Genomic DNA, 72,089 nt, shown 5'->3' with positions numbered 1-72,089 from the left:
TGAATGATGTGAATATATGATGTCTAGGAAAAATAACATCAGTCATATACATGTTGTTATTTGGTCACTGGGTCAAGTCCGACTCTTTGCAACTTCATGAACCACAGCACGCCAGGCCTCCCTGTCCTTCATCTACCAGAACCTGCTCAAATTCATGTCCATTGAGTCGGTGATACCATCCAATTATCTTATCCTGTGTAATCCCCTTCTTCTCCTGCCTTCAATCTTTCCCAGCATCAGGATCTTTTCCAATGTGTTGGCTCTTTGCATAAGGTGTGCAAAGTATTAGAGCTTCAGTTTCAGCATCAGTCCTTCCAATGAATATTCAGGGTTGATTTCCTTTAGGATTGACTAGTTTGATCTCCCTGCCCAAGGGACTCTCAAGAGTCTTCTCCAACACCCCAGTTCAAAAGCACCAATTCTTCGGGGCTCAGCCTTCATGGTCCAACTCTCACTTACATAGAAATATTCATGCTAAAATGAATAGTGAAGGAAAAACATCATTTAACGTTTGGTTGTTTTGTTTGTTATGCTTTACCTTTGATTTTACATTAATCCTATATACACATAATTGGATAGATTATAATGCTATGGCACAAAATAATAATTAGGCCACCTATGGTCTTCTTTTGTTTTTGATTAGATAATTCATTTTAAACTATTAATAATTTCGTTATAGAAAACATTTATGAAACAATCACACAACAGCAACAAAATTAGAATCAAATAAATTTATATCTGCATAAATGTTTGTTTTCTATTTTATCCTCTCCACACATGGTCTACATGGCTCATAATTGTGTGCTTATTATTTCTTATATGTATTTATATGTGCATTACTTTCTATTAATATTTACCTTTATTTTCCCTTTAACATAGTTTTCATGATTATATATGTGATAATTAATAATAGATATTGTATTAAAGACAAATACAGGAAAATTTATCATTTATTTATTGATAAATAATATTCCATTGTTTGAGTATACAAAATTTTATTTATCTATCCTTTGTCGAATGATATATTTTTTTCTCTCTCTCTCTTTTTTTAAATAGAAATCCCATAGTCTATCTTAACCTATAATCTAAAACTCTGTTTTCATTAGATCTATAAATTTTCTCAGAAGTGCCCTCACCATAATCTCTACTGTTCTTAGGAGTTTTCTGATGCCGTAAATATTTTCACCCTCTGTTGTAAATGAAGTCATTTCTTTCGAAAAAATGGATCTATCTATTTTATGGCTTGCTTTTCCATCTAGATAAAGTAACTGAGCCTAGGGCTTTGGAGCTGAAAGTGTGGACAACAGTACGCTTCTCTATTCATGATATCTCCCTCTAAAAACTGAGTGCTTGATGGGGATTTTAAGAATCCATCAGCTATTGCAGGAGACTTAGGCTTAATCCTTGGGTCGGGAAGATATCCTTGCGAAGGGAATGGTAAGCCAGTCCAGTATTCTTGCTTGGGAAATCCCATGGCCAGAGGAATCTGATGGTCTACAGTCCACAGGGTCACAGAGCTGGACATGACTGAGTGACTAAACAACTACAACAACAACAAGCATGGTTTTGGCTAACCTCCCTGGGTATGGAGCCACTCCTTCAAACCTGGGGAAGGGCTACCAGGTCCTCAGAATTCTCACATGCCACGCCCAAGGTAGATCTTCCATTTCAACTGCGGAGCTTACTGGAAGAGTGAGTCCCACCTCTTGACCTCATTTACTAGGAGCATACTCTCATCAACAGAAAACTGGAGGAAAGATGAGAAATGCAGAAATCCTGCTCCTCTTGGAAGGAAAGCCCTCAGGGAACTGGGGAAAGAGAAGGCCTGTGTTTTTAGCTGAAGGAGACTGGAGAGGAGTGTCCATCACACAATTCGGGACATAACATGTTTTTCTGCCCTTTCCCAAGTATTGATGTCCTCCTGAAGCATAATGTTCTTATACGTTAGGGGATGTAAGAGTATATTTTAGTGGTGTATAATTTTGGTGATGGCTGCTATCCCCTTTCCAAGTGGCCAGGGATTTCAAAGAGTGCCCAAGACATCAATGACTTTTTTCCACAGAGGAGATAAACATGGATTGAACTGGTGGAAATTTGGGCCATGGCTGCTATTTTTCTCCCTAATATTTTCTGTTTTCAAATGGCAACACTTTGGGAAGAAAATCTTTTTTTTTTTTTTTTTTTTTTTTTTTTAGGGAAGAAAATCTTGAAAGAAAATGCGTGGTTTTCTGTGCCTGCAAGCCTCAGAGTTTCTTTCTGTGTCTTAATTTTTTAATTATTTTTTAATTTAAATTTATTTATTTTAATTGGAGGCTAATTACTTTACAATACTGTATTGGTTTTGCCATACATCAACATGAATCCCCCACAGGTGTATACGTGTTCCCCATCCTGAAACCCCTCTCACCTCCCTTCCCATACCATCCCTCTGGGTCATCCCAGTGCACCAGCCTCAAGCATCCTGTATCCTGCATCAAGCCTGGACTGGCGATTCGTTTCTTATATGATTTTATATATGTTTCAATGCCATTCTCCCAAATCATCCCACCCTCTTCTTCTCCCACAGAGTCCAAAAGACTGTACTATACATTTGTGTCTCTTTTGCTGTCTCACATACAGGGTTATCATTACCATCTTTCTAAATCCCATATATATGCGTTAGTATACTGTATTGATGTTTTTCTTTCTGGCTTACTTCACTCTGTATAATTGGCTCCAGTTTCATCCACCTCATTAGAACTGATTCAAATGTATTTTTTTAATGGTTGAATAATACTCCATTGTGTACATGTACACAATGGACTATATGTGTATATGTGTATGTGTATATGTATATGTTAGAGAGTGTTTTGCCTATGTTCTCCTCTAGGAGTTTTATAGTTTCTGGTCTTACATTTAGATGTTTAATCCATTTTGAGTTTATTTTTGTGTATGGTGTTAGAAAGTGTTCCAGTTTCATTCTTTTACAAGTGGTTGACCAGTTTTCCCAGCACCACTTGTTAAAGAAATTGTCTTTTCTCCTTTGTATATTCTTGCCTCCTTTGTCAAAGATAAGGTGTCCATAGGTGTGTGGATTTATTTTGTTCCATTGATCTATATTTCTGTCTTTGTGCTAGTACCATACTGTCTTGATGACTGTGGCTTTGTAGTAGAGCCTGAAGTCATGCAGGTTGATTCCTCCAGTTCCATTCTTCTTTCTCAAGATTACTTTAGCTATTTGAGGTTTTTTGTATTTCCATACAAATTGTGAAATTATTTGTTCTATCTCTGTGAGCTTACACATGACCTATAGTGACTTGTTAAACATTCTGTATTAACTGTTCTACCTGCTTATATGGCATCTAGAGTCATGAGTTGGAGGTAGGCAAGTTATGAGGTTATGTCTTTTTGTAGTTTTATGTCTCAAGATTTGAATATGATTGTCCAGGGATCTTAGATTTTTGATGGGATTTTTTTTTTCAGTTGTTTATTTGCTTCTTATCTAGTTTTTCAAATTTTTGTAAGTGGCAATCTTTTCAGCTTTCTACACATTCAAACCAAAAGCATATATCTCTGATTTTATTTTTTTTAATTTTTTAATTTATTTAATTGAAGGCTAATTACTTTACAATATTGCAACCTTTTTGCCATACATCAACATGAATCCACCATGTGTGTACACATGTTCCCAATCCTGAACTCCCCTCCCACCTCCCTCCCCGTACCATCCCTCTGGGTCATCCCAGTGCACCAGCCCCAAGCATACCATATCCTGCATCAAACCTGGACTGGTGATTCGTTTCTTATATGATATTATACATTTCAATGCCATTCTCCCAAATCATCCCACCCTCTCCCTCTCCCACAGAGTCCAAAAGACTGTTCTATACATCTGTGTCTCTTTTGCTGTCTCGCATACAGGGTTCTCGTTACCATCTTTCTAAATTCCATACATATGCATTAGTATAATGTATTGGTGTTTTTTCTTTTTGGCTTACCTCACTCTGTATAATAGGCTCCAGTTTCATCCACCTCATTAGAACTGATTCAAATGTATTCTTTTTAATGGCTGAGTAATAATCCATTGTGTATATGTACCACAGCTTTCTTATCTATTCGTCTGCTGATGGACATCTAGGTTGCTTCCATGTCCTGGCTATTATAAACAGTTCTGCAATGAACATTGGGGTACACGTGTCTCTTTCAATTCTGGTTTCCTCAGTGTGTATGCCCAGCAGTGGGATTGCTGGGTTATAAGGCAGTTCTATTTCCAGTTCTCCATAGTGACTGTACTAGTTTGCATTCCCACCAACAGTGCAGGAGGGTTCTCTTTTTTCTACACCCTCTCCAGCATTTATTGCTTGTAGACTTTTGAATCGCAGCCATTCTGACTGGCATGAAATGGTACCTCATTGTGGTTTTGATTTGCATTTCTGTAATAATAAGTGATGTTGAGCATCTTTTCATGTGTTTGTTAGCCATCTGTATGTCTGATTTATTTTTAATTCACATCATTATGCTAATAAAAAAAGTAAGCATTTAACGTGAACTCTTTTAAAAGTACCTTATGTGGTTTGGGGTTCCCTTGTGGCTTAGCTGGTAAAGAAACCACCTGCAATGTGGGAGACCTGGGTTGGGAAGATCCCCTGGAGAAGGGAAAGGCTACCCACTCCAGTATTCTGGCCTGGAGAAATCCATGGACTGTATAGCCCATGGGGTCACAAAGAGTTGGACACAACTGAGTGACTTTCACTTTATGTAGTTTGAACTGGTTAGCTTCTGATAGCTCCTCTTATTGATTTGGAGTATTCCTGTCTATTAAATGTATAAGAGATAATGCCTATATTCTAAGAAATTTCCTTTTGCTTAAAAGTAAGTAATGTCTTATTAATGAATTTTCCAATCACAGAAAGTCTGCCAAATTGGCTGTCTAACTCATGAGACCATGGCTCTACAGAAAATGATGGGTGTGCAAGGTGAGTCACTTATTTACCTCACATTTATTTTCAATAAAATAAATATAAAATGAAATACATAATTATACAATAAAAATTACATTCAATGTTCATATCAAGCATTTATACTAAAATTAATTTGAAGCTTTTTCCAATTATAATATAGCTTCATAAGCAGTTCTAATTTTCACTTGCTTTATAAATGAATCTAGTTAGCTATTTGCAATTTTATTTAAATATTGAAATGGTTATTATAATATATAAAAAAATTGCTATTTTTAATAATTAAGTTTTTACAAGTATAGTACTAAAGATTACTCAAAAAAAGTTACTACAATTTATAAGGGAATGAACAAAGAATGTATAAATAAGAATGAAGAAAATATTCAGCTTTTAATTAGAAATAATTTCATTAAATTTTAAAATTTAGACATAAACTTTAATATGAAGGCCAAAGTTCTTCACACAGCATTGATTATAAACATTTGAAAATAGTATCTGTCATTTGTTGCACATTTATGATGCTTATGAATTTCTATTGCAAATTATGAATAGAAATGTTATATAACAAGTTCATGGTAAATCTGCTAAATGTTGATAAAATTAAGTCAATGTGCCTAATTCCCAAATGCTTGATTTACCATAATACAATGCTACCCAATTTAAGATGTTCTTATTGATTTTACACTATCAAAAAAAATTCTTATGATATCCCATATAAGGTTGCAAAAAGCATTTTCACTATTGGGAGGTGGTAAATATTCTATATTAACAGAAATATAAAAAGAAGAAAATCCATAGCCTCTAGAATTTCAGGCTTGAACACTTCAACCAAGTCTTTTTGATCCTATAGATACCTGATGGCTTTTTAAAAATTGATATATAGACAGTCGTTAACTTCTATGAGTTTTTTTTCATTTCTGCTAATTTTTCAGTTGATATTTCTACCAATACAGAGATCACCGATTTGGCTATATCACCAACCATATACCAGTCTAAAACTAGTAAATTGGAATGATTTTATTTTCCATCACTTAAAATTATATGACATTATATATATATATATATATATATATATAAAACATTTATATATATAGATAATTGCTTTAATACATATAATATATTAATATAAGATAAACCATATACCTTTTTTTTAGCATTGATTTACCTATTTTATTTTATGCATTAATTAAGGAGTTTTGCCAACACTCACTCAAAGACTCCAGCAGGAATTTTGATTGAGATTATAAATTACTTCAAGATTAAAAGGAATAATTCCACACCTAATAAAAATTATAATATATGTCATACATTTTTTATTAAGTGTGGCATTATATCATGGGCTCCTCTGGTACTTAGCTGATAAAGAATCTGCCTGCAATGCTGAACACCCTGGTTTGATTCCTGGGCCAAGAAGATGCCCTGAAGAAGGGATAGGCTACACACTCTAGTATTCGTAGGCTTCCCTGGTGACTCAAATGGTAAATAATTTGCCTGCAATGAAGGAGACCTGGGTTCAATCCTTGAGTTGGGAAGATTCCCTAGAGGCAACCCACTCCAGTAACCTTGCCTACAGAATCCCCATGGACAAAGGAGCCTGGCTGGCTACAGTCCATGTGGTTGCATAGAGTCAGACACGACTAAGCAACTAAGGAACAATATATATCATATATAGTATATATGTATTATATACTATATACTTATAGCATGTGCTATATATGATATACGTATGTATATAGTTATGCCCATAATATATACCTGTTATATAATATATCTTCATAGCTTATTTTATCTTATGCATAGTAGTTTTTACCCCTTAACCCCTTACTTCTGTATTGCTTGCCTCCTCTTTCTTCTCCTCACTGGTAACCAGTGGTTTATTCTCTATAACCATACATCATTTTATTGCTGTTGTTATATTCAGTGATTTGTTTTATATTTTAGATTCTCTATTTTAGTTATATATATAGTGTTTGCCTTTCTCCCTCTGACTTATTTCACTTAATATAATACTTTCCAAGTCCATCCATGTTGTTACAAATGGCCTAATTAGTCTCAAATATTTTTTGCACAACAAAGGAATCCATTGACAAAATGAAAGGACAGCCTGCTTGTTGAGAGAAAATATTTGCAAATAATATAACTGATAAGGGACCCAAAAATACATACTTCAAAAAACTCAACATCAGAAAAAGAAAAAACAAAAACAATTTGATTTAAAAATGAACAAAAGACCTGAATAGGTATTTTTTCAAAGAGATTATGCAGATGGCCAACATGCACATGAAAAGATGATCGACATCACCAGTCATCAGGGAAACACAAATTGACACCATGATGACATATCACCTCACACCTATCAGAATGACTATCATCTAAAAGACCACAAATGACAAATGTTGATGAGGATGTGGCGAAAAGGGACACTCATTGTTGGTGTGAATGCAAATCAATGCAGCTGCAGTCTTTCTTCTTCTTCTTCTTTTCTTCTTCTGGAAATTTTCCCCCAAAACTTTAAACATTTTTTGAGGGGTGTATAGACAATTAACAATATGGTGGTAATGTCAGGTGAACGGCAAAAGGGCTCGGCCATACGTATACATGTATCCATTGTCCTTCAAACTCCCTCCCATCCAGGCTGGCACATAACATTGAGCAGAGTTCCATGTGCTATACGATAGGTCTTGTTGGTATCCATTTTAAATATAGCAGAGTGCACATAACCTTCCAAAGTCCCTGACTATCACTTCCCCCTCAGCAACCGTAAGTTCATTTTCTACGTCTGAGTCTCTTTCTGCTTTGTAAGTAAGTTCATTTGTGTCATTTCATACTGAGTGAAGTAAGTCAGACTGAGGGAGCAATCACTCTAAAAATCCACAAGCTGGAATTTGATTGGGGACTTTTAAGAACATCACGAGATACATATCAAGAAGAAAAATAGATGAGAGATGGGGTAATAGACAATAATGTCTGAAAATTAAAGAGAGTAAAGGTAAAGCAGAGTATTGGAGATCACTGTAAGGGTATTTTCTTTTACTTAGACTCTTCAGAAGAGTTGGATTGATGGATTTTGAGCAAAGAGCTCAAATGATTAAGCTTAATATTTTAAAGAGTGACTTGGTTTTCTGTTTTGGCAAACAGACTAGATGAAACTACTTTAAAAGCCAGAAAGTAAATCAGAGTATAATAAGAACACAGGCAGGGACTTCCCTGGGAGTCCAAAGGTTAAGACTCCACATTTCCAATGGACAGGGAATCGGTTTGATCCCTGGGTCAGAGAACTAACATCCCACATGGTAAAAAAGAAAGAAAGAAAAAAAAAAAACAAAAAACCTGAGAAGTGGTTAGATTTTGAATATAATAGAATTCCCTGATTGTTTAAATTTAAGATTTCAAATATAAACAGATAAGTAAAGCTAATTCTTGAAATTCTTTTTTTTTTTTTTTACTATTTTATCTTAGTTTTTATTTTGACATGAGCACCTAAAAGAACAATGCAGCCATAATGTGAAAAGGGAAAGAATTTTACAAGACCTAGTTTCAAAGGAGAGATCATGAAGCAGATTCAGATGTAATAAATTTTGAGTTATGTAAACATAGTTGTTAAAGTGGCATTTATTTTATTTATTTACTTGTGCATTTTTGGCTGCACTGCAAGGCTTAAGCGTTCTTAGTTCCGAATCAGGGATTGAACCCTTGCCCCCTTCAGTGGAAGCCTGAAGTACTAAACACTGGACCCTGAACCACCACAGAATTTCCAAAGTGGCATTTGGACAGACAAGATTGTAGAATAGAAAAGTTGTCTGAGTTGAATATATTAATTTTGCCATAATGAATATTTAAATAATATAAAATAATGAGACTGTATGATTTTATCCAAGGTGTGAAAGAAACTAACCAAGTACTGAGCTATGAATCAGTACTATTTTTATAGTTTTTTGTTGATTTGATAATATTATTATGTTGATACAGTTTTTGAAGGATTTTTTGCTGAATATAAAAATCGGGTTGATAATTTATTGTTTGCCTTTTATTTTTTAAATATAAATTTATTTATTTTAATTGGAGGTTAATTACTTTACAATATTGTATTGGTTTTGCCATACATCAACCTGAATCCTCCACAGGTATACACATGTTCCCCATCCTGAACCCCCCTCCCTCCTCCCTCCCCATACCATCCCTCTGGGTCATCTCAGTGTCATGCAGGGAACCTGGACTGGCAACTTGTTTCATATATGATATTATACATGTTTTCTATCCGCACTTTAAAAATATCAATTGATTGTTTTGTGCCCTTAAAAATGAAGGGATAGAGCCAAAGCAAAAACAATAACCAGCTGTGGATGTGACTGGTGATAGAAGCAAGGTCCGATGCTGTAAAGAGCAATACCGCATAGGAACCTGGAATGTCAGGTCCATGAATCAAGGCAAATTGGAAGTGGTCAAACAATAGATGGCAAGTGTGAATGTTGACATTCTAGGAATCAGAGAACTGAAATGGACTGGAAATGGGTGAATTTAACTCAGATGACCATTATATCTACTACTGCGGGCCGGAATCCCTCAGAAGAAATGGAGTGGCCATCATGGTCAACAAAAGAGTTGGAAATGCAGTACTTGGATGCAATCTCAAAAACGACAGAATGGTCTCTGTTCATTTCCAAGGTAAACCATTCAGTATCACAGTATTCCAAGTCTATGCCCCAACCAGTAATGCTGAAGAAGCTGAAGTTGAATGGTTCTATGAAGACCTACAAGACCTTTGAGAACTAACACCCAAAAAAGATGTCCTTTTCATTATAGGGGACTGGATGCAAAAGTAGGAAAGTCAAGTAACACCTGGAATAACAGGAAAATTTGGCCTTGGAATATGGACCAAAACAGGGCAAAGACTGATAGAGTTTTGCCAAGAAAATGCACTGGTCATAACAAACACCCTCTTCCAACAACACAAGAGAAGACTCTATACATGGACATCACCAGATGGTCAACACCGAAATCAGATTGATTATATTCTTTGCAGCCAAAGATGGAGAAGCTCTATACAGTCAGCAAAAACAAGACCAGGAGCTGACTGTGGCTCACACCATGAACTCCTTATTGCCAAATTCAGACTTAATTTGAAGAAAGTAGGGAAAACCACTAGACCATTCAGATATGACCTAAATCAAATTCCTTATGATTATACAGTGGAAGTGAGAAATAGATTTAAGGGCCTAGATCTGATAGATAGAGTGCCTGATGAACTATGGAATGAGGTTTGTGACATTGCACAGGAGACAGGGATCAAGACCATTCCCATAGAAAAGAAATGCAAAAAAGCAAAATGGCTGTCTGGGGAGGCCTTACAAATAGCTGTGAAAAGAAGAGAAGCAAAAAGCAAAGGAGAAAAGCAAAGATATAAACATCTGAAACCAGAGTTCCAAAGAATAGCAAAAAGAGATAAAAAAGCCTTCTTTAGCGATCAATGCAAAGAAATAGAGGAAAACAACAGAATGGGAAAGACTAGGGATCTCTTCAAGAAAATCAGAGATACCAAAGGAATATTTCATGCAAAGATGAGCTAGATAAAGGACAGAAATGGTATGGACATAACAAAAGCAGAAGCTATTAAGAGGAGATGGCAGGAATACACAGAAGAACTGTAAAAAAAGATGGTCACGACCCAGATAATCACGATGGTGTGATCACTGCCCTAGAGCCAGACATCCTGGAATGTGAAGTCAAGTGGGCCTTAGAAAGCATCACTACAAACAAAGCTAGTGGAGGTGATGGAATTCCAGTTGAGCTATTCCAAATCCTGAAAGATGATGCTGTGAAAGTGCTTCACTCAATATGCCAGAAAATTTGGAAAACTCAGCAGTGGCCACAGGACTGGAAAAGGTCAGTTTTCATTCCAATCCCAAGGAAAGGCAATGCCAAAGAATGCTCAAACTACTGCACAATTGCACTCATCTCACACGCTAGTAAAGTAATGCTCAAAATTCTGCAAGCCAGGCTTCAGCAATATGGGAACTGTGAAGTTCCTGATGTTCAAGCTGGTTTTAGAAAAGGCAGAGGAACCAGAGATCAAATTGCCAACATCCACTGGATCATGGAAAAAGCAAGAGAGTTCCTGAAAAACATCTATTTCTGCTTTATTGACTATGCCAAAACCTTTGACTGTGTGGATCACAATAAACTGTGGAAAATTCTGAAAGAGATGGGAATATGAGACCACCTGTTCCGCCTCTTGAGAAATTTGTATGCAGGTCAGGAAGCAATGGTTAGAACTGCACATGGAACAACAGACTGGCTCCAAATAGGAAAAGGAGTTTGTCAAGGCTGTATATTGTCACCCTGTGTATTTAACTTATATGCAGAGAACATCATGAGAAACGCTGGACTGGAAGAAACACAAGCTGGAATTAAGATTGCCGGGAGAAATATCAATAACCTCTGATATGCAGATGACACCACCCTTATCGCAGAAAATGAAGAGGAACTCAAAAGCCTCTTGATAAAAGTGAAAGTGGAGAGTGACGAAGTTGGCTTAAAGCTCAACATTCAGAAAACGAAGATCATGGCATCCGGTCCCACCACTTCATGGGAAATAGATGGGGAAACAGTGGAAACAGTGTCAGACTTTATTTTTCTGGGCTCCAAAATCACTACAGATGGTGACTGCAGCCATGAAATTAAAAGACAGTCCTTGGAAGAAAAGTAATGACCAACTTAGATAGCATGTTCAGAAGCAGAGACATTACTTTGCCAAAAAAGGTTCGTCTAGTCAAGGCTATGGTTTTTCCTGTGATCATGTATGGATGTGAGAGTTGGACTGTGAAGAAGGCTGAGTGCCGAAGAATTGATGCTTTTGAACTGTGGTGTTGGAGAAGACTCCTGAGAGTCCCTTGGACTGCAAGGAGATCCAACCAGTCCATCCTGAAGATCAGCCCTGGGATTTCTTTGGAAGGAATGATGCTAAAGCTGAAACTCCAGTACTTTGGCCACCTCATGCGAAGAGTTGACTCATTGGAAAAGACGCTGATGCTGGGAGGGATTGGGGGCAAGAGGAGAAGGGGAGGACAGAGGATGAGATGGCTGGATGGCATCACTGACTCGATGGACGTGAGTCTCAGTGAACTCTGGGAGTTGGTGATGGACAGGGAGACCTGGCGTGCTGCGATTCATGGGGTCGCAAAGAGTTGGACACGACTGAGCGACTGATTTGATCTGATCGGATACCTTTTCAATCTGTATCATTATTCTGCTCTATGTAATGTTATGTAATGATTCTTTTTTCTCTATTAGATTTCTAATTTTCTGTTTTTTTTTTCTTTTTAGCATCTTCTATATGCTTATTTGAATTTATTTTCTTTTCGTGTATTTCTATATTAGCATACTTGGAATTCCTTGGAATTTGGGGATTCTTCATCAAATGTGGAAATATTTTAACAATCATTTCTTCACATATGTTTCTTTCCTACTCTTTGCCTTATAATCTATGAAATTACACATATTAGACAATTTGATTTTGCCTCACAAATTTCTTGAGGCCCTGTTCTTTTATTTTTTAGTTTTTATTTTTCCATGGGTTTTATTTTTCAGATTTATTTGTATCTGACTGCAAGTACAATTCTTTTTTGTGCAAATATTGCAAATTTCAGATTTATAATCTACATTTATTTCTTTTTTAAAGTCTCCATGCCTTTTCTGAAATTCTGTATACAATTAAATCCTTGTGACCTTGTTTCCCTTTACCTTCTTAAGAAAAATTTTAATAACTCCTTTAACAATTTTAACAATTGTAGTATTTCAGGTCTCTTTTAGTATGCTTTTATTCACATGTCCTTTTTTTTTGTTTTTAATGGCTTACATTTTCCTACTCACATGTAAAGTTATTTTGTTTTAAACTTAGATATAGAGAAGATTCTGAATTATACTATCTTGTACTGCAGATATATTATATTGTTCTACAGGGAAATAATTATAATATCCTGTTCTAAATTACTTATTCCCTAAACTTGTTTAGGCTTAATTTTATATTTTGAAAATGTAAGATTTAACTTTGCAAAATTGTTCAGGGACTCCTGTGATAGACTAATACAACCTTCCAAAAAATAATAACTATGCCTTTATCTTCAGAACTTAAGTTACAGGTCATAGTTAGGCAACTTCGCAGAGGTAATTAAATGCAGAATTAGGGGAATACGTGAATATTCTGGGCTATCCTGATGGGCCCAATGTAATCACAATGGTCTTTATAAGTAAAATATTGAAGAAAAAAGAAAAACTCAGCACCAGAGAGATGAAACCTAAGAAAGACTAGACTGGCCATAGAAGTTTAGAAGACAGAAATAGCCATAAATCAAAAACTGTGAGTAAAATATAGAAACTGGAAAAGACAAGGAAGTGTATTCTGCCCACGAGTCTCCAGAAGGAAAACAGCCCTGTCAGCTTTTTTGTCCATGGAGGCCCTGATTTCAGACTTCTGATCTCTAGACTTACAATAAATTTACATTATTTTAGGTTCCAAGCTTTTTTTGTTGTTGTTTTTTTTTTTTTGTTTGTTTGTTTGTTTTTGCAGCAGCAATAGGGAATAAATACACTCCATCACAGATAACCATGTTTAGATATCATATTCAGTAAGACACTATTTAGTTTTTCATAATTGGACAAGGAAAGAATATACTGTGTAAATATTTTACTTAAATATTGATTCTGTTATAAAGGTTTAAAAAATAAGATATTAGCAAAACAACAACCCCTATTTTAAAGATTTTTATAATAATTTTTAAAATAAATGGTGTTAAAGAAGACCTCCCTGGTGGCTCAGAGAGTAAAGATTCCCCTGCAGTGTGACAAACCCAGGTTCCATCCCTAGGTCAGGAAGATCCCCTGGAAATAAGGCTATCCACTCCAGTAATCTTGCTTGGAAAAGTCTACGAACAGAGGAGCTTGGTGGGATACAGTCCATGTGGTTGCAAAATATGGAATGCTTTCACTCTCATTTTCAATGTTAAAAACATCCATGGGTAGATTTATTTTTTTCCAGCTTAATATTAGCAACTCTTTGGTTGATGTTATTTGGTCCTACTCTTATTTTTGAAATTAGCATAATTTAAAATTCAATTTTACTTTAATTGCAAATTAAATCTAGGCTCTTGTAGATGACCATTTAAATTCAAGAGGCTAATGAAAAAGTTAACTCTGCCTACAGAAATTATATAACTAAAGTAGTAAAATTTGAGTTGCATTACTGCCAGATTTTTAAGGATAGACCAAATGCTTATACACTGGCATGTTTCTATGTACAAACCTTTATTGTTAGTCTATATTCAGCATGCAACCATGAAGGTAATCATGAAAAGATTTTCCTTTTCAGTATATATGTTTGCATTAGTTTAAGCATTAAATATAAAGATGTTCATTGCCTAGCAAGGTAGAATGCTGCTATCTATTACATAGTAACTTGTGAGAATGACAGCCCCGTCCCCCAAGTTTACTCAATGGGATTGATGGATTTACTGCATATTATCCAAATCTTCTCCTTTTGTTATCCTAACAAACATTACTCTTATTAGGAGCTCTATGTTATATTTATGCTCTTGCTATGTTAAGAAAACTTACTGTATTTCAGACAATTTAACTGTTTTTTTTGGAAATGAGAAATAATCAAGAAAATGAGAGATTATATATGTGTTATTTAGAAGGAAGTTAGTACTGTAAAATGGATTTAAGCATTAAATATCTCGAGATATGTCAAATACTCATGTGTAAAATATATAACTTTAATGCAAAACAAAATATATATAATCATAACACAAAATATGTATATACCTATATAAATGTTTAATTTATTAAGATTTAAAACATGCAGTTTGATAATTAGCACATATATGTGAAATCTAGAAAAATGGTACAGATGAAACTATTTCTAAGGCAGGAACAGACATAGAGGATGATAATTAAATCATTCTTCAAACTATATCTTCTATTGACTATGTTTTCTTTACCCTAAATTTTTTCGATTATTTTTTTCCTACCATTTCACCTAAAATATCCTCTACTCAATTCTACCTGCCAAAATATAAATATTTTAAAACTCAGCTTAACTGTTATTTGCCTTTGGAAATATGACCTATTTTCTTTTGTGTTATTTTTTATCTTCTGTATCCTCAACACATATCTAATAATTATAATTATTTCAGTTATAGTTTCATCCTTGAAATGTTTACCATGTAACTTTATTAATAAGATGTGCTTGTAAGCTCTAATATATCACACAAGAGAGATTGAGGTGAGACATATTCTAAGTTATGCCCTAATCGAGGAAAGTGCAAATTAATCATTTCTATAAAAAACTATTAATTTGGTATGTATACTTTTTATATCTAAAAATATATTATCCAATGTAAAATATATTCAGTTATAACATTATTTATATTTTTCATATTACAATCATTTAAATACTTATAAAAGAAATAATTCCTGCTTTACACAAACATACAAATATATGTTGGAAAAGCATCAAACTTGAAGGTTGTAAAAACAACCAAACTTGTTACTGAGAAAAATATTTGCAATTAAATTTTATCAGGGGCTATGGTTTAATATGTTAAAATTCAGACTGGCAGAACTGTTTATAACCTAAATTACTGACTCATGTAAAGTAAAATTTTATGAAGACGAAATCACTGATCAAGTTAGTATTATTTTCAAACATATTTTTTGGATTTATTACATTGAAATGAGTGAGAGTCTATAAATGTGATCATGCATCTACCTTATAAATGGGATTCTTACAGTTAAATTTCTTTCCATTAAGGGCAAAAGTGGCCAGTTGAGAAAATCTGTGATATTAAAGACAATTGTGTCCTGTGCTAATTTATTCTATCTACTTTCAGTCCTCATTTTATTACATTAGAGAGAGAAAAAGAAAAGTTCAAAGGTATTTCCTCTATATTCTGTCTCAAACACTTTTTTTTTTTCCCTAAAGAATCACTATGAATAAATGTTAGCAAGACCTCGCAATAATCTCCAAATATGCATTTGGTTATCCAAATCACTGTGCACTTTAATTGCATAAATAATTTTATGTCACAACATAGCAGCAAATACCTAATAATTTCACGAAGTAGAATACATATTAATGCAATATTCAACAATAGAAATTCTGAACTTCCACCCTCTTCAGGAATTAGTAACACATTTTGAATCTAATTTAAAATATATATTCAGGATTTGACAACATCTAGACGGAGAAGGCAATGGCACCCCACTCCAGTACTTTTGCCTGGAAAATCCCATGGAAGGAGGAGCCTGGTGGGCAGCAGTCCATGGGGTCACTAAGAGTTGGACACAACTGAGCAAATTCACTTTCACTTTTCACTTTCATGCATTGGAGAAGGAAATGGCAACCCACTCCAGTGTTCTTGCCTGGAGAATCCCAAGGACAGGGGAGCCTGGTGGGCTGCCATCTATGGGGTCGCACAGAGTTGAACACGACTGAAGCGACTTAGCAGCAGTAGCAGCAGCAGACTCCATATGGTCTACCCTGATCAAATACACTCATATTTCTCAGTTGGGTTTTTAATAACACCTGTAACTCTAACTGTACTCCCTCCATTTCTTCTTGTCTGTTCATTACAGACTAATCTCCAAAATATGCTTTTAAAATATAATTCTGATTGTCACTTTCCTTTTTCTAATTAATTTAATTGGCCTCCCATTTCACATAATAGAACAATTTTTTTTCCATTGTCCTGGATGTCTATGAATCATCTGCTTTCTCCTTATTGCTCTTATATTATCTTTTATATATTTCTTCCTATTCTGTACAGTCTACCCACACTAATTCCTTGTTCTTCTTCCAGTATAGCAAGTGCCTCTGGGCTATTATAAATTTTGAAATTTCTTATTGGAATGACATTTCCTTAGAACTCTGAATCTGCATGACTTTATCTATCAGTTCCTTCACATCTTTTCTTCACATTCCAATATACTGTGAAATTGTAGATTACCCTATTTAAAATTTTAATGTCCTCGATGATTTACATTTCTTCATAGATTTTAACTGCCATTGAAAGCAAGCAGTATTGCATTCCTCTTATTTATTGTCTAATATCCAAACCGAAATTTTAACAGTACTAGAATAGGTATTTCTGTCTTTTATATTTACTTTCATTGATTTTAACATAGTTCATTAGAAACAATATTTACACAATTACTTTTTGAGTATATTAATAAAATCATTGCACACAGTAGGTAAGCATATCCCATGCAATAGCCATTGCACCATATGCTGGAAAATTAGGGTGTTTGTAAAGCAGAGATGTTTAATCTATAGAGAATGCAAGGCATGAAACATACAGAGGAGAGTGGCATCATCATAATTGTAGAATAACAATTTTCCATGGTTTTCCCCTCAAAGAATACCAATTTATAAAACCACTCAGAAATGATATTTTGTGGAAGTTAAGGAATACAGCTTATAATTCCCAATGTATAACTGGAACAACAACAAAAAGAACCCCAAATTGGATTACCCTCATCAGCTTCTCCTAAGACTGTACCACTCAGTGCCAAGAAAGACATTCCTACCTGGGATTTCTCCCACAGGGTAAAGTGAAAGCATGTGAGTGAGCACCTGGCTACCCCGTTTTCACAGGATTCTCCCAAAGTGACCTAGACTTAGACTTTGTTTCTCGCCCATTCAGAATACTGAGATGTTCTGTGAAACTGAGCAACAAGGAGTTGTCAGAGGAACAATAAATAGGACTCTCTGAGGGCATAAAAAGGAAGGCAACCCTACTGGTCACCATGAGACTTCTTGTGAGCTACTGGAGATCATCAGCTGTAGGTCCCCAAAGGGCGCCATGGTCATCCTTAGTTCTCCTGTTGCCTCACTCACACATGTGCCACTCTGGCCATTTTCCCATGTGTGTTTTCAAAGCAACAAGAGCAAACTTTTGCAGATGGCTAGTGAGCCTATTCAGAAAACTGTCCCTACCCTGTATTCCTGGCAGAAACCACACACATGAATTTTCAGTATCAAATTAGGGAAAGCAAAAGAGAGGTGGTCAGCACCTTGACTGTTTATATATATATATATATATTTTTTTTTTTTAAGATTGAGAAAAGACATACAAATTAAGAATCCTTCCACAAAAGGGCAACAAAGTACGGAGCAGGTATACTCATTGAGAGGACCTAAAAAGTCTCAAAATCTCAAGCAAGGCTGAAGCCATCAGTAAAAACATGAGAAAGTGACTTAGTTTTCAGCAAGAAACAAGAATGAACATCAGGGAGTACAAAAAAACAAGAAATTATGATACTACTAAAGGACTTCAAAAACTTCCAGCAAGTGACCCCGATGAAATAGAGAATTGCACTTCGTTTAATAAAGACTTCAAAACGATGATTTTAAGAAAGCTCAGTGAGTCACAAGAAAATAGACAGCTTAATAAAATCAGAAATCAAAATACAAACAAAATGAGTTTAGCAGAGTTAGAATTTATTTTAAAAATACACACAAATTATGGAGCCAAACTAAAAATGCAATAGTGAGCACGAATAGTAGACTACGTCAAGAAGAAGAAATAATCTGTGAAGTAGAAGATATCATTTGAAATTACCTAATCAGAGAACAGAAAAAAGGTGAAAAAAGCCTACATAAACTACAGTATACCATCAAAAAATCTGCACATTATTGTCATCCAAGATGGAGCAGAGCAGGAGAGAGGTGTATGAGCTCATCTAAAAATAAAGACTGATAAGATCAAACTATTTTTGGAGAGATTTGGATACCAATAATTAAGCAATAAGTCACTCCCAATTTTCATAATAAACATTAAACAAATGCCTACAGTAGGGACACAAAAAATAAAGACAAGAGATAAAAGGATACCAAAATAGAAAAATCAGAAATACATGGAAATAAATCCTCCAGAAAAAGCAATGAGTTAAGAAAAAAAAAAAACCAAAAACGCTTAAACAAATGAAAATGGATGCAATATATAAAAACTCATGTGTTGCTGCAAAAGCAGTTATATAGGAAAGATTTGTGGCAATAAATGACTACATTAAGAAAAAAGAAATCTCTCAAAAACAAGTAAAATTTACACATGTAAGAAGTAGATAGAGGAAGAAAGGAATCCTAAATTAAGACAAGTAAGGAAATAACAAAGATTGAAGGAGAAATAAACAAAATAGAGACAATTAAAAGTAATAGAAAAAAATCAACAAGCTAAGAGTTGTTTTTTGAAAAGGTAAACAAATTTGAAGAAATGTCATCTAGACTTAAATAAAAATAACTGAAGTGTCAAAAATGAAAAAGTAAATTATAACTGGGACCCACCAAAGTATAAATCACTATAAAAGATTCTTATGAGCAGTTAAGAGCTAACAAATTGCATAACCAAGAAAAATACATTTCCATAAACAAGCATGTTAATAACCTCAGATATGCAGATAATACCACCCTAGTGACGAAATTGAAGAGAAACTAAAAAGCCTCTTGGAGAAGGTGAAATAGGAAAGTAAAAAAACTGGCTTAAAACTCAACATTCAAAAAACTAAGATCATTCAACATTCAAAAACTAAGATCATGTCGTTGAGCCCCATCACTTCATGGAAAATAGACTGGAAAAAAATGAAAACAGTGACAGACTTTATTTTTGGGGCTCCAAAATCACTGTGGATGGTGACTGAAGCTGTGAAATTAAAACACCCTTGCTTCTTGGAAGAAAGCTATGACCAACCTAGACAGCATATTAAACAGCAGAGACATTACTTTGTCAACAAAGGTCCTTCTAGTCAGAGCTATGGTTTTTCCAGTAGTTATGTGTGAGAATTGGACCCTAAAGAAGGCTGAGTGCTGAAGAACTGATACTTTTTTTTAAATTTTATTTTATTTTTAAACTTTACAATATTGTATTAGTTTTGCCAAATATCGAAATGAATCCGCCACAGGTATATCTGTGTTCTCCATCCTGAACCCTCCTCCCTCCTACCTCCCCATACCATCCCTCTGGGTCGTCCCAGTGCACCAGCCCCAAGCATCCAGTATCATGCATCGAACCTGGATATTATACATGGTTCAATGCCATTCTCCCAAATCATCCCACCCTCTCCCTCTCCCACAGAGTCCATAAGACTGATCTATACATCAGTGTCTCTTTTGCTGTCTCGTACACAGGGTTATTGTTACCATCTTTCTAAATTCCATATATATGCATTAGTATACTGTATTGTTGTTTTTCTTTCTGGCTTACTTCATTCTGTATAATAAGCTCCAGTTTCATCCACCTCATTAGAACTGACTCAAATGTATTCTTTTTAATGGCTGAGTAACACTCCATTGTGTATATGTACCACAGCTTTCTTATCCATTCCTCTGCTAATGGGCATCTAGGTTGCTTCCATGTCCTGGCTATTATAAACAGTACTGCGATGAACACTGGGATACCCTTCTGGTTTCGTCAGTGTGTATGCCCAGCAGTGGAATTGCTGGATCATAAGGCAAACTGTGGTGCTGGAGAAGGCTCTTCAGAGTCCCTTGGACAACAAGATCAAATCAGTAAATCCCAATGGAAATCAACCCTGAATCTTCATTGGAAGGACTGATGCTGAGCTGAAGCTGCAATAGTTTGGCCATCTGATACGAAGGACTGACTCATTAGAAAAGACCCTGATGCTGGGAAAGATTGAGGGCTGGTGGAGAAGGGGATGAGAGAAGATGAGTTGGTTGGATGGCATCACCTACTCAACGGACTTGAGTTTGAGCAAACTCCGGGAGTAGAGAGTGAAGGACAGCAAAGCCTGGTATACTGCAGTTCAGCGGATGGCAAAGAGTTGGATATGACTTAACAACTGAACAACAACAACAATTTGTATGAAACCACAGAAGACTTCAAGTGGCCACAACAATGCTGAGAAAGAAAAACAGAGCTGGAGGAATCAGGGTTCATGACTTCAGACAATACTACTAATCTATAGTAAGCAAGAGAGTATGTTACCGGCACCAAAACAGAAATATAGCTAAATGGAATGGATTAAAAAAGCCCAGAGATAAACCCACAAACCTATTGTCAACTTATCTTTGATAAAGTAGGCAAGAATATAATGGAGAAAAGAGAGTCTCTTCAATAACTGGTGTTGGAAAAACTGGGAAGTTTATGTAAAGATTTAATTTAGAATACTTCCTAATGCAAAGAACAAAAATAAACTCAAAATGGATTAAAGACATAAATGTAAAGCTACACACTGTAAAGTTGTTAGTGGAAAACATAAGCAGAATACTCTTGAGTATCAATTTCAGCAAGATTTTTTTTTTTTATCCACCATGTAGAATAATGTAAATAAAAGCAAAGATAAACAAATGAGACATAATTAAACTTAAATGCCTTTACACAGCAAGGAAAACCATAGACAAGCCAAAAAACAGCCCTTAGAATGGGACAAAATATTTGCAAATGAAAAAGCTCAGAAAGAATTAACTTCCAAAATATACAAGCAATTCATGCATCTCAGTATCAAAAGGGTGCTCGACATTGCTCATTATTACAGAAATCAAATCAAAACTACATGAGGTATCACCTTACACCAGTCAGAATGGCCACAACAATAATAATAATAATAAAAAGCAATAAATGCTAGAGTGGGTGTGGAAAAAGGGAATTCTCTTAAACTGTTGGTGGGAATGTAAATTCTACAACCACTTTGGAGAACTATTTGGAGGTTCTTTAAAACCTAAAAACAGAGCTACTATATGATACAGCAATTCCACGGTTGTGTATATATCCTGAGAAAAACATAATTTAAAATATACATGCAACTCAAAGCTCAATGCAACACTATTTTCAATAGCCAGGAAATTGAAGTAACCTAAATGTTCATGAGCAGATGCATTGGTAAAGAAGATGTACATATATGTAATGGAATATTACTCAGCCATAAAAAGGGATGAAATCAGGTTATTTATAGTGATGTGGATGAACCTAGAATTGGTCATATAGAGTGAAGTAATTCAGAGACAGTAAAACAAATATCATTTATAAAATAATAATCTATGTAAATTAACCTGTTATTGCATTAACCTCCTTATTGCAAAATTCAGACTTAAATTGAAGAAAGTAGGGAAAACCACTAGACCAATCAGGTAGGACCTAAATCAAATCCCTTAGGATTATACAGTGAAAGTGACAAATATATTCAAAGGATTAGATGTGATAGACAGAGTGCCTGAAGAACCATTGATGGAGGTTTGGGAAATTTTACAGGAGGCAGTGATCAAGACTATTCTTAAGAAAAAGAAATACACAAAGGTAAAATGTCTGTCTGAGGAAGACTTAAAAATATCTGAGAAAAGATAAGTGGCTAAAGGCAAAGGAAAAAAGGAAAGATATAGTCATTTGAATGTGAAGTTCCAAAGAATAGCACAAAGAGGTAAGAAAGCCTTCTTCAGGGATCAATGCAAAGAAATAGAGGAAAACAATAGAATAGGAAAGACTAGAGGTCTCTTCAAGAAAATCAGAGATACCAAGGGAATATTTCATGCAAAACGGGCACAATAAAGGACAAAAATGGTGTGGACCTAACAGAATAAGATGTTAAGAAGAGGTAGCAAGAATACACAGAAGACTTTACAAAAGAGATCTTCATAACCCAGATAACCATGATGGTGTGATCACTCACCTAGAGCCAGACATTTTGGAATGAGAAGTTAAGTGGGCCTTAGGAAGTATGCCTATGAACAAAGCTAGGAGAGGTGATGAAATTTCAGTTGAGCTATTTCAAATCCTAAAAGATGATGCTGTGAAAATGCTGCACCAAATACGCCAGCACATTTGGAAAACTCAGCAGTGGCCACAGGACTGGAAGATATCAGTTTTCATTACTATCCTAAAGAAGCATAATGTCAAAGAATGTTCTGCTGCTGCTGCTGCTAAGTCGCATCAGTTGTGTCCAACTCTGTGCAATCCCATAGATGGCAGCCCACCAGGCTCCTCTGTCCCTGGGATTCTCCAGGCAAGAACACTAGAGTGGGTCACCATTTCTTTCTCCAAAAAGAATGTTCAAACTAACACAAAATTCCACTCAAATCGCATGCTAACAAAGTAATGCTCAAAATTATCCAAGCCAGCCTTCAACCATACGTGAACCGTGAACTTCCAGATGTTCAAGCTGGTTTTAGAAAAGTCAGAGGAACCAGAGATCAAATTGCCAACATCCATTGGATCATCGTAAAAGCAAGAGAGTTACAGAAAAGCATCTATTTCTGCTCTATTGACTATGCCAAAGCCTTTGTGTTTCCAACAAACTATGGAAAATTCTTAAAGAGATGGAAATACCAGAACACCTAACCTGCCTCCTGAGAAATCTGTATACAAGACAAGAAGCAACAGTTAGAATTGGACATGGAACAAAAGACTGGTTCCAAGTTGGTAAAGGAGTATGTCAAGGCTGTATATTGTCACCCTGTTTATTTAACTTATATGCAGAGCACATCATGCAAAATGTTGGGCTGGATGAAGCAAAAGTTGGAATCAAGATTGCCAGGGAAATATCAACAACCTCAGATATACAGATGACACCACCCTTATGACAGAAAGTGAAGAAGAGCTAAAGAGCCTCTTGATGAAAGTGAAAGAGGAGAGTGAAAAAGTTGGCTTAAAACTCAGCATTCAAAAAAACTAAGATCATGGCATCTGGTTCATTGGATCTGTGTTCATTTGAAGGACTGATGTTGAAGCTGAAACTCCAATACTTTGGCCACCTGATGCAAAGAGCTGACTCATTTGAAAAGACCCTGATCCTGGGAAAGATTGAGGGCAGGAGGAGAAGGGGATGACAGAGGATGAGGTGGTTGGAGGGCATCACCAATTCAATGGACATGGGTTTGGGTGGACTCTGGGAGTTGGTGATAAACTGGGAGGCCTGGCGTGCTGTGGTTCATAGGGTTGCAAGGAGTTGGACATGACTGAGTGACTGAACTGAACTGAATGGGATTTAGAAAAATGATATTGATAAATATATTTTCAGGGAAGGAATAGAGACACAGATTTAGACAATGGATTTGTGGAGACAGTTGGTGAAGAATACTGTGGGGCAAATGGAGAGAGTAGCGTCGACATGCATGCACTATCATGTGTAAAATAGCTAGTGGAAAGCTGCCATATAACATAGGGAACTCAAGTCATTGGTCTGTGATTGCCTGGAGGGGTGAAATGGCTAAAGTCTCAACGGTGAAATTTTATATGTTATAAAACATGTTTAGCTTATTTACTTTGTAGTACATCAGAAACTAACACTGCAAAACATTATAAAACAATTATGCTTCAATTAGAAAATAACTCAAAATAAGTACAGAATACAAATAGAGGCATCACACCGAGATTTCAATCATATTAAAAATCTATAGCAATCAAAACAATGTGGTATTGGAATCAAATAAACACATAAAAAGTGGAACAGAATCAATGGGCTGGAATAAAATCTATGCATATATGATCAACTGATTTAACAAGGAGTCAAGAATATTCAGTGGCAATATGGCAATTACTTCAATAAGTCACATTAGAACAACTGGTTATTCAACTATAAACGAGTGAAACTGGACCCTCTTCTTATCATACTATTCACAAAAGTTAACTCAACATGTACAAAATATTAAATATAGACCTGAAATTCTAAACCGCCTAGAATAAAACACAGTGAAGAATTTACTTGGCAACATTTTTTTTAATTTCTTGGATATAACATCAAATGCATCAGCAACATAAGAAAAAATTAAAAACTAGGACTACATCAAACTAAAGAATTTTTGCACAGCAAAGGATAGTATTATTAAATTTAAAATGATGGCAGAATATTTACAAACTCTATACAAGGTGGGGATTCCCTGGTGGCTCAGACAGTAAAGAGTCTGCCTGCAATTCAGGAGACCTGAGATCTATCTCTGGGTCTGGAAGATCCCCTTGAGAAGGGAATGGCAATTCACTCCAGTATTCTTGCCTGGAAAATCCCATGGATGGAAGAGCCTGGTGGGCTACAGTCCACAGGGTCTCAAAGAGTCAGATGACTGAATTACTTCACTTTCACTTTTGAAGGAGATGGGCTTCCTTGATGACTCAGTGGTAAAGAATCTACCTGCCAATGACACAGGTTCAATCTCTGGGTCAGGAAGATCTCCTGGAGAAGAAAATGGCAGCCCACCCAGTATTTTTGCCTGGGAAATCCCAGGAACAGAGTATTACAGTCCAGGCTACAGTCCATGAGGTCACAAAAAGTTGACCATGACTGAACAACTAAACATCAGCAACATACCAGATAGTCACAATGAGATATCACCTCACATCTCTTAGAATGGCTATTACCTAAAGATAAGAATTTGCAAATGCTGGTGAGGATGTGAAGAAAAGGGAATCCTTGTGTGATTTTGGTTCCTCAAAAAATTTATAATAGGACTAACACATGGTCCAGGAACCCCACTTTTGTGTGTATATCTAAAGGAAATAAAATCACTATACTGAAGTGGTATCTGCACTCCCATGTTCATTTGAGCATTATTCATAATAGCAAAGACATTGACATGTCCCATGATTAATAAATGGGTAAAGAATATATACATGTATATGATAGAATATTATTAAGTCATAAAATGAAAGACATCCTCCTATTTGGTATGATTTTGGTGGATGATGAGGCCATTCTGCCATGTGAAGTTGTCAGACAAAGAAAGACAAGTACTGTATGATCTCATTTTTATGTGAATCTAAAAAACATTAACTCAGAAAAAGAGCAGAAACACCATTGCTAGAGGCAGTGCTTGGGGGGAATGAGGGGATATTTGTGAAAAGGTACATATTTTCAGTTATAAAATGAGCAACCTTTGCAGACTGAATGTAGATCATGATGATTCTTGTTAATAAACTCTGATAATCTTTTTGCAATATATATGAAGACCAAATTATGTTGCACATCATAAACAATGTGATCTAGCAATTATATCTCAATAGCATTGATGTTAAATAAAAATGCACATAATAACATGAAATGAGACAATGATACCACAGAGGTTCATTTAGTATCCATCATGATAACTACTAAAGCAGAAAAGTGCCCAGAGTCATGAGAGTTTCATATCAATCCAGAGTAATAACTAGTGTGTCATTAACCTCATTTCTGGAATTAAGATTGCTGGGAGAAATATCAATAACCTCAGATATGCAGATGACACCACCCTTATGGCAGAAAGTGAAGAGGAACTAAAGAGAATCTTGATTAAAGTGAAAGAGAAGAGTGAAAAAGTTGGCTTAAAGCTCAACATTCAGAAAACGAAGATCATGACATCTGATCCCATCACTTCATGGAAAATAGATGGGGAAACAGTGGAAACAGTGTCAGACTTTATTTTTGGGGGGCTCCAAAGTCACTGCGGATGGTGATTGCAGCCATGAAATTAAAAGATGCTTACTCCTTGGAAGGAAAGTTATGCTTAACCTAGATAGCATATTCAAAAGCAGAGACATTACTTTGCCAACAAAGGTCCTTCTAGTCAAGGCTACAGTTTTTCCAGTAGTCATGTATGGACGTAAGATGGACTGTGAAGAAAGCTGAGCACCAAAGAATTGATGTTTTTGAACTCTGGTGTTGAAGAAGACTCTTGAAAGTGCCTTGGACTACAAGGAGATCCAACCAGTCCATTCCTAAGGAGATCAGTCCTGGGTGTTCTTTGGAAGGAATGCTGGTAAAGCTGAAACTCCAGTACTTTGGCCACCTCATGCGAAGAGTTGACTCATTGGAAAAGACTCTGATGCTGGGAGGGATTGGGGGCAGGAAAGGGGATGACAGAGGATGAGATGGCTGGATGGCATCACCGACTCGATGGACCTGAGTTTGGGTGAACTCCGGGAGTTGGTGATGGATAGGGAGGCCTGGCGTGCTGCAATTCATGGGGTCAAAAAGAGTTGGACACGACTGAGTGACTGAACTGAACTGAACTGAATTGAATCTCATTTCTGAGTTGAGTTGGAGGAATCACCATGTGCTGTGCTTAGCTGCTCAGCCACGACTGACTCTTTGCGGACATGGACTGTAGCCCGCCAGGTGCTGCTGTTCATGAGGCTTCTCCAGGCAGGAATACTGGAGTGGGTTGCCAAGCACTCCTTCAGGGAATCTTCCCAACTCAAGGATCGAACCCAGGTCTCCCTCATTTCAGGCAGATTCATCTGGAGCTTCCTTGATAGCTCAGTTGGTAAAGAATCTGCCTGCAATGCAGGAGACCCTGGTTCGATTCCTGGGCCAGGAAGGTCCACTGGAGAAGAGATAGGCTGCCCACTCCAGTATTCTTGGGCTTCCCTTGTGGCTCAGCTAGTAAAGAATCCACCTGCAATGCTGAAAACCTGGCTTCAAACCCAAGGTTGGGAAGATCCCCTGGAGAAAGGAAAGGCTACCAACTCCAGTATTCTGGCCTGGAGAATCCCATGGACTGTGTAATCCATGGAGGTCACAAAGAGTCAGACACTACTGAGCGACTTTCACTTTTACTTCACTTTTCTTTACCATCTGAGCTACCAGGGAAGCCTAAGGAGGAATCACAGTGCAATGAGTATGGATTTAGAAGTAGTCCCTGATGGAGAGGAGCCTTATATATTTAAATAACATTAAATACCTACTGTATAGGTTGCAGTGTATTAATCAAGGGCAGAGGGACACATTTTAGGCTGGAAAGGTCCATGCAAGAAGGTTCAGGACCCTTCAGGCCATGGTAAGAATTTTGGAATTCACCATGAATTCTCAGAAAATGTATTCTTTCTTTTTTTTTTTTTTTTTTTTACTTTACAATATTGTATTGGTTTTACCATACATCAACATGCATCCGCCACAGGTGTACACGTGTTCCCATCCTGAATCCCCCTCCCACCTCCCTCCCCATACCATCCCTCTGGGTCATCCCAGCGCAACATCCCCAAGCCTCCTGTATCCTGCATCGAACCTGGACTGGCGATTCATTTCTTATATGATATTATACATGTTTTAATGCCATTCTCCCAAATCATCCCCCCCTCCTTCTCCCACAGAGTCCAAAAGACTATTCTATACATCTGTGTCTCTTTTGGAGAAAGCAACGGCACCCCACTCCAGTACTCTTGCCTGGAAAATCCCATGGATGGGGGAGGCTGGAAGGCTGCAGTCCATGGGGTCGCTGAGGGTTGGACACGACTGAGCGACTTCACTTTCACTTTTCACTTTCATGCATTGGAGAAGGAAATGGCAAGCCACTCCAGTGTTCTTGCCTGGAGAATCCCAGCGACAGGGGAGCCTGGTGGGCTGCCATCTGTGGGGTCACACAGAGTTGGACACGACTGAAGTGACTTAGCAGCAGCTGCAGCAGTGTCTCTTTTGCTGTCTCGCATACAGGGTTGTCATTACCATCTTTCTAAATTCCATATATATGCATTAGTATACTGTATTGGTGTTTTTCTTTCTGGCTTACTTCACTCTGTACAATAGGCTCCAGTTTCATCCATCTCATTAGAACTGATTCAAATGTATTCTTTTTAATGGCTGAGTAGTACTCCATTGTGTATTATGTACCACAGCTTTCTTATCTTATAGAAAACTATAAAACACTGATGAAAGAAATCAAAGAGGACACTAATAGATGGAGAAATATACCATGTTCATGGATCAGAAGAATCAATATAGTGAAAATGAGTATACTACCCAAAGCAATCTATAGATTCAATGCAATCCCTATCAAGCTACCAACGGTATTTTTCACAGAGCTAGAACAAATAATTTCACAATTTGTATGGAAATACAAAAAAACCTCGAATAGCCAAAGCGATCTTGAGAAAGAAGAATGGAACTGGAGGAATCAACCTGCCTGACTTCAGGCTCTACTACAAAGCCACAGCCATCAAGACAGTATGGTACTGGCACAAAGACAGAAATATAGATTAATGGAACAAAATAGAAAGCCCAGAGATAAACCCACGCACCTATGAGCATCTTGTCTTTGACAAAGGAGGCAAGAATATACAATGGAGAAAAGACAATCTCTTTAACAAGTGTTGCTGGGAAAACTGGTCAACCACTTGTAAAAGAAAGAAAATGTATTTTCTATTTTTAAAAACAGGACTGGCATCATCAATTTGAAAGATTATCTTAGTTCTGTGTGCAAAATATTTGATATTGAGTAGAAGTGAATATAGTCATAACAGTGCTGATATTATTATTCAAATAAAATGTAATTGTGGCTTTTATTAGGATGTTAGTGGAATTAGTAAAGTGGAGATTTAAGGTTTATTTAGAATGTACATTTCCCGAAAACATCCATCAAGTTGAATATAGGTAATAGTTTAACTATAAGGAAAATAATGAGCAATAATTTAACATGTACAACTTGAGATTTAGTAGTTGTACTCATTCATGAAATTTACTACCACAATCACAATACAGATAATTTTTATTTCTTTCAGAAGTTCCTAAGAAAATTGTCAATCCATTCCTCCTTCCATCTCTGATCTCAGGCAATGACTGGTTTTCTTTTCTCAGCATAGTTTACTTTGCATTTTATAGACATAGAAACACATAGAATTAACTGTTATGTATCTGTCATTTTGCATTTAACATAAAGCTTTTGAGACTCATCCAGTCCTGTTGCATGGATCAGTAGTTTATATATATGTATGTGTGTATATGTATGTATATGTATATATATGTATGTATATATGTAATGAAATATGTATGAATATATTAGGAATGTGAAATAAATGTGTTAGATGATATATATTTTTAATGATAACAAACATATCAAACTTATTCAGAAGCCTGTGACAAAATAAATTAGTGCATTTTAAGTGCTATATATACTTATGTTCTAAATATTATACACTTGCCAAAACTTTGCATTTCATGTATATATTTTCTGTCATGCCTATATAGGTAAGTGATTAGAGAACTCTGTTGAACAATAACTCAAATAAAGTGATAAATATAGCCATGGGGAAGGTTGATGTAGCTTTCAGAAGTGTCAAACAAATCTAAGGATGCAATTCATTATTTACTCAATTACTTAGAAGCTCCACAAATAATATATTGCAAACTTTTAAGGACTGAGAATATTTTAACCTAAGTGGTTAAATTGTTTTGGCAGATGCAGGAAGTGAAATCATCAGAATTGTATACCTAAAAATCCTAGTAATTGGAATTTTTAAGCATAAGATTAAAGTGCTGTTTTAGAGAAGGTATTCAATCAGAAAATATTACAGTTATATAGAGACAGAAAATATTCTAGCAATTTATCAACAAATATCCTGAGCTGACAACTAGATTAAATAAATGAACAAAATATAACAGGTTGGAGACAAGCCATTGTGAAAAGAAACTTGCTAACTGAAGCTGAAATTAGTGCCATTAAACATGATGTTGCAGGAGATTTGTGATCTAACCAAATAACAAATGAAAGCTCCCTGCTGTTGATGTATCAGGAGATGGAGATTAAATGGAAAGGAAAAAAATTAGGTGAACAAACAATGAACTTGCAATGTATGTGAATGGGGAACATAGTATATATACATGTACACATGCACATATATATAATATAAATATATATATAATATAGTGTGTATATATACACATACTATATATAAATATATACATATATTATGTTATTTGTAAATATCAGTAGAAGATACTTCCTCCAGGACTTGTAGTCTCTTAAAGTTCAGAAGTAAGTAAGAAAAGGAAAAAAGTAATGAAGCTTAATGATCCTATTAAATTCTCAAGGCCAGTACACTCCTTAGAAACACAGGATATATATCAAAATTGGGAGAGTTTCACAAAGGTCTTAAAATGCTAACATTGTAAGATTTTTTTTGATCCTTCTCTGTTCCAAATTCTTTGAACTCTCCACCAACCAAGTAAATTTGTTAGCTTGTGGGGAACATGTTTTCTTGTCCATTAGGCCAATGAAAAATAGCACCACTAGTAAAGTTTTAAAATTTCAAGTCATACCTAAATATTGCAACTTACTGGAATACTTTGTTATTTAAAATATTCCCAGATGGCTACCTTCATGTACTGAAAAGTTGAGTATTTCATAGATCTATTTCTCCTGCCAAAAACAGCTAAAGACCACTGCAAGAGAATCATAAGAATACATAATGTGGACAAGGGTGCTGCTAAGTCGCTTCAGTCGTGTCCGACTCTGTGCGAGCCCAGAGACGGCAGCACACCAGGCTCCTCCATCCATGGGATTTTCCAGGCAAGAGTACTGGAGTGGGGTGCTATTTCCTTCTCCAGCGGACAAGGTAGATCAGAGTAATCAGTTTGGAATAAAGAAAGTCTTATTGCAAATAAATCACCATTAAATACCAGGAAGACATATCAGCTATCTTGGAGGAGAAGGGAAGCAAATGTGGACACTAAATTGTTCTGTCATTAGTTTATTTTATTTGAAGTGTTAAATATCTAACACTTATTAGTACATTATAATGGATTTTTTTTTTGCCACATTGACCTTACATAATGCAACAAATACTTAAGAAACAATCTTATTATGCTGAGCTGCATAAATTCTTCTTTTTAGTAATTTTGATAGAAATAACATTTCAATTACTGTTAATACAAAACATTCATCATTAATATAATGAATATACACATTTGTAGAGGGCATATATAATACCTGACATTCTTCTAGACACTGAGGATACAACTGATAACAAGACAAAATTCCTTTGCACACGCTGCTTGCAATCAAACTGGGGAGACAGAAAGTAAACAAATAAATCAGTAAGTGTGTAATATATAATGAGTTCCTGATACTTCCTGCTTAGAGGGGCCTTTACTGACTAAGCTTGCAAAAACAGTGCCTCCAAAATTCACACTTATTTTATCAATTTTTTTTATGCTTGGTCTAATTGTATATAATACAACAATTTATTGCTTTAATTGGTTATTCTGACACCTGTCTGCTCAGCTCGCTCTCGGGAGTTGTAAAAGCAACAGGCCAAAAATGTAAGTAACAGTCAAGTATTTAATCACTTACAGTGATTAAGAACATGTTACTGCTGCTGCTAAGTTGCTTCAGTAATGTCCAACTCTGTGCGACCCCATAGACGGGAGCCCACCAGACTCCTCTGTCCCTGGGATTCTCCAGGCAAGAACACTGGAGTGGGTTGCAGAACATGTTAAACTGGAGAAATGTCTACACCCACTCCATCACCACATCCCCACATGCTGGGTCAGGTGGCTGAGTGCAGATATGGAAGTTATCTCATTGCCAGGGAACCTGGAGGCTTCTCCAGTTGCAGTTTTATGAACCCTGGAAGCAAGGGGTATGAGGGAAGAGCCAGGAGTGGGAAAAGTGCTGAGCCATGAGTCACAGTGGAAAAGAGTGTCACGTATGCCCCGTTTCTCCAGTACGGTGATGTCAGCTAAGGCATTTGAGAAATCTTCTGTCTATGGCTTTAAGAGAGAAATCCTCAAAGGAAATGCCACAGGGTTAGAAATGAAAATAATGCATAAGAGCATGGCTGGTCAGAGGGTCAAGAGTCCTTGATGGCTACTCTCTTCAGAAACTGCAGCTCATTGGCTGTTCACCAAGTCTGGTGTGGGGAGGTCAGCTTTTCCCTGTGAGGCCCGGCAGGAAAAACATTTAGAATTGCCTACACTCAAGCCTAAAATATCACACACAGGTTTTTTAACTAGGAGCCAGACTCTTCAGTTAGCATTTAAAAAGATAGCTGAAAGATGTCACTTTAATAAATTCATTTATTCATAAAAAGCATATGTACAAATTAATCATTATGTTCCATGTAGCTGATAGGAACTACATGGAACTTCCAGATGTTCAAGCTGGTTTTACAAAAGGCAGAGGAACCAGAGATCACATTGCCAACATCTGCTGGATCATCAAAAAAGCAAGAGAGTTCCAGAAAAACATTTGTTTCTGCTTTATTGACAATGCCAAAGCCTATGTGGAAAATTATGAAAGATATGAGAATACCAGAAAACCTGGCCTGACTCTTGAAAAAACTGAATGCAGGTCAGGAAGCAACAGTTAAAACTGGACATGAAAAAACAGACTGGTTCCAAATTTGGAAAGGAGTACGTCAAGGCTGTCTATTGTCACCCTGCTTATTTAACTTATATGCAGAGTCCATCAAGAGAAATGCTGGGCTGGAAGAAGCACAAGCTGGAATCAAGATTGCCAGGAGAAATATCAATAACTTCAGATATGCAGATGACACTACCCTTATGGCAGAAAGTGAGGAAGAACTAAAGAGCCTCTTGATGAAAGAGGAGAGTGAAAAAGTTGGCTTAAAGCTCAACATTCAGAAAACTAGGACCATGGCATCTGGTCCCATCACCTCATGGCAAATAGATGGGGAAACAGTGGCAGACTCTTTTTTGGAGGGGGCTCCAAAATCACTGCAGATGGTGACTGCAGCCATGAAATTAAAAGATGCTTACTTCTTGGAAGGAAAATTATGACCAATCTAGACATATTAAAAAGCAGAGACATTACTTTGCCAAAAGGTCCATCTAGTCAAGCCTATGGTTTTTCCAGTAGTCATGTATGGATGTGAGAGGTGGACTATAAAGAAAGCTCAGTTCAGTTCGGTTCAGTTCAGTCGCTCAGTGGTGTCCAATTCTTTGAGATCCCATGAATCATAGCACGCCAAGCCTCCCTGTCCATCACCAACTCCAGAACTTCATCCAAACTCGTGTGCATTGAGTCGGTGATGCCATCCAGCCATCTCATAGTCTGTCATCCCCTTCTCCTCCTGCCCTCAATCATTTCCAGCATCAGGATCTTTCCAAAGAGTCAGCACTTTGCATGAGCTGGCCAAAGTATTGGAGTTTCAGCCTGAGCATTAGTCCTTCCAATGAACACCCAGGACTGGTCTCCTTTAGGATGGACTGGTTGGATTCCTTACAGTCCAAGGGACTTGCAAGAGTCTTCTCCAACACCACAGTTCAAAAGCATCAATTCTTTGGCGCTAAGCTTTCTTCACAGTCCAAGGCGCACATCCATACATGACCACTGGAAAAACCATAGCCTTGACTAGAAGGACCTTTGTTGGCAAAGTAATGTCTCTGCTTTTTAATATGCTGTCTAGATTGGTCATAACTTTTCTTCCAAGGAGTATGTGTCTTTTAATTTCACTGCTGCAATCACCATCTGCAGTGATTTTTGGAGCCCCCCAAAAATAAAGTCTGACACTTTTTCCACTGATTTCCCACCCGTTTCCCATGAAGTGATGGACCAGATGTCATGACCTTAGTTTTCTAAATGTTGAGCTTTAAGTCAACTTCTTTACTCTCCTCTTTCACTTTCATCAAGAAGCTTTTTAATTCCTCTTCACTTTCTGCCATAAGGATGGTGTCATCTGCATATCTGAGGTTATTGATATTTCTCCCAGCAATCGTGATTCCAGCTTATGTTTCTTCCAGCCCAGAGTTTCTCATGATGTACTCTGCATATAAATTAAATAAGCAGGGTGACAATATACAGCCTTGATGTACTCCTTTTCCTATTTGGAACCAGTTTGTTATTCCATGTCCAGTTCTAACTGTTGCTCCTGAACTGCATACAGGTTTCTCAAGAGGCAGGTCAGGCGATCTGGTATTCCCATCTCTTTCAGAATTTTCCACAATTTATTTTGATCCACACAGTCAAAGGCTTTGGCATAGTCAATAAAGCAGAAATGGATGTTTTTCCGGAACTCTCTTGCTTTTTCCATTATCCAGTGTATGTTGGCAATATGATCTCTGGTTCCTCTGCCTTTTCTAAAACCAGCTTGAACATCTGGAAGTTCACGGTTCATGTATTGCTGAAGCCTGGCTTGGAGAATTTTGAGTATTACTTTACTAGCGTGTGAGATGAGAACAATTGTGTGGTAGTTTGAGCATTCTTTAGCATTGCCTTTCTTTGGGATCAGAATGAAAACTGACCTTTTCCAGTCCCATGGCCACTGCTGAGTTTTCCAAATTTACTGACGTATTGATTGCAGCACTTTCACAGCATCATCTTTCAGGATTTGAAATAGCTCAACTGGAATTCCATCACCTCCACTAGCTTTGCTCATTGTGATGCTTTCTAAGACTCACTTGACTTCACATTCCAGGATGTCTGGCTCTAGGTATCTGGGTCATGAAGCTCCTTTTTGTACCGTTCTTCTGTGTATTTTTGCCACCTCTTCTTAATATCTTCTGAATGACTGATCTGAACTGAGTTTATAGCCTACACTGATTTTATGTAAATTTGTATAATATGGTATTTATTATCATGGGATTTATATTTTCTCATTGTCTATATTTAGTAAAAACATCAATAATAATAACAAAAATATAGGTCTTAACATTTGCTAGGCTTTGTTCTAAGTAATTTAAAATATTGATTAATTGAGATAACATAAGAACCTTATATAGAAGCTTTGTTAATACAGTTTGAGGATAAGGAAGCATGTTCATGTGTGCTAAGTCTCTTCAATCTTGTCCAACTCATTGCAATCCTATGGACTGTAGCCCACCAGGCTACTCTCTGTCCATGGGATTCTCTTGGCAGGAATACTGGACTGAAATGTCATGTCCTCCTCCAGGGGATTGTCACAACCCAGAAACCAAAACAACATCTCTTTTGTCTCCTGTATAGGTAGGTAGGTTCTTTATGACTAGTGCCACTCGGGAAGACACAGAAACCAAACACAGAGGTGATAGCAAATATGGCCACAAATTCTCCTCAAATACTTGTTGCTTGTGGCATCCAACTTCCTTTCTGGGAGCAGTTATGTGACTTGTTTTGACCAGTATAATGTTAACAATTGTGATGTGAGAAGATATTTATCCTCTCTAATACTGTTCTTAGGAACCTATAACTGGTAATGTGAAAAACATGGAAAGCAGGGTTGTCCTGATTGAAAACAATGTCTCAGTTATCCAAATCTTCCCACCCAAGGGCTATCTAATGACTAGACAACTTAATTTTCTGCCATTGTCTGTCAGCTTGACTTATATTAACATATAAATGTCTGTATATGTATTGTATAAATACATATAAGTATTTATATGTATAACATAGAAATGCTTGTATAATGCTTGTATAAATACTGAGATCTGCAGATGACCCATCTAACATAATCCAAACCCAACTGCAGATTCTCAAAATTGCAAGCCACATAATTGGTTATTGTTTTAAGATACTAAGTTTTGGAATGGTTGGGGCAAGGCAATGTATTATTTATACCATGCTTGCTTGCTTGCTCAGTCACGTCAGTCATGTCTGACTCTTTGCGACCCTGTGGATTGTAGCCTGCCAGACTCCTAGGTCCATAGGATCCTCCAGGCAAGAATACTGGAGTGTGTTACCACTCCCTTCTCCTGGGGATTTTCCCAATCTAGGGATTGAACCCATGTCTCCTGCATCTCCTGCATTGCAGGTGGATTCTTTACTCACTGAGCCACCTGGGAGCCTACTATTTATACCATGGCAAATACTAAAACTTAAAAGATACTCATGGAGGTTACTTTGCATTAACATATTGCCCTCTCAACCTAATGTTAAAAAGGCATAAATAATATTAAAATAAATGTAAAAGTCAACTGTTTTACCAGATATCAACAATGAACAAATTACAAACAAATACCATTTGCATTAGCACTCACAAAAAGAAAATACTTAGTTGCAAATCTATAAAAATATATATAAAACGTCTAGAAGGAAAAATGCTGATGAGATGAACACAATTTAACTGAATAAATAAAGAGTTATCCCATGTTAATGGATAGGAGTACTTAATACTGTCAACATGTCAATTCTTCCCAAATTTTATATATTTAAGGGAATCCCACCCAAATGCCAGGAAGTTATTTAATGTATATCAGTAAACTGATTCTAAAGTATACATGGAGAGGCAAACAACCCAGAACAGCCAAAAAAATATTAAAGGAAAACAATAAAGTTAGAGGGCTGACATTACCTGACTTCAAGACTTAAAAAAATCTACAGTAATCAGGAGAGTAAAGTATTGGTGAACAAATAGACACTATAGATCAGTGGAACAGAATAAAGAGCCCATAAATACACTCCCCTAAACATAATCAACTGATCTTTGATAAAGGAGAAAATGCAATGAAATAGAACAAAAATAACCTCTTCAACACAAGGTACTGGAACAAGTGAACACTCATGCGTGAAAAAAAAATCAATCTAGACATATTTTACACACTTCACAGAAATTAACTCAAAATAGATGACAGACCTAAATGTACAAATATATTAAATTAAAGGAATCTGGAAAACCTCGATGACCTTGATTATGGCAATTATTTTCTTGATGTAACCTCAACAATAAATAAATAAGCTGGACTTAAAAAAAAAAAAAAAACCTATATTCTGGGAAGTACAATGTCAAGAGAATAAAGACACATCACAGAATAGAAAATGTTTGCAGAAGACACATTTGAGAAGAGACTAATATCCAAATGGACAAGGAACTCTTAAAACTCAACAATAACAAGATAGCAACGCAGTTAAAAAATAGACCAAACATCTTATCTAACATTTATCAAAGATATACAGTGGCAGATATGCATATAAAATGATGCTCCATATCACATGCCATCATAAAATTGCAAGTTCAAATGAGATACCATTATACAACCTGTTAGAATGACTAAAATTTGAAACACTGACAACTCAAAAAGCTGGTTGGGATGGGAAGCAATAGGAATTTTCATACATTGCTGGTGGAAATGCAAACTGTTAATCTCATTTTGGAGGACACTGTGATGGTTTGTTACAAAATTAAATGTATTCTTACCATAAGATCCAGCTTTCATGCTCCTTGTTATTTACCAAATGGATAGGAAGCTTTGTCCACAAAAAAAAAAAAAAAAAAAAAATGTCAAACAGATGTTTATAGCAGCTTTGTGCATAATTGCCAAAACTTGGAAGTAACTAAGGAATCCTTCTGTGATGAACAGGTAAACTGTGGTACATTCAGACATTTGTATATTATTCAGCAGTTAAAAGAAATCAGCTCTCAAACTATTAAAAGACATAGAGGATCCTTAAATTCGTACTAGTAAGTGAACAAAACCAGCCTACAAAGGCTAAATACTGTATAATCCCACCTATATGACATTCTGGAAATGGCAAAACCATGAAGACAATTAAAAAAAAAAAAAAAAAACAGTGGTTGCCAGAGTTGGAAACGGGAGATAAATAGAGTACAGAAAATTTTAATTGAAGTATTTTTAAAATATTCTGGGTGAAACTAAATTGATGGATATACATCTTTATACAGGACTTCCTTGGTGGCTAAGATGGTAAAGAATCTGCCTGAAATGTAGGAGGCCCACGTTCTATCCCAGTCAGGAAGATCCCCCAGAGAAATGAATGACTACTAACTTCTGTATTCTTGCCTGGATAATTCCATAGATAGAGGAGTCTGGTGTGCTTCAGTCCATGGGGTCTGAAAGAATCAGATATGACTGATTAACATCAGAGAATGTGCAAATTAACTCTACTGTAAAGTATGAAAGATAGTTCTGATGCATTTGTGTAGACTAATTGTTAGTTAAAAACAAAACAAAACAAAAATATACCATTATGGTGAGTGATTTTGGTTATGGAGGAAGCTATGCATGTATTGGAATAAGAGAAATATGGAATATTTCCGTATTTTTCTCTCAGTTGAGTTGTAGAACTAAAACTGATTTAAAAATTATCTTTAAGAATCATGAAAAATAAGTAGCACCACACATTATAAAAAATGGAAGAAAGCATATTATATAGAAATAAAAAATTATATTGAAAAGGAAGGGATATCAATTCAAATCCATTGGAAATTTATTTCTGAGCTTAAGCTACTAAATCAACAAAACTATTGACTTTAATATTGATAAAACTATTGATAAAAAATTTATCTCCAAATTAGTAAAAATAAATTCCATTTTACTAAGTTTTTTATAAAGGCTGTTTTATTCTCAGATAGCCTGCAAATATCTAATAAGAAAGAACATATGGACAACAATCATATCATTACAAATGTTCATAGTTCCATGAGCCAAATTTTCTAACTTAATCCTGTGTTTAGCATAAGGTTTGATAATTTATTAAAACAATTTGACAAATAGCAGAGAACTATTCCACTTAATTAATGTAGATTTTACTGATAGTTTTCTATGTAGAAGTAAATTTGTGTGTGTGTGTGTGTGTGTGTGTGTGTGTGTGTATACTCGGTCATATCCAACTCTTTGCAACCACAAGGACTGCAGCCCATCAGGCTCCTTTGTACATGGAATTGTCCAAGCAAGAACATTGGAGCAGCTTGCCATTTCCTCTCCTAAGTATCTTCCTGACCCATGGATCGAACTTGTGTCTCTTCTCTCCTGTGTTGGCAGGCAGGTTCCTTACCACTGCACTACCTAGAAAGCTCCAGAATAACTTTACTGTCAGTAATTAAAGACAGATCTGTTGACATTTAGGTTGAGGCCTTTCAAGAAACTTTCACATTTTTGACATATGAATGTAGATATATTTTGAATCATATATTCTCTGACTATGAACTGCATGTTATGATCTAAATGTGTTTTTTCTAAAAATTAAGGTGTACTTGCTGCTGCTGCTACCTCACTTCAGTCTTTCTTTCCTAATTTCTTCATGGGGCTAGTCATTAGAAATTTAAAACGTTCAAATTTCATTTAAAAATAAAGTTTTTATTCGATCACTTAATTTGGCCTTGATTCAAGCTTGTGCTCCTTCCAGCCCAGCGTTTCTCATGATGTACTCAGCATATAAGTTAAATAAACAGGGTGACAATATACAGCCTCGATGTACTCCTTTTCCTATTTGGAACCAGTCTGTTGTACCATGTCCAGTTCTAACTGTTGCTTCCTGACCTGCATATAGGTTTCTCAAGAGGCAGGTCAGGTGGTCTGGTATTCCCATCCCTTTCAGAATTTTCCACAGTTTATTTTGATCCACACAGTCAAAGGCTTTGGCATAGTCAATAAAGCAGAAATAGACGTTTTTCTGGAACGCTCTTGCTTTTTCCATGATCCAGCGGATGTTGGCAATTTGATCTCTGGTTCCTCTGTGTTTTCTAAAACCAGCTTGAACATCTGGAAGTTCACGGTTCATGTATTTCTGAAGCCTGGCTTGGAGAATTTTGAGCATTACTTTAGTAGCATGTGAGATGAGTGCAATTGTGCGGTAGTTTGAGCATTCTTTGGCATTGCCTTTTGTGGGGAGCTGCCCGTGAGAATGAGGTCCTTTATCTAAAGGACACAGCCCTGGGAGCTGCCTCAGTCCTTGAGGGTTTGCTTGCAAACATAGCTTTCTGTCCCGCCACCCCGAAGATTAGGCGATTATTAACTGCAGACATCTGGAGTTCTGGACAAATTTCTCACATACAAGGAAATGTTATCTGGTGCAAGAGATAATAGCAGGATGCCATTCCCATGCTCTCAAGAGGTCCTGTGATTTTTCTTAAGATGTATATGTCAGTCAAGAAGAATGTTAACTGCCTTCTTTTTCTCATGCTCTCCTGTATAAATATTGGATGCTGAATAAAGTCGTGGTCAGACTGCGTCCCTTCGTGGAGACGTGTCTGATCCTCTCGACCTATTCTTTGCTGTTGTATTCTTTCTTAGCCGCGTCGTGCACATTCTCGGGACCTGATCGACTTTGCCAGCAGGCTCCGGCAGCCTTTCTTTTGAATTGGAATGAAAACTGACCTTTCACAGCATCATCTTTCAGGATTTGAAATAGCTCAAGTGGAATTCCATCACCTCCACTAGCTTTGCTCGTAGTGATGCTTTCTAAGGCCAACTTGACTTCACATTCCAGGATGTCTGGCTCTAGGTGAGTGATCACACCATCGTGATTATCTGGCTTATGAAGCTCTTTTTTTTACAGTTCTTCTGTGTATTCTTGCCATCTCTTCTTAATATCTTCTGCTTCTGTTAGGTCCAAACCATTTCTGTCCTTTATAGAGCCCATCTTTTCGTAAAATGTTCCCTTGGTATCTCTAATTTTCTTGAAGAGATCTCTAGTCTTTCCCATTCTGTTGTTTTCCTGTATTTCTTTGCATTGATCGCTGAGTACATCATGAGAAATGCTGGGCTGGAAGAAGCACAAGCTAGAATCAAGATTGCCAGGAGAAATATCAACAACCTCTGATAGGCAGATGACACCACCCTTATGGCAGAAAGTAAAGAGGAACTAAAAAGCATCTTGATGAAAATGAAAGAGGACAGTGAAAAAGTTGGCTTAAAGCTCAACAATCAGAAAACGAAGATCATGGCATCTGGTCCCATTACTTCATGGCAAATAATGGAGAAACAGTGGAAAGTGTCAGACTTTATTTTCTGAGGCTGTGAAATCACTGCAGATGTGATTGCAGCCATGAAATTGAAAGACACTTTCTCCTTGGAAGGTAAGTTATGACCAACCTAGATAGCATATTGAAAAGCAGAGATATTTGCCAACAAAGGTCTATCTAATCAAGGCTATGGTTTTTCCAGGGGCCATGTATAGATGTGAGAGCTGGACTGTGAAGAAAGCTGAGTGCCAAAGAATTAATGCTTTTGAACTGTGGTGCTGGAGAAGACTCTTGAAAGCCCCTTGGACTGCAAGGAGATCCAACCAGTCCATTCTGAAGGAGATCAGCCCTGGGATTTCTTTGGAAGGAATGATGCTAAAGCTGAAACTCCAGTACTTTGGCCACCTCATGTGAAGAGTTGACTTATTGGAAAAGACTCTGATGCTAGGAGGGATTGGGGGCAGGAGGAGAAGAGGATGACATAGGATGAGATGGCTGGATGGCATCACTGATTTGATGGATATGAGTTTAAGTGAATTTCGGAAGTTGGTGATGGACAGGGAGACCTGGCATGCTGCGATTCATGGGGTCACAAAGAGTCGGACACGACTGAGCAACTGAACTGAACTAAACTGAGTTTTGCTTAAGCAGAAGGAAGAAGACCCATGGTGGTGAAATGACAACTAAGAATAGCTAGGTGTTTCTATGTTATATATAGCAACATTATTTCAATATTTTTAAGTTAACTGCCAGAAACCATGATGCAAACTTATAATATATAATAAAAATGTATACTATAAATACATATAGATACATTTTATATTATATTATAGGTTCTCGACCTGGCTGTAGCCCCTCTTACCTGCCCCAGAGCCCTTGGATGCAGATCTTCAGAACTTGGTGTGACTGTAACTGTATCCCTACTCTTCGCAGCCACAGTCCATGATCAAATTCTGCTGGCCCAAAGACCTGTTAGGTTGCATTGCCACTTTTTTCCCTCCAGAATAGCTAAAATGTACCTAAGCAACCCATATACTTGGCTTAAACCACTCCTGGCAAATTTCATGAGCAGTCCTGCTGGCCTGGGGCCCAGCAGGAAACTTGTTCATTAATGCCCTGGGAGGCAGGCTAGCCAAAGCTCATCCAGCAGATCCTGAAACAGTCCTATGACTTGGTTTCATCCCCTCCTAAGTGCAGCTTAAGAGCAGTTCTTCTTGCCCCAGCACTCACCAAGAGACACTCCCATCCGTGTCTCCTGAGGTCAGCTTACCAACCTGGGTCCCACTGCAGATGCTATAACTCCACAACCAGGCAGTCATTTTGTTTGCCCAGGATCCTGACAGGAGGCATGCCACCTGGGGCCTGGAGATCCAGACATGTGGACATCAACCCCAATTGCAAACCCTGAAGCAGCCCTGTACTGAGTTCCAGCTCCTCTTAGCCATGGCCTGGGGATGGTTCTGCCCTCCCAGGGACTCACCTAGTGAACCAGCAGGAGCCTTCTCAGGGACCTGCTAGAAACCATACACATGTTAACAACCCACTGTCAGCAGACCTAGTTGCAGAGCCTGAAACAGACACTTATAATACTACTCTACTGAACAAGGTTCTGGAGGCAGTAGCATCCACCTAAACACCGGACATGATCCACACATACCCTAGTCCCTGGTAACAGACTTACCAACTTCAGAACCCTCTGTGAACCAGCAATAGCCTCTAGTGCTGCTGTAAATTAGATTTGGTGATACAGCTCCAAAACAACATAACTGTGACTCTGGAGATAGTATTATCAGCCCTGAGAACTGACAGAAATTCTTTGCTTGCTGAAATCTGTCTACAAGGTCAAAAGAGGTACTTGCTTTTTCAAATGCTTCAGTTCAGTTCACTTCAGTCTCAGTCGTATCCGACTCTTTGCGATCCCATGAATCGCAACACGCCAGGCCTCACTGTCCATCACCGACTCCTGGAGTTCACTCAACTCACATCCATTGAGTCCGTGATGCCATCCAGCCATCTAATCCTCTGTCGTTCCCTTCTCCTCCTGCCCCCAATCCCTCCCAGCATCAGAGTCTTTCCCAATGAGTTAACTCTTCACATGAGGTGGCCAAAGTACTGGAGTTTCAGCTTTAGCATCATTCCTTCCAAAGAACACCCAGTGCTGATCTCCTTTAGAATGGACTGGCTAGATCTCCCTGCAGTCCAAGAGACTCCCAGGAGTCTTCTCCAACACCACAGTTCAAAAGCATGAATTCTTTGGTGCTCGGCTTTCTTCACAGTCCAACTCTCACATCCATACATGACCACTGGCCAAAAACATAACCTTGACTAGATGGATCTTTGTTGGCAAAGTAATGTCTCTGCTTTTCAATATGCTACCTAGGTTGGTCATAGCTTTCCTTCCAAGGAGTAAGTGTCTTTCAATTTCATGGCTGCAGTCACCATCTGCAGTGATTTTGGAGCCCCAAAAAATAAAGTCTGACACTGTTTCCACACAGACAGAATGTGGTCCACTGGAGAAGGGAATAGCAAACCACTTCAGTATTCTTGCTTTGAGAACCCCATAAACAGTATGAAAAGGAAAAATGATAGGATACTGAAAGAGGAACTCCCCAGGTCAGTAGGTGGCCAGTATGCTACTGGAGATCAGTGAAGAAATAACTCCATAAAAAATGAAGGGATGGAGCCAAAGCAAAAACAATACCCAGCTGTGGATGTGACTTGTGATAGAAGCGAGGTCCGATGCTGTAAAGAGCAATATTTCATAGGAACCTGAAATGTCAGGTCCATGAATCAAGGCAAATTGGAATTAGTCAAACAGGAGATGGCAAGAGTGAACGTTGACATTCTAGGAATCAGCGAACTAAAATGGACTGGAATGGGTGAATTTAACTCACATGACCATTATATCTACTACTGCAGGCAGGAGTCCCTTAGAAGAAATGGAGTAGCCATCACAGTCAACAAAAGAGTCCGAAATGCAGTACTTGGATGCAATCTCAAAAACGACAGAATGATCTGTTTGTTTCCAAGGCAAACCATTCAATATAAAGTAATCCCCAACCAGTAACGCTGAAGAAGCTGAAGTTTAATGGCTCTATGAAGACTTACAAAACCTTTTACAACTAACACCCAAAAAAGATGTCCTTTTCATTATAGGGGACTGGAATGCAAAAGTAGGAAGTCAAGAAACACCTGGAGGTACATTTGGCCTTGGAATATGGAATGAAGCAGGGCAAAGGCTAATAGAATTTTGCCAAGAGAATGCACTGAGCATAGCAAACACCCTCTTCCAACAACACAAGAGAAGACTCCACATGGACATCACCAGATGGTCAACACCAAAATCAGATTGATTATATTCTTTGCAGCCAAAGATGGAGAAGCTCTATACAGTCAGCAAAAACAAGACCGGGAGCTGACTGTGGCTCAGATCATGAGCTTCTTATTGCCAAATTCAGACTTAAATTGAAGAAAGTATGGAAAACCACTAGACCATTCAGGTATTCAAATGCCCAGACACCAATAAAAGCCTACAGGTTTCATGAATAGTCAGGCATATATGACCCTATCAAAGAAATTGATATTTATGAATTACCTGAAAAATAATTCAAAAATAATCATCTTAAAGAATGATTATTTCATCTTAAACAATGAAATGCAAGGTAACTTAGATAAGTAAACAAATCAGGAAAGCGATGAATTAACAAAATAAGATTAACAAAGAAATTTTGTTGTTCAGTTGCTCAGTCATGTCTGAGTCTGTGTGACCCCATGGATTTCAACATGCCAGGTTACCCTGTCCTTCACCATGTCCCAGAGTTTTCTCAAACTCATGTCCATTGAGTTGATTATGTTATCCAGCCATCTCATCCTCTGTCAGAAGAAAACCAAAGAATTGGAAAACATACAAAAGAACCAAACACTAATCCTGGCTCTGAAGAATAAAACTACAGAACTGAGCATTCAATAAAGAGCTTCAGCAGCAGACTCAAGCCAATGAAAGAATCAATATATTCAAAGACATGGCATTTTAGCCAGAAAGACAAGCAAAAAGGAAACAAAAAATGATAACATGGGATGCTTGTCATATTGACTGAAGTGGGGTGTAATGGGACAATTTTGGGTTACTGATAACTTCTTAACCAGGATAGTGATCACACAGGTATACTCACTTTTGATAATTTTGGCTGTAAAATTAGAATTTGTCTTTTGGTCTTAGTTGCTTTTTCTCTTTTGACAGCATATCCCCCTGAGAGGTACCTCGGTAGAGTGCTGAATAATATTGCTGGATAGTTTTTCCCATACAAATGCACAACTGTTCTGAGAAATTCTTTCACTTTCAGGCTGACTTTTAAATTTTGTCTTTTTCCTTTGTTGAATACCACTTTTTTTCCCCTCCTGGATTCCCTGTCTTCCAGTATATTTACATTTACCCTTCTTGAAAATTGTCACACTCTTCAGTAGCATCCTGTAACTTAATGTGTGAAATATAAATAATTTGATACTTTAGATGTTTACAATATCTCTAAAAAAATTCTGCTTATTAATATTTAGTTTTATTTAGGATTCCAGAGTAAAAATCTAATAGTACCAAAATTATAAAGGTTCCATTCTATTTTCTTTTGAGTATCAGACCCTTGTTCTTGAAACACCTCATATGCTGTGTACACCAAAACTTTAATTTTATCTTTAATACATCCTTCCCCTCTATTTCTATCTTTGAATGCCATCAATGAACAAACAACTAACATTTATCTATAGTGTTGTTTAGTGTTTATCTGTCACCATCAATAGAATGGCTTTCACTGGATCTTGCTTTAGTCATTTTATTACTCAAGGGCTCTTTTACTGAGGAAACATGTTTTTCACTCACATGAAGTAAATTTGGATCACTTTTTGTTAGTTTTCTCACCTCAGTTTCTTCTCTTTATCCTTCTGAGTGTATTATTAGTATTTTTTTGTGGTGTTCTGCACTAACTGATGGCTTCCCTGATGGCTCAGTTAGTAAAGAATCTGCCTGCAATGCAGTACACCCTAGTTCAATTTCCTGGTCAGGAAGATCCACTGGAAAAGGGATATGCTACCCTCTCCAGGATTCATGGGCATCCCTGGTGGCTCAGCTGGTAAAGAAACCGCCTGCAATGTGGGAGACCTGGGTTCGATCCCTGGGTTGGGAAGATCCCCCGGAGAAGGGAAAGGCTATCCACTCCAGTATTCTGGCCTGGAGAATTCCATGGATTGTAGAGTCCATGGAGTCACATAGAGTCAGACATGACTGAGTGACTTTCATCTTCACCTGCACTAACTGATCATTATGTTTTCTCATATTACACAACCATTTTTCTTTTATTTTGAGATTTGTTTCTTACTCTCAAATCCTTCCATTGACCTCTCCACCAAGCACTACACCATAATGTATTTGATACATAGGAACTCAGACAATCTTTTCAGACTCTGAAAAAATCTTGATATAATTATACAAGAATAGAATATCTTATTTTACATCTAAACAGTATATTTCATGTAGCATGAAAATTTTGACCAGTGTCTCTTTTATCCATTTATTAATTTCAGTTACACTCTGTCATGTTAGAGACTGTATCCAAGAATCTGGTGAGATTTAACTGTCTATTCATATTTAACAAGAGAAACAATTTTTAAAAATCAGAATTTGAAGGAATTTGACCTTGGGCCAGTCAGTTCTTCCGGAAATAAATCCTAAGATAATATGACTTGGGTACTATTATTCTAGGTATTTATTATATATTATTCAAAATCCCACTGCACTACTGCACCATGAAAGCTTTTACAGTGACATATCTTTAAATTTTTGTCTTAGCTTGTTATTTCTAATTCTTTCCCTCTTATTTTCTATTGAAACACTAAAATAGAATTTCACAAACATTCTGTCATTGTGGAATTCTTTCTAAAATCTCATATGACTTGCATGATGATGAGTTTTACCAAACCTTCAAAGAGCAGATTGTTTCCATTTTATAAACCCTGTCTAAAACTATAGGAAATAATATTTGAAGTAATGTACACAACTCAGGGCTTCCCAGGTGGTAAAGAATCTGTCTGCCAATTCAGGAGGCACAATGGCTATGGGTTTGATCCATGGGTTGGGAAGATCCTCTGAAGAACAAACTAGAAACTTGTTTCAATATTCCTGCCTGGAAAATCCCATGGAGAGAGGAACCTGATGGGCTACTACAGTCCATGGGGTCCTAGAGTCAGACTTGACAGCATGCTACAATCATTACACAACTCAATGTCACAATTTAACATTCAAAGAAAGCCAAAAATATATATGTGTATAATTATATATGGAAACATTAAATATAGGCACAGTGTGAACTGTATATAAAAATATGAAAAAACCCTAGTAAATTACAAGCAAAAATACAAGTACCACAAACATTAATATATTTTGGCTCAGCAACTTAAAATAGCTTAACAATTAAGAACTATATTAATGTAAATCTTCATATTAACTTATTAAATAGAAAAAGTATGAGGATTTTAGAACAATTAACAGGCTAAAAGAAATGGTTTCTTATCCTTAAGCCATGGGCTAGATAGCAAACTATTTGAAACATTAGCATTAAATCTCAGAATTTTATTATGTTGCTTAAAGTTATTATTTTAACTTTATACACCTGTACCTGTACACACGGGAGCAACTCTTTGACTGCATGTGTGCCATGCTGGGCGGCCGTGTGGGTGAACAGCTGTTCTTCGGGCGGGTCACCAAGGGGGCCCAGGACGACCTGAGAAAGGTCAACCAGAGCACCTATGCCCAGATCGTGCAGTTCGGGATGAGTGAGAAGCTGGGCCAGGTGTCCTTCAATCTCCCGTGCCCAGGCGAGGCGCTTGTGGAGAAGCCGTTCAGCGAAGCCATGGTACAGCTCATAGACGAGGAGGTGCGGAGGCTCATCGTCTCCGCGCATGTGTGCTTACCTGCTGCCGAGAGAAGGTGGACAAGGTGGGCAGGCGGCTGCTGTAGAAGAAGGTGCCGGAGAGGGCCGACATGGTGGAGCTGCTTGGGCTGCAGCCGTTTGCCAAGAAGATCACCTACGAGGAGCTTGTGGAGGGCACGGGCAGCCTGGAGGAGGACACGGCCCTTTCCGAGGGCCTGCAGGGCTGGCGTGGGGGGCCCGCTGCAGGAGAGCGCAGCCTAGCCCCTTCGCCTGGAGAGCAGCCTCCGGGACCCCCAGGAAGCAAATTAAAGCACATGTAACCCGAAGCAATGACACCCCACTCCAGTACTCTGGCCTGGAAAAGTCCCATGGGCAGAGGAGCCTGGTAGGCTGCAGTCTATGGGGTCTCTAAGAGTCGGACAGGACTGAGCGACTTCACTTTCACTTTTCACTTTTATGCATTGGAGAAGGAAATGGCAACCCACTCCAGTGTTCTTGCCTGGAGAATCCCAGGGATGGGGGAACCTGGTGGGCTGCCATCTATGGGATCGCATAGAGTCGGACACGACTGAAGCGACTTAGTAGCAGTAGCAGCAAAGTTATTATTTTAACATTTTACTGGAAAAGGTATTCAATTCCTTAAGATAAATAAAAAATATAAATGTAGAAGAATCACCAGGAAGATATAAAACATTTATTGTATGTTTGCAGGCTCAATCATGTCCGACTTTTTGTGGCTCCATAGACTGACTGTAGCCTGCCAGAGTCCTGTGTCCACAGAATTTTCCAGGCATGAATATTGGCGAGGGTTGCCAGTGTCTTCTTCAGGGTATCAAAATATGTTATTGCATACCCAGCGATCTCAAAGAACCTGACAAGCCATTGTATCTAATCAAAATTTTGTAAAAGGTACTTGTCTCTATCAATGACAAAAAACGAACAATTTTCTAAGTTCCGATTATCCCAGAAATGCTTCATTTCTTCTAGTTATCTTTTCTCCTCTTCTCATTTAGATACATGAACTCTAATTTTGCTACAGTAACTTGCCACTGTGGTTTAAAGACACATTTTAGGTCCTATTTGTAGCTAGTTTTGGCCCTGTGACAAATTTTTGACTAATGAACTATGAACAGAAGATTAGTGAGTGATTTCAGGAAGATTCTTTAAATAAAAGACATAAGGTATTTCCTCTTTCTACTGTGTTTACTGCCTGAAACTCAAATGCAAAAATTGGAATGGGAAAATCCATATTTAAAAAAAAATAATAACCTTGAGAATGAAAGTCTAAGATAGTAGAGAAGTAATCCAAAACAATATAGATTTTTGTTCTTGAAAATATTAGTTACAGATTCTTTAACCTGTGGATTTCTTTTACAAGTTTGACATGACTTTTTTTTTTCTTTTTAAATCATTGTTTTCTTAATCTTGGCTTTGCACATTAAACTTCATCAAAATAACTTTCAAACAGCACAATATAGTGAAGAAATGGATTTCAGAAAATGGATTTGTTTGCAACAGAAATTTATATTGTAGTAAGATAATGGCTGAGGATAGAATACAGTTAATTTTGTTAATTTTGCTTGTTTGCAGTCTAACACAGTTTTCACAGTTGCTTTTACACTTTTAGTGGCCATTTTTCTCAGTGATCCCTTTTGTGTGTTTGTTTACCATATAACCGAAGTGCTGAAATTTCTTGAATTTATTGGTGACTAAAATCCTAAATCCAGTGTATTCATGACTAAAATATTCTCTATATATCGTATCTTAGGGAAAAGCTAGAATTCCTATGTTTTTCATTGTACTTTTAATAAAAATGAAAAGGCTTAGTTACATAATGTCTTAATATTTTTTATTTCTGTATTTGTTCTATGAGAGAAGGCAGCTTATACTAAAGAAGGATATAAAACCAGAATAAGCTTGAAAATACAAAATGCTTCACTTCATATCTTCCTTTACTAAAGGGTGCTAAAGTTACTAATTGATACATTTAGAATCTGAATTATTTCATCTTCTTCTAAGTAATTTGAATAGGACTAGTGTGTGTTTGCAGGGAAAAAGATAAATCATATGAAACACCAAAGAGGAAACTTAGAAACAGCTCACACAATCATACACTCCTTTGACGCAATCTTGCTTTATATCATTTGATAAGTGAATTTACCTCCATAATCTAAATAAATGCAGATAGCTGGGGGAAGAAAAACTATCTATATTGAGATATAAGTATTCCATCCACAGAACAGTATTTCTTTGAAACTATTTTATGTTTGCAAATTGGCAACAAATTTAATAACTCATGAAATTCCCTAAACAGTGAATGAATGCTGAATTGCTTACATGAAAATATTTGCTCAATATTGTATAAAAAATAAATTCAAATATATGAGTTATTATTATAAATTTCATCAAATGTAGTTAACATTTTAAGTGGTAAACTGGAAATAGCTATTGTTTGTTGCAGATACTATTAGAATACCAGTTTAAAATCCCTGATGCATAACTTCTTTTTGGTATCTTTGAAATACATATAGATACTTTCTTATGCACAAAAAAATTTAATTTCTATATATATGCCTTTATTCAAAATAAGTTATTTGGAAATTACTTATAATGATAACTTTTTCAAATGATAAAACAAATCAACGTGAAATTTAAAAGGAAAAAAACAATACCTTGGAATTGTAATTAAAATGGTACCTGGTAGTTAAAGAAATTATACGAGAAATAGATTTTTGCAACATTAGAAAGGCCTCCTATTCCTTTAAAGCAGATGCATTCATAGGAAAAAAAAAAATATCAGTAAACATTGAATCTTACATTTTCAAGTAAAAGACTCTTTAAATATATTCTATCAGGGCTTCATTTTCCCTTGCTTGATGATAAATGCAATTTAATTATTAATGTTTTTTGAGGTAATAAACTGAAGTGGCATTTCCTTATTTTGCACTATTATTCTGTTTTTGAATAGACTGTGACCTTGAAAATAGGATGTCTTTACATCTCCACTAGCCTCTGAACTATTATTGTGTCTGGAGTTAAAAATTAATCAGTAAAGTTTACTATCTGAATATTCATGAATGAATTAACCAGTTCAGTTCAGTCGCTCAGTCGTGTCCGACTCTTTGCAACCCCATGGACTGCAGCACGCCAGTTGTAAAATTATAAAATGAAGCAAGGACATAACTGCCATTAAATTAAGATAGCGGTCACATCAGGGCTATGGGACTTTGGGCAACTGGACAGCATCTGTAATGACCTGAAAGTCTGTTCATTGTTAATAGTGGTGGTTACTTGTTCAACATGTAAAAATTCATTAAGTTAACCATATGTATTAAGCTTAATCTGTGCTATGATTTACAACAAAAAGAGCTTTCACCAATGCATTTAAGGAAGTAAACTTAATAGCTCACATAATCTGTGGTAAAGTTGATAATGCAGGCTTAAAAGTAAGATGAAACCTTGAGATCTAGATAGCTACAATCTCAGACAATTTCATATCATGGAAACGATTAGTGTCATTGCGATTGCAATGATCATCCTCATCCTGCGGTCATTACCACAACTGTTAGACAAGGGAATCCATGTCTCTCTCTCTCTTTTTAAATTGTCATTCTCTCTAGTTTCAGAATCTTAGTATAAATGTCTGTTTGATTGAGCCTAAATCACATGCTTGCCTATGAAGTAGAGGAAAATTTAATAGGAAAAATTAACATTTATATATTTTTCCTTTTGCAGTGGAAAGCAGGCCCTGTCTCCCTTGAATTATACTACAGAGAATCTCCAGTTAGAGAAATAAGTGTATAAGTACTAAGCTCTAAAACCTGCAATGTAGAATAGAGCTAACAACTTTTATCTCCTTATAGACATATCAGTTTTAAAGGAAATAGAGAAATTGAGTAGAAGGTGATGGCTTTGGTGATATACTAGAAAATAACTGAAGATCTCACTAATCTGGGTGGCCACAGACCATTTCTCTGGGAACAGAACATGTTAGATTTTATCAACAAGAAAAGCTAAGCATTATATGAAAGAAACCAACGCAAGTACTGATTCTAAAGCAGAGTGAAGAAAGCAGTGAAAAGAGTGTCTGGGATGACACTGAAGAGATAATTAAAAGAGGGATGGTATGGGGAGGGAGGAGGGAGGAGAGTTCAGGATGGGGAACATGTGTATACCTGTGGTGGATTCATGTTGATATTTGGCAAAACTAATACAATTATGTATAGTTTAAAAATAAAATAAAATAAAAAAATAATAATAAAATAAAATAAAAAATTAAAAAAAAAAAACAAACCTCAATTGAAGGGCTTTGAAGACTGCATTATGGATTGTTAAGTTTATACTTCAGTATAATGGAAGCAATTGAAATGCTTAAATAGAAAGTTTTTATAAAAACATACATAATACTTTGCTGAATATGTTTTTGCATTACATGACTAATATTCTTAATTACTTTGAGAAATATTTTTGTATCCCTGGTTTACCCAGAGTTTATGATTAAGGCATGTTGAATACAATCAAGGCCATTGTAATATCTACTGAGACTACACAATGGTTTTCTTTTTTAGCCAATGTATTTCCTAATATTAATCAACCCTCAGAGTTCTAGGATATATCTGTTTCATAATAAAATGCCTTTTATGCTAAATATATTATTAAAATCTCTTTGTTGATATTTTATTTTGGATTCTGGCATCAAAAATATTTATGACTGAAACTTTTATAGTTTTAAATACATTTTTCAGTTTCTATTAACATGTTTAGCTACACTATACATGATAAACTATTTAAATGTTCATATTTTCCCCTCATTCTATGATCATTAAGAATCACATCTTTTCAAACTGAATAAAATCCCTACTTAAAAATTATGTTTAAAATAAAAATTGTGTCTGTACCTTGTTTTCAGCATGATTGGCCAGACTTTTTCAACTGTCGTTCAAATCTAAGTCTGTCTTCTCTTATAGTCATGCTTTTTTTTTTTTTTTTTGACAATCAACAAAATGCAAACTGCTTAGATGATCTCTGTCCTTCCCAGAATGCTCTCTGTTTCCCCTCTCCTGATCCAAATCATTACCCCTTTTCTGTATTGCAAACTTTTCCACTAATGTCTGGCACTTGACCAACACTCTCCTTAACAATATTCCCTCTCCCCAAATCTACCAGCCAAGAATAACTTTTTGAGTATTTCTTATGTCTTCTGTCCTGAACTAAAATTTATATATCAACTAAGAGTCGTGCTTTCACTGCAGGCATTCAGTTTCATGTGCCATCTACTCCAGTATCAGAAAGTGAGATTACGTGGCTCACTGACTTTCCAATGCCATTTCTTTATTTTTCTTCTACACACTTGTTATCAGCTTCTTTATGTCTCATTTCTTCCATCTCTCCTATCCATTTCTTATAATTTGTATATAGTCACTCAGTCATATTCACTGAATATTTTCCCTATTTCATATGATTTTTCTAACCAGTTCAAATGCTGCCAAATCACTCACTTCAGGATTCTCAAGGACAGCATATTCAAACCCTCAATCACTCGGTTCCTTGACTTCTTACAAACTATATTCCTTACAGAATCTACCCAGCAGCTTCTATAGTCACACACTTTAACTTATCACAAGAAACGGATTCAGGAGGGAGGGATCAGATGTGTGACTATGGTCATGTATGGCAGATGCCATCATAATATTGCAATTATCCTTCGATTAAAATAAATAAATAAATTTATGCAAAGAAATGCTCTCCCTTTAAGTTGAAATCAAGCATTGATTCCAAAATGCCTATTCAAACATTCCAAAGATAAATGTTCCTTGATATTTTTTTCCTATACATCTATCCTTTTCTTTCTTACTTTCCTATCATGAATTTCTTACATTCCAGGACACACTATGTCATTTATCATGTACACACAAATGGGTCATTACTATTACTGAAAAACACGCAAGCTGTCACTATAATAATCATTTTGAATTGATTGTAAGTGAGTTCTTAAAGATCTTAATAAATATTTCCCTTTCTTTGAATCAGATCCTTCTCACATTTTCAGTAAAGGATATTTTAACCTTTTCTACTTTCTCCATCATGATCCAAGTAAACTTCTTTGTATGTCAGTTCAAAATTATTAATAAGTGCATTTATACGATATAAACTCTCAAAATTTCATTAACTTAAAATTACTTGCCTTGAACCTACCATCTCCAAATTAAATCATATATCAACTGTTAAATTCTTCCCCTTTTTCATGAACCTTATTCTTGCCAAATTTCTCAGGGATAATATATTTTGAATTACCTTTGATATCTTCTTACCATCTTCCATTTTTATTTTCCCTTCTCTACTGAATTTTTGGCATAAATATTATACCAATGCAGTTTTTCAATTAAAATCAGCCAACCAACTAATCAAGATAAACTTTCTGTTCTCCAAGTTTCAAGAAGTAGCTATTTACACTTGCTTTCTTCATCTCCTTAGCATTAATAACATGACTATGATAAAGATTTGCAACTCCAATGAACATGCTGTTATAAAACTCATTTGTTGTTTAGTCGCTAAGTTATGTCTGACTCTTTGGCGACCCCATAGACTGTAGTTTGCTAAGCTCCTCTATCCATTGTATTTCCCAAGCAGGAATACTAAAAAGGGTTGCCATTTCCTTCTCCAAGAGATCCTCCTGACCCAGGGATCAAACTCAAGTCTCCAGCATTGGTAGGCAGCTTCTTTACCACTGAGATACTAGATAAGCCAACAACTCATTTACATATTTCTAAACATGATGAACAAAATGTGTTCTTCAGTTCACTTTGCTTTTCAGGAGAATATAACAGATGGCTGATCATTGCCTCTGAAGCATTGCCCCCTCTTGATTTCTATGATGTCATATTGATACAGATAGCATTTAATTAGATTAAAATATGAAAATAAAGAACACATTCAAATAAAGTATGTGTTAAATACATTAGCATAGTTTCCTATGAGGAAAACTGAATGTGCATAGAATATGAAGATAAAAGGGAAAGATGTATGTATGCACACATAATTCAAAATGTATATAATGGAATATTATTCAGCTATAAACAGAAATTAAATCAGGTCACCACCAAGGATGAGAATGGACCTAGAGACTATCATACAGAGTGAAATAAGTCAAACAGGGAAAAACAAATACTCTATCCTATCATATATATGTAGAATCGGGAAAAAATGGTATAGACAATCTTATTTACAAAGTAGAAATAGAGACGTAGATGTAGGGAACAAACATATGGATATCAAGGGGGGAATGTGGGATGGGATGAATTGAGGGATTACAACTGACATATATACACTTTGATACTATGTATAAAGTAGATATGGAGAAGGCAATGGCAACCCACTCCAGTACACTTGCCTGGAAAACCCCATGGACAGAGGAGCCTGGTAGGCTACAGTCCATGGGGTCGCAAAGAGTCGGACATGACTTAGTGAGAGGTTCTATAAAGTAGATAACAAGTGAGAACCTACTGTATAGCATAGGGAACTCTACCCAGCTCTGTGATGACCTACATGGGAAGGGAATTCAAAAATGAGGAGATATATGTTTATAGATAGCTGATTTACATTGCTATACAGTAGAAATTAACACACATTGTAAACCAATTTTACTCCAAATTAAAATTATTTTAAAAATGAGTGAGCTAAAAAGGCCTAAAGAAACTAGTTTGCTGAGGACACAGAGACATAACTACTCAGCACTCAGTACATGAAATACTAAAATGACTTAACATTGAACTCTTGAATAAAGTAGCTATAAGTAAAATGTAGCCATGAAATTAAAAGATGCTTACTCCTTGGAAGGAAAGTTATGACCAACCTAGAGAGGAGTACGTCAAGGCTGTATATCGTCATCCTGCTTATTTAACTTATATGCAGAGCACATCATGAGAAATCCTGGGCTGGAGGAAGCACAAGCTGGAATCAAGATTGCTGGGAGAAATATCAATAACCTCAAATATGCAGATGACAGCACCCTTATGGCAGAAAGTGAAGAAGAACTAAAGAGCCTCTTGATGAAAGTGAAAGAGGAGAGTGAAAAAGTTGGCTTAAAGCTCAACATTCAGAAAACTAAGATCATGGCATCTGGTCCCATCACTTCATGGCAGATAGATGGGCAAACAGTGGAAACAATGGCTGATTTTATTTTTCTGGGCTCCAAAATCACAGCAGATGGTGATTTCAGACATGAAATTAAAAGACACTCACTGCTTGGAAGGAAAGTTATGACCAACCTAGACAGCATATTAAAAAGCAGAGACATTACTTTGTCAACAAAGGTCCGTCTAGGCAAGGCTATGATTTTTCCAGTGGTCATGTATGGATGTAAGAGTTGAACTATAAAGAAAGATGAGCACAGAAGAATTGACATTTTTGAACTGTGGTGTTGGAGAAGACTCTTGAGAGTCCCTTGGACTGCAAGGAAATCTAACCAGTCCATCCTAAAGGAGATCCAACCAGTCTATCCTAAAGGAGATCAATCCTGGGTGTTCATTGGAAGGACTTATGTTGAAGCTGAAACTCCAATGCTTTGGCCACCTGATGTGAAGAGCTCACTCATTTGAAAAGACTCTGATGCTGGGAAAGATTGAGGGCAGAAGGAGCAGGGGATGACAGAGGATGAAATTGTTGGATGGCATCACCGACTCAATGGACCTGGGTTTGTGTGGACTCCGGGAGTTGGTGACTGACAGGGAGGCCTTGCGTGCTGTGGTTCATGGGGTTGTAAAGAGTCGGACACGACTCAGTGACTGAACTGAACTGAAGTAAAATGCTGATTAGAAATTCCTAAAAATAAGTCAATATGTCTTTCTGGATGACATGTTTTAGAGGATATGAGATGAACTAGACCAATTTCCTTGGTAGGTATGAAGTAACTTAGATAGTTGCTTTAATTCCCAGAACAAGTTCATTCATTTAATTTTAAAATGTTAATGCATTTATATCTGAATTTTCATGAAAAGCAGAGATGGATAGCTATATTATAGCTATTTGAAACATCAGTAAAGGACATTGAAAATGCTTGAAACCTAAAAATCACTGATATCAATAAATGAAAACTACATTTTAAGCTGAGAAATATAGAAATTAAGACACAAAAATTTCTTGATCTTTAAAACGTGAATTTTTCTTAGTGAGAAAATATGTCACTAGACATAGAGACAATTTTTTTTTTCAAATAAATGACAAATTAAAATGTAGGTAGTGTAAAATAATGCAGGTAATTTTTAAACATATTTTCTATAGAATTTCTCTCTGTAAGCTGTTATGCACACAGGAGATATCTAGGAGGTTTTGTTTTATGATGGCAATTCTTTGATAAAATTGATCATCTTAACTTCCATATTAAAACTGTAATATCAGAACTTGGAAAGATTATTAAAACAAGGAAAAGTGCTAAAAGTGTGTCTACTGTGATATTGGAAATATATTTTTATTGTCATATTAATACATTATCTCTGGGAACTGAAAAATGATAATAACTCACGTTGACTGATTTATTTTCTCATATCAGTGTTATTCTAAGAATTGTACAGGTTTTAATCCATGTGTTTCTTAAAATAACCCAGTGATATACTTCGTCCTCTTTTTATTATTTTCTGTTTACATGAAATAGCTTAAGTTATCCAATAAATTATGAGTGAAGAGTCAATTATGGAAAAATTAAGTTACCCAAGTTTGTACAACTAGTATATAGTGTGGTGGTTAATGCACAGCTCTAGCTCCAGAGTAAATACATCAGTCCCTATGCTTGCTATTTAAAGAATGCAGAGATCATAAAAAACTTATCAGTAAACATCTAAATCTAATATTAAAAATACATTTAATGGCATGTTAGGGAGAATTGCAAATTTTCTTTTTTCAGTTATCCTTACTCATTATACAAATGAGATGATGATGATGATTTTAACTGTGAAATAATCTTAATAGTTATGTAAAAATCCATATTTCAAGTAATAAATGTGTCTAAATTTCAAAATGAATTGATTCAAAAATAAAATATCCAACTCAATTTTTTTTTAATACTTGGAGTTCATTTTATACAAAGCTCTATAAATACATAGTAAATATTTGTACATTTTTTGAGTGATGTGATGTCTCAGTTTCCATCATGTTTTTCAGCAGAGTACTTGGCCAACAAAAGATGAGAACCATTTTTAGTAGTGTAAAGAACGGAGCTTATCAGTTGAGTGATCTCCAAATAGCTATTTTAGTGGTGTTCATTTAATGTGCCAACACAAAGATAATGGCAGATCTTGACTGCACTGCTAAGCTAAATTGCTAGACCTTATTGAGTCTGAAAAAAAAAAAAAAAGAAAGAAAGAAAGTCAACTGAATAAAGACACTCTTTGATTATATAATACAAGAATAATCAAGTCACTTGAGCTGTGTCTTAACTCAAATATAAAATGCCTAGATTTGATAAGGTCAGTTCCTATATTGATTGATGTGGGTTACTAAGAAATCAATGGCACAAGAATTATTGAGCAAGCTAATGAATAATCAATGATGTTTTAGTCATGATACAGGACTTAAGCCAGCACTATGTAAGATGAGAAATATTCCAGCCTCAACAGCATTAACATTCTGCAATTGCAGTTTAATTTGACTAAAATTTTAAATAATGTCTAGTATATCTGCCATCACATATAATTTCCTCAAAGCATTTTACATAAAAAATTACACAGTACTGGATAATTTCAGAGTGTTAACATAAGCCAAATGTGATTCTACATGCTTTACTGTGGACAAATCTATGAGGTATGCAACATCTTAATTTCTATCTTAAATGGAAGATGTGTGTTTAGAATTTATCTATCTAAATGATTTTCTTCATTTCAAAGCAATTGCTCTTAAATCAGGAAAGTTTTAACAAGCTGATTTATTTTGGCATATAATTTATATTAATCTAACCTATTACCAAAAGATTTTTATAAATATTTTAAATGAATTAAGGAAGAAATAACTTCTTTGATCTCTAAATATCTCTTTGTGGAGTATGATTTTAAAGGAATTTAACCATTACCAAAATAATCATGTTTTATGGATATGGTAGAAATAATAGTTTATGCAGATATTAAAATAATAATATTATATTTTATATTTAAAAGCCTTGATTATAGTCTTTTCAATCTTATGTGTTTTGGAGCATAGTTATCCTTTAAAACTGGACATGCGTGATAGCTTGGCCAAATTTTCCCTAAGTCATCAACACATTTAACAGAAAATAGCAATTTAGCAAACAAAAATTAAAATTATTTGTGCTGTAAAGTGAATACCAGAAGATTTTTCAACAGTGTAAATCTGACAGTTGAATGAGGAAAATTTGACAATTGAATGAGGAAAAGCAGGGCAGCATAACGGTTTGCTCACATTAACCAGGAAAAATGAGAAGATTCTATACCTAGAACATATCTCAAAAATGACAGAATGATCTTGACTCATTTCTGAGGCAAACCATTCAACACCACACAGTAATCTAAGTCTATACCCAACCACTGATGCTGAAGAAGCTGAATGTTTCGATAAAGACATACAAGACCTTCTACAACTCACACCAAAAACAAACAAAAACAAATTGTCCTTTTCATCATAAGGGATCAGAATGCAAAAGTAGAACATCAAAAGATGCCTGGAGTAATAGGCAAGTTTGATCTTGGAGTACCAAATGAAGCAGGCCAAAGGCTAACAGAGTTTTGTCAAGAAAACATACTGATTACAACAAACCCCCTTTTTCCAACAACACCAAAGCCAACTCTACACATGGACATCACCAAATGTCAATATCAAAATATTCTTTGTAGCCGAAGATGGAGAAGCTCTATACAGTCAGCAAAAACAAGACTGGGAGCTGACTGTGGCTCCTTTTTGCAAAATTATGAGGTCCTTATTGTAAAATTCAGGCATAAATTGAAGAAAGTAGGGAAAACCATTAGGCCATTCAAGTATGACTTAAATCAAACCCTTTATGATTATACAGTGGAGGTGATGAATAGATTCAAGGGATTAGCTCTGGTAAACAGAGTGCCTGAAAAAACTATGGACAGAGCTAACATTATACAGCAGTCAGTGACCAAAATCATTCCAAAGGAAAAGAAATGCAAGATGGCAAAGTGATTATCTGAGAAGGCTATAAACAGAGTTGAGGAAAGCATTTTATATTCAAACTATATCTTTACTCTTCTTAAGTCAAACCACTTAAATGTAAGTTATTTACTGGTAAGTGTAAATTATTCTGATTATATTTCCTTTAATATTTTTCTTTACTTTTTTAAGTGAGGGATAAATTTGCAACAGTTGTTACTGAGCCAAACTTGGATCCACTTGTGCATGTAGAGTAAAGCCTATCTACTGACACTAAGTTGAGGTGAAGGAAAGTATAGTGGTTATTGCAGGGTGCCAAGCAATGAGTCCAGTACTTAAAAGGTACTGCTGCTGCTGCTGCTAAGTCACTTCAGTCATGTCTGACTCTGTGCGACCCCATAGACGGCAGTCCACCAGGCCCTGCCGTCCCTGGGATTCTCCAGGCACGAACACTGGAGTGAGTTGCCATTTCCCCTTCCAAGGCATGAAAGTAAAAAGTGAAAGTGAAGCTGCTCAGTCGTGTCCGACTCTTAGCGACCCCATGGACTGCAGCCTACCAGGCTCCTCCATCCGTGGGATTTTCCAGGCAAGAGTACTGGAGTGGGTTGCCATCATGTTCTCCTAAAAGGTACTGGAATCTGTTAAAAGGTACTAATGAGTCTAGTACTTAAAAGCTACCCAAAGACTTTCAGGAAAAGGTTTTTAAAAACTTGGGGAAGAAGCTTTTAATTTTAATTAGATCCAATTTGTTTATTTTGCTTTTATTTCCAATATTCTGGGAGGTGGGTCATAGAGGATCCTGCTGTGATGTATGTCGGAGAGTGTTTTGCCTATGGTCTCCTCTAAGAGTTTTATAGTTTCTGGTCTTATGTTTAGATCTGTAATCCATTTTGAGTTTATTTTTGTGTATGGTGTTAGAAAGTGTTCTAGTTTCATTCTTTTACAAGTGGTTGACCAGTTTTCCCAGCACCACTTGTTAAAGAGATTGTCTTTTCTCCATTGTATATTCTTGCCTGCTTTGCCAAAGAGAAGATGTCCATAGGTGCATGGATTTCTCTCTGGGCTTTCTATTTTGTTCCATTGATCTATATTTCTGTCTTTGTGCCAGTACCATACTGTCTTGATGACTGTGGCTATGTAGTAGACCCTGAAGTCAAGCAGGTTGATTCCTCCAGTTCCATTCTTCTTTCTCAAGATGCTTTGGCTATTTGAGGTTTTTGGCATTTCCATACAAATTGTGAAATTATTTGTTCTAGCTCTGTGAAAAATACCGTTGGTAGCTTGATAGGGATTGCATTGAATCTATAGATTGTTTGGGTAGTACGCTCATTTTCACTATATTGATTCTTCTGATTCATGAACATGGTATATTTCTCCATCTATTAGTGACCTTTTTGATTTCTTTTATCAGCGTTTTATAGTTTTCTATATATAGGTCTTTAGTTTCTTTAGATAGATATATTCCTAAGTATTTTATTCTTTTTGTTGCAATGGTGAATGGAATTGTTTCCTTAATTTATCTTTCTATTTTCTCATTATTAGTGAATAGGAATGCACAACTAAAGAAACTATAAGCAAGGTGAAAAGACAGCCTTCATAATGGGAGAAAATAATAGCAAATGAAGCAACTGACAAACAACTAATCTCAAAAATATACAAGCAACTCCTGCAGCTCAATTCCAGAAAAATAAATGACCCAATTAAAAAAAAAAAATGGGCCAAAGAACGAAATAGACATTACTCCAAAGAAGACATACAGATGGCTAACAAACACATGAAAAGACACTCAACATCACTCATTATCAGAGAAATGCAAATCAAAACCACAATGAAGTACCATTTCATGCCAGTCAGAATGGCTGTGATCCAAAAGTCTACAAGCAATAAATGCTGGAGAGGGTGTGGAGAAAAGGGAACACTCTTACACTGTTGGTGGGAATGCAAACTAGTACAGCCACTATGGAGAACAGTGTGAAGATTCCTTAAAAAACTGGAAATAGAACTGCCATATGACCCAGCAATCCCACTGCTGGGCATACACACTGAGGAAACCAAAACTGAAAGAGACATGTGTACCGCAATGTTCATCGCAGCACTGTTTATAATAGCCAGGACATGGAAGCAACCTAGATGTCCATCAGCAGATGAATGGATAAGAAAGCTGTGGTACATATACACAATGGAGTATTATGCAGCCATTAAAAAGAATACATTTGAATCAGTTCTAATGAGGTGGATGAAACTGGAGCCTATTATACAGAGTGAAGTAAGCCAGAAAGAAAAACACCAATACAGAATACTAAGGCTTTTATATGGAATTTAGAAAGATGGTAACGACAACCCTGTATGCGAGACAGCAAAAGAGACACTGATGTATAGAACAGTCTTTTGGACTCTGTGGGAGTCGGAGGAGGTGGGGATGTTTTGGGAGAATGGCATTCAGTTCAGTTCAGTCGCTCAGTTGTGTCCAACTCTTTGTGACCCCATGAATTGCAGCACACCAGGCTTCCCTGTCCATCACCAACTCCGGGAGTTCACCCAGACTCACGTCCATCGAGTTAGTGATGCCATCCAGCCATCTCATCCTCTGTCGTCCCCTTCTCCTCCTTCCCCTAATCCCTCCCAGGATCTGAGTCTTTTCTAATGAGTCAACTCTTCGCATGAGGTGGCCAAAGTACTGGCGTTTCAGCTTTAGCATCATTCTGTCCAAAGAAATCCCAGGGCTGATCTCCTTCAGAATGGACTGGTTGGATTTCCTTGCAGTCCAAGGGACTCTCAAAAGTCTCCTCCAACACCACAGTTCAAAAGCATCAATTCTTCGGCACTCAGCCTTCTTCACAGTCCAACTTTCACATCCATACATGACCACAGGAAAAACCATAGCCTTGACTAAAGGAACATTTGTTGGCAAAGTAATGTCTCTGCTTTTGAATATGCTATCTAGGTTGGTCATAACTTTCCTTCCAATGAGTAAGCGTCTTTTAAGTTCATGGCTGCAGTCACCATCTGCAGTGAATGGCATTAAAAGATGTATAATATCATATAAGAAATGAATCGCCAGTCCAGGTTCAATGTAGAATACAGGAAGCTTGGGGCTGGTCCACTGGGATGACCCAGAGGGATGGTATTGGGAGGGAGTTGAGAGGGGTGTTCAGGATGGGAACACGTGTACAACCATGGCAGATGCATGTTGATGTATGGCAAAACCAATACAGTGTTGTAAAGTAAAAACAAAAAACAAACAAACAAACAAAAACTTGGTGAAGGAGGGGAATTGTTGTGTGTGAGATAAGCTTATGGAGATTCTTCTGATTCTTTAGTAGGGAGGTACTTGGGAATCGACATCATCAGCCTTCTGGTTCCAAATGGTCTGGGATCTAAGTCCTTGTGGGCAGTTTACAATTAACATCTTTCACCTGGCAGAGGTTTCATATCTATAAAACAATTCAAACATAGCTGTTTAGGGGGAACTAAAATTCATTGACTTTGTTTAATGACTAAAGTATCATTATTTTGTCTTGCCTGACTGTTTCCCTTTCTTTCTACATTTTCTCGCTTCTCTGATTAAATTTACTGTGTAACATGGGGGATGGAGAAGGCAATGGCACTCCACTCCAGTACTCTTGCCTGGAAAATCCCATGGACCAGGAGCCTTGTAGGCTGCAGTCCATGGGGTCGCTAAGAGTGGGACACAACTGAGCGACTTAACTTTCACTTTTCACTTTAATGCATTGGAGAAGGAAATGGCAACCTACTCCAGTGTTCTTGCCTGGAGAATCCCAGGGAGGGGGGAGCCTGGTGGGCTGCCATCTATGGGGTTGCACAGAGTCAGACACGAGTGAAGCGACTTAGCATCAGCAGCAGCAGCAACATGGGGGTGGCCTAGGAGATTTAATTTTTCTACAAAGAGCAGGCAGTGGACATTGGAAGGGAATGGTCTGTTCAAGGAAGGGTCTGTAGGGTCCTGCTCGGTTACACAGTTACCAAAATATGTGCTGAATTTCTAGTAAAGAAACTTTACTTTTATAGCTTTCAACTTATAGAAACCATACTTGTAAGAATAGAAGAGATCAAAGGCATTTTAGTGGGGTGTTGTTGTAGAATCATATTTACTAAATTAAATCAATAGGGATTTACTCAGTAATTTACTCAGCAGGAACCAAGAAAAATATTTTTTATTTTGAACAGTAAATTGGATTTTACTAGTGCAATTTTATTCAAGAAGGTAATGTTAGGAGAGTGAATAATTTCCTTGGATTAGTCTCACTGCAACAAAGATTTGAAAAGGCGGACAAGGGTTACAGCTCAGTTACAACTTAACATTTTATTATGTAAACAAAGGATAGCATGCCTCCGAGGCATGAGGGTGGGCCAACCCCAAAGGAGAAGCCTCAACTCCTCCTTGCTCCCTCTTTTAATACTTTTTGTCTCCTCCTCCCAAGCCTGCCCTATTCAAGTTAGGGCTAGCAACTATCATCAGGCTGGAAGGGTGCATGTTTGTCATCTGAGCTTCCTACTCCAGTCCAGCAATTTTTCCTCTGTTCCCTTTTCTCAGTCTGTTTTCCTTTCTCTGTCTTTCAGCTGCTGCCATTTGGACACCTTTTCTTATTCTAACTACCTAACATTCCCCCATCAACAGAGGGGAGGTCCCAATTCTTTGGGAATAGGGGTGTCAAGGTCTCTCTGGCTACTTCCTGCTGAGCTGAGATGGCGAGGGCCATTGGGCCTCCCTCTCTTGCTAGTCTCAAGCCTCAGAGTCCTTATAGTGGTGACCATCTGAGGGCGAGTGAATTTCCTTAGCTAAGACAAACCAAGAGACAGACAGCAGTGTAGTACAGACGGAATGCAAGAGTTATCCTGATAAAGCTTAACCTCAGAAATTTAATTTCTGAGGTGATCATTAGAGTGGCACTTATTTTTAGTCATGAATAGATATTGGAGATCTCCCAGAGGCTCACAGGTGTACTGAGTGTCCTCTTCTGGTTTCTTCCATGGCTTGACTCATGAGTAGTGAATCTAGGAATCATGCCCTGGTAACTTGACTGTTGTGGGGGTAGAAAGTATTATAGGGTAGGGCCCGTCCATGTGGGCCAGAGTTGAGCCTTTGGGGACCCATCTTTCCAGATCTTAATAAGGACTTGATTCACTGGGGCATATAGTGATGGCCATTCAGAATTTTGGGTCATGCTTGACACCCCATAAGCATATAGCTTGTTGGAATTGCCCAACAGCCATGGTGTAAGACCACAGGGTCTGGGTCTATGGATCTAGGAAGAGGTCATTGACTTAAACAAAATGTCTCCCATATAGCATCTCATATGGGTTAAAAGTGACCCGTTCCTTAGGTACAATATGGGTGTGGAGGAGAGCCACTGGTAAAGCTTTCTTCCTTCTGAGGGAGGTCTCCTGGGTTATTTTTTTTTATCACTGATTGTAAGAATTGGTTGAATCTCTACCTTCCCTGAAAACTGAGGCCTCCAGGCACAATGGAGGTAATAAGTAATGCCCAATGCTTTAGAGACCCCTTGGGTGCCTTTAGAAGTAAATGACATCCCATTGTCACTCTGTAGTGACCTGGGTAGGCCAAATCTCAGAATGATTTCATGAATCAGTTTTCTCACCACCTCCTCAGTCTTCTTATTCTGAGTGGGAAAGCCTTCAATCTAACCTGTGAAAGTATCTATCATGATTAATAGGTATTTATACATTTGAGAAACTGGCATCAGGGTAAAGCTCACATGTCTGTCCTCTCCTGGGTAGGTCCCATACAGGATGGGCCAGCTGGGATCTTTGAGTTCCTTGGGAGTTGTTCAATTGGCAAGTGAGACACCAAGAGACTCCTTGCCTCATAGTCATTTGGAAGCCTGCTCCTCTGAAGGATCTTTCTACTGATCTTTAGAGGGCGTTGTTCGCTAGATGAGTAGTGGCATGCAGGGAGTTAAACAACTTCCATTGGAGGGTCCCAAGCTGAAAGAGGTTTTTGAACCACCCCATATGATATTTCTGAAAGCCCTCACTCTTAGCTTTAAGAGTCTCACTTTCAGCAAATGAAGGGGTTTCTGACAAATTAGCCTTTGAAACTAGACTGGCAACCCCTATTAAGTCATTTCTCTGTAATGCTGTTCTCTTAGCTGCCTGGTCAGCCTGTGGTTCCCTCGTGCCACTTCCATGCTCCCTTTTGGGTGTCCTTTACAGTGGGAGACTGAAACCTCCACGGGCAGGTGGGACTGCCTAGGAGCCTAAGGATTTGATCACCATACTTGATTGGGGAGCTTTGGGTGGCCAACTGACCTCTTTCTTTCCAAATAGCAATATATGCTTGTAACACCAGAAAGGAACACTTGGGGTCGGTGGAAATGTCTACTCTTTTCCTTTTTCCAGCTCTAAATCTCAAGTCAGAGCTATGAACTCAGCCAGTTGGACCAATATACCTGGTGGTAAAGGTTTAGCCTCTATGGTTTTGAAATTGGAGAGTACTGCATATCCTTCTCTACCTTTTCCATCTAAGACAAAGCTGCTTCCATCAGTGCACCAGAATTCCTCAGAATTGGTCGAGGATCTTCTGACAAGCCCTCTCGGAGTTCTGTTCAGTGGTCCAAACTGTCTAGGCAAGAGTGAAAGGGGAGCAAGATCTCTGGGGTAGGCAGGAGGGTGGCTGGGTTAAGAAGCTCAAAAGGGTGTACAGTCAATCCTGGATTTTTCATCAGCATTACCTGATAATTGAGGATCCTTTGACCAGACATCCCTAAATGGCCTCTCCGTTCAGGAGTTGTTTCACTTGGTGGCTTGTAAAAATAGTTTGGCTTCAAGAGAGAGTTTTAAAGCATCTTCTATGAGGACTGCAATATCTGCAAGGTTTCAAAGGCAGGGAGGCCAGCCACGGGTGGTTGGGTTGAGCCTCTTGGATAGTAAGCTACTGGCTGGGACTCAGGTCCCAACCTTTCAGTTAACACTCCCAAGGCTATTCCCTCCTTTTTTGTGGACATGTAGTTGGAATGGGCTTTCCTGATAGCTCAGTTGGTAAAGAATCCGCCAGCAATGCAGGAGACTCCGGTTCAATTCCTGGGTCGGGAAGATCCCCAGGAGAAGGGATTGGCTATCCACACCAGTATTCTGGTCTGGAGAATTCCATGGACTATATAGTCCTTGGAGTCTCAAAGAGTCGGACACGACTGAATGACTTTCACTTCACATAGTTGAAATGCTTTTTCTGGGTCTGGCAACCTCAAGGCAGGTGCTTGGGTTAAGGCTTGTTTTAGTGTAGCCTCTGCCTCCTTTTGAGGAGGTCCCCATGTCAATGGGATTGAATCATAACATCCTTTTAACCTTTCATATAAGAGCTGGGCAATTAGGCCATAGTTGGGGAAGGCAACTGGAGGAGTCCTTATACTCAGTAAGAGGATAGCTTCCTGGATGCATGAGTAATCTGAACTCCTAGGTAATCTGACTGGACCATCTGTGCCTTAGCAAGGGAGACTTTTTATCTCCACTCTGCCAAGATGTTTAGAATCTGAATTGCATGTTGTTAGGCATTTTCCTCATCTGCAGAGCATATTAATAGGTCGTCTACATATTGTAATATTTTCCCATTAGGTCCTAAGTCCAGATCTAAGTGACCCATCCCAACTAAGAGCCTGTCCAAAGAGATGGGGGCTATCTCTAACCCCCTGAGGTAATACTGTCCAGGTCATTTGTTGTTTTTCTCCTGGATCTTCCCATAGATTTTGCTTTTGGAGAAGCTGTAATGAGCTCCTCAGTAGTAAACAGGAGCTCTAAAGCTCTAGGAGATGAGAGGCTTCTCATCACAAGGATGATCCCCAGCTTAATGAGTGAGTGTGTGTGTGTGTGTGTGTGTGTGTGTGTGTGTGTGTTGTGTGTGTGTGTGTGTATGTGCACGTGTTAATTACTCAGTCATGCAGTCATGTCCAACTCTTTGCTACCCCAGGGACTGTAGCCCCTCAGGCTCCTCTATTCATGGAATTCTCCAGGCAAGAATACTGGAGTAGGTTGCCATTTCCTTCTCTAGGGGATCTTCCCAACCCAGGAAATTAACATAGGTCTCTGCATTGCACAGATTCTTTACCATCTGAGCCACCAGGGAAGCCCTTAGTGAGTATGTGTCTTCTCAATCAGGGTGTAGTATACTCAGGGACCACAAGAAACTGGTGGAAAAATATCTGTCCATCCCTGCAACAAAGAGGTGCTTGGGCGAATTGATCTGTAATTGCTTTCCCTGTAGCACCTGTACCAAATGTTACAGGTCTGTGGAGAAAAGTCTCCAGAGTATTAGGTCAGAATAGAGTAGGTAGCCCCTGTGTCAACCAACAAATTTTCAGACCTACTTGCCTTATCCAGCTGCCCCCTTGGCTCCAGCCCTGTGATGGTTATCTGTGACAGGTGGGTTGGCTGGAATGGGGCACTTCAGTCCTACTGAACCATCAAGAGGGAAGGCTTGCCACTTGATCTAGAGGCTCTTGGGTCCCAAGGGCAGAATACCACTCAATTGATGGCATTTATAGCAGGCTGTTTTTTTGAGGCTTGTCATGGTTTGGACACTCTGGCCCAATGCCCCAACTGTCTACAGATTAGGCGTTTGTCTGGTGCCTTGTCCTTCAAGGACTTGGGGTTTGCCATAGGGCTTCTCTGGAGGGTGGGCAGTATCTGGGCATGTCTTGTCTCTTTCCTTCTCTCCCTTTCCTGGGCCTTGGCCTCCCTCTCCTGCTCTTTGTTATAAAAGGTATTGGTGGCTGTCTGGATCATTTTGTGTAAAGAGGCAGCAGGATCCTGTTGCTGTAGCTGTTGCTACTTTATCCTGATGTCTGATGAACATTGGGACAGGAATTTGTCTTTTAAAATCGCCTGTCCCACATAAGGGTCTAAGTCAAGATTGGTAAACTTTTGGATGGTCCCCTTCTAGTCTTTCCAGAAAGGCAATGGGGTTCTTGTTGATGCCTGCATTATTGCTGAAACCTGCACACAGCACCACAGCACCACAGCACCACAATGGGCTTCCTTCTATTTCCATGGATGAATTTAGGGTGATTCTTTTTGAAGTTTATCCTATCTAGTACTGTTGCAACTTGAGAGCTGGGTATCCCCAGGTCAGGGAGCAAATTCTCAGGCAGGTTGAGGCAGGTCAGCCTCCTGGAGATTGAATTCCTGGGCAGGTCAAGGTATGTTGGCCTCCTGGGATCCCCAGATTGGCACATCCCCAAGCATGTTGAGGTGTGTTAACCTCCCAAGGACCAGATCCCCAGGAATGTTCAGGCTGGTCTACCTCCTGGGACCCCCAGACTGGAGTTGGGTGTCCTCAGAGTCTCCAGCATGACTAGTGCTGGGTTGGATTAAGGGGTTGTAATGAAAGAGCCAGGCACCCCTGGATTGGGATTTGGGTATTCCCAGGGATTCCAGCAGAGAGTTGTTGGATGGGCCTAATTCATTGCTGGTTTATCTGCCCCAGATGGGAATCGATAGCATAATGGAAAGCAATCCAAGCCTGTGTCCTGAGACCGGGAACCTGGAAAAATAGCAAAAAGCCTAATTCTCTTTCACCCTGAGGAAAGGCATATCACAGATTTCCTCCCCTAGTCCTCCGTAAGAGCAATTTAGGGCGTCTCCAATGACAAACATTTCATTGTCATAGGCCCACTCTAGGTAACAACAGAAGTAATGATAAAGGAATGGTTTTCAGGTAGGGGCATTAAGAGTATTTTAATAATGGGCTGGGTGGAGCAATGTTGCCTGCAGAGGAAGCCCAGGGTTGTGGTTGTAGGAGTTGAGACATAAAGTGGTTTAAGGGCCAGGGACAGCTAAACTTACAGAAAATGTCAAGAGGAAATAGATCAGATGTTCAATAAAGTGGAGTGGAGATTTGATCCAGGGGTATATTCCCAGCTTTAGGAGAATAATGGTAAGTATTTGGGCCCAAATGGTCTACAAGGATAACTTTCAACTTGGCAAACATCATAACTGGAGGCCCAATTGCCCTTGAAGGGATGCCACCAACAGATGGATTTCTAGTAGGCATTGTTTGCCTGCCACCCACCCTAGCAAGTCCCCTGACTGATGCTGTTGTCATGCATGTTGTAGGAAACACAGGAAATGAAGGCCTGAATCTCCAGAGGGATTGGATACTATACAATATTTCCTAAGGGCCAACCATTTTCTGGTCGTCCAGCCACAACGGTGCAGAGACAACACTGTGGACCCAGACAGGGCTCACAAAAAGAGCATACCTTCTGGAACTAGAAAGCTGATGACTCTCCCAATACTTTTCAGACAGTGGCATAGGTAGGGGGTGAGACTAGAGGACGGGAGGAAAGGTAAGTGGGAAGAACGTTCGAAGGAATCCTTTTCCTTTTCATAACCTGCCGGGAAAGCGGCTAAATGCCTGACCTGTGTCCACGTAGTTTTCTTTGCCCTGAATCCTTGGAACAAGGAAAATTAAGGACAGAAGAACCCTTACCTTCTTGGGCAGCAGCTACTGGGGTACAGTGGACAGTGGAGCCTTCAGGACACTCCGGGGAGTAACCCCTGCCAGAATCCCTCAATTACTTCCACAGCTGCTCGCCTGTTCACAAGGGGTTCGAGGAGACAAGAAATGAGAAACTGTAAACGAATTAAGATTTTGCTAGCTACATGGTCCTTCCAGCCATAGAGGTGAGACCTTCCTACCTTATCTGGAGGTCTTCTGAACCTGAGTCTCGTGAGCTGTCCACCACATTAGGTTTTGCTGTGCCCATTCCTGACGCGTCATTTCTGCTGTGCTGGGTTTCTGCCATATTTGGATGACTCTGGGTTCGGTTTTTGCTGTTCACATCTTCCACTGTGTGAGCTTTCTCCAAGTTCTGCTGCGCTTAGCCTCTGCCTCTCTAGAATCAAGCCAAGGTTGCCACAGTCAGGTTACATCTGAGTCACAGAACCAGATATGTTGGGAGAGTGCATAATTTCCTTAGTTAAGTCTCATCGCAGCAAAGATTTGAAATGGCAGACAAGTGTTATAGCTCGATTTCATCTCGGAGTTTTACTCTTTAAATAAAGGAGAGTACACCCCCAAAGCATGAGGGTGGGCTGACTTCAAAGGAGAGGCCTCAGCCATTCTTGGCTCCCTCATTTTAAGCTTTTTGTCTCCTCCCTCCACCCCCAGGATTTTCTAAGCAAATTAGGTCTAGCACCCATTATCCATCAGGAAGGGGGCAAGTTTGTTTCACCTGAGGTACCCATTCTTTGTTGTTCAGTCACTCAATCATGTCTGGCTCTTTGCAACCCTATGAACTGCAGCACACCAGGCTTCTCTGTCCTTCACCCTCTCCCAAAGCTTGCTCAAATTCATGTCCATTGTGTCGGTGATGCCATCCAACTATCTCATCCTCTGTCGTCCTCTTCTCCTCCTGCCTTCAATCTTTGCCAGCATCAAGGTCTTTTCCAGTGAGTTGGCTCTTCCTATCAGGTGGCCAAAGTATTGGAGCTTCAGCTGAGTATCAGTACTTCCAATGAATATTCAGGGTTTATTTCCTTTAGGATTGACTGGTTTGATCTCCTTGCAGTCGAAGAAGAGTATTATCCAACACCACAGTTTAAAAGCATTCATTCTTCATCTCTCAGCCTTCTTTATGGTCCAACTGTCACATCCATTCATGACTACTGTAAAAAACATAGCTTTGACAATAAGGCCCTTTCTTGGCAAAGTAATGTTTCTGTTTTTTAATACACTGACAATTAAAAGCAGAGACATTACTTTTCCAACATGTAATATCTGAGTTTGAGAAAGCTCTGAGAGATGGTGAAGGACA

Source organism: Bubalus bubalis, chromosome 13 (assembly GCF_019923935.1).
Source record: "Bubalus bubalis isolate 160015118507 breed Murrah chromosome 13, NDDB_SH_1, whole genome shotgun sequence".
Taxonomy (NCBI): domain Eukaryota; kingdom Metazoa; phylum Chordata; class Mammalia; order Artiodactyla; family Bovidae; genus Bubalus; species Bubalus bubalis.
This window is presented reverse-complemented; position numbering follows the sequence as displayed.